The sequence below is a fragment of the Hyla sarda genome, chromosome 13, assembly GCF_029499605.1.
Source record: "Hyla sarda isolate aHylSar1 chromosome 13, aHylSar1.hap1, whole genome shotgun sequence".
NCBI classification, from domain to species: Eukaryota; Metazoa; Chordata; class Amphibia; order Anura; family Hylidae; genus Hyla; species Hyla sarda.
Window position 1 is genome coordinate 47058871 of NC_079201.1, and position 72089 is coordinate 47130959.

Genomic DNA, 72089 nt, shown 5'->3' on the forward strand with positions numbered 1-72089 from the left:
TATTGCGAATGCCTGCTCCTGACTCATTCTGTGTCTTTCAGGAACTACCTGCCTCCCTGATGCCTCAGGCCTTGGGCCTTCAATTTTTGGATGTTTAGCAGTAGCTAAATACATGCTTAATGTACATTTCAACATTGATCTTTAAATGTAAGGGGTTATGAAACCCTTTTGGGTACTGCGAATGCCTGCTTCTGACTCAACCTGTGTCTTTCAGAAACTACTTGCCTCACTGATGCTTCTGGCCTTGGGCCTTTAATTTTTGGAAGTTTAGCAGTAGCTAATACATGCTTAATGCTAATTTCAACAATGATCTTTAAATTCTCGGCGCTCTGCCAGGGCCTTCTCCTACCCCGCTGGGGCCGATCGGAGAACCTCACTAAACCATCCAATCGGTAGTAGAGACATGCGGTGTGTACAAAGGGCAAGGACTTAATGAATCCGAGCTTATGACCCGCACTTAGTTGTGATTCTTCTTTCCTGGCAAATAATTGCAATCCCTGATCCCTATCGCGAATGGGGTTCAGCGGGTTTAAGATAGACACACGCTGGTCCTTTTTTCGTGTGCAGCCCAGGACATCTGAGGGCATAACACATGTGTTATTGCTAGATCTCACAATTGATCGTGCAATGTAAGGGGTTATTGAAGCCTCTTGGGTACTGCTGATGCCTACTCCTGACTGCTCCTATGTCTTTCTGGAACTACTTGACTTCATGATCCTTCTGGGCTTGGGCCTTTAATTTTAGGATTTTTGAAATACATACATACATGCTTAATTAAAATTTCAACATTTATGGTGCAATGTATGGGGTTATTAAACACTCTTGGGTAGTGTTTTTTTCAAATTTTCTGATAATTATCACAGTAATAAACTTGAATTTTCCAGAGTAATAACCATTACACCATTGAACGCTTGTTGAGTGTAATTTTTTAAAGTAACATTTTCAAAAAAAATACGGAGAGGGATGAACTCTGCCTCTTTATTTCATAAAAAAATATTTTATAGAGGAATGTCTTTTGGTGGATCACCGTCCTGCATTATAGAGTCTTCTGGACTCTTGGATATGCGCTTGTTCTTAAACAAAGGTACAAAAACCAAAAATGGCCGGGCAGGGCTATGGAGACGTTGCGCCTACATCTTACGGCCACATGAGCCCTGTGGGTGCTTGCGAGATTAGGTCCTTTGTACCCACACGGCGGGGTGCGGGACACAAATTTTGATTTGCATTTCATATAAAAAAATCCCACATTTCAATAGTCTCCTCATGCTGCAGCCAACTCCAAGCTGCGTCATTCTGGTAATATATAGAGAGCACTCGCTGTCCTAAATTTTCGTAAAAAATGTTGCCTTTTTTTATTAGAGATTGTGAAGCTTTGGTGCGTACTCATGCATCAGCCAACTCCAGCCTCTGTCATTCAGGCAATATTTGGTTTACTGATGACGCTGCTGGGCCTGGGTCTGGAAATTTCAAATTTTCTCACAAGTAGCACATGCTATCCAAAAGTCTTCTTCATAAATTTCTACAATTGTTGTGTTTTTTTGGGGGGGATTGTGAAGCCCTAGTGTGTACTCATGCATCAGCCAACTCCAGGCTGTGTCATTCAGGCAATATATAGGTAGCACCCTGTTACGCCTAGCGCTCCGGGTCCCCGCTCCTCCCCGGAGCGCTCACGGCGTCTCTCTCTCCGCAGCGCCCCGGTCGGTCCCGCTGACCGGGAGCGCTGCACTCTCATGGCCGTCGGGGATGCGATTCGCACAGCGGGACGCGCCCGCTCGCGAATCGCATCCCAGGTCACTTACCCGTTCCCGTCCCCTGTTGTCATGTGCTGGCGCGCGCGGCTCCGCTCTCTAGGGCGCGCGCGCGCCAGCTCCCTGAGACTTAAAGGGCCAGTGCACCAATGATTAGTGCCTGGCCCAATTAGCTTAATTGGCTCCCACCTGCTCCCAGACTATATCTGATCTCTGCCCCTGCACTCCCCTGCCGGATCTTGTTGCCTTGTGCCAGTGAAAGCGTTACTGTGTTTGTCCATACTGTGTACTTGACCTCCTGCTATTACCTTATTGACTACGATCCTTGCTGCCTGCCCCGACCTTCTGCTACGTCCGACCTTGCTTCTGTCTACTCCCTTGTACCGCGCCTATCTTCAGCAGTCAGAGAGGTTGAGCCGTTGCTAGTGGATACGACCTGGTCACTACCGCCGCAGCAAGACCATCCCGCTTTGCGGCGGGCTCTGGTGAAAACCAGTAGTGACTTAGAACCGGTCCACTAGCACGGTCCACGCCAATCCCTCTCTGGCACAGAGGATCCACCTCCTGCCAGCCGGCATCGTGACAGTAGATCCGGCCATGGATCCCGCTGAGGTTCCCCTGCCTTATATCTCTGATCTCACCACGGTGGTCGCCCAGCAATCCCGACAGATCGCCCATCTAACCCACCAGCTGTCGGAAGTGTCCACCATTGTGCAGCAACTTCAGTCGCAACTTCAGCAGCAACCATCTCCTCCGCCAGCTCCTGCACCCCTTCCGCAGCGAGTGGCCACTACTAGCCTCCGCTTGTCCTTGCCGGACAAATTTAATGGGGACTCTAAGTTTTGCCGTGGCTTTCTTTCGCAATGTTCCCTGCACTTGGAGATGATGTCGGACCAGTTTCCTACTGAAAGGTCTAAGGTGGCTTTCGTAGTCAGCCTTCTGTCTGGAAAAGCCCTGTCATGGGCCACACCGCTCTGGGACCGCAATGACCCCGTCACTGCCTCTGTACACTCCTTCTTCTCGGAAATTCGAAGTGTCTTTGAGGAACCTGCCCGAGCCTCTTCTGCTGAGACTGCCCTGCTGAACCTGGTCCAGGGTAATTCTTCCGTTGGCGAGTACGCCATACAATTCCGTACTCTTGCTTCTGAACTTTCCTGGAATAATGAGGCCCTCTGCGCGACCTTTAAAAAAGGCCTATCCAGCAACATTAAAGATGTTCTGGCCGCACGAGAAACTCCTGCTAACCTGCATGAACTCATTCATCTAGCCACTCGCATTGACATGCGTTTTTCTGAGAGGCATCAAGAGCTCCGCCAGGAAAAAGACTTAGATCTCTGGACACCTCTCCCACAGTCTCCATTGCAACCTGCGCCTAGGCCTCCCGCCGAGGAGGCCATGCAAGTGGATCGGTCTCGCCTGACCCTGGAAGAGAGGAATCGCCGTAAGGAAGAGAATCTTTGTCTGTACTGTGCCAGTACCGAACATTTTTGGTGGATTGCCCTATCCGTCCTCCACGTCTGGGAAACGCACGCTCGCACCCAGCTCTCGTGGGTGTGGCGTCTCTTGATGCTAAGTCGGCTTCTCCACGTCTCACGGTGCCTGTACGGATTTCTCCTTCAGCCAACTCTTCCCTCTCAGCCGTGGCCTGCCTGGACTCTGGTGCTTCTGGGAATTTTATTCGGGAGTCCTTGGTGAATAAATTCCGCATCCCGGTGACCCGTCTCGTCAAGCCACTCCACATTTCCGCGGTCAACGGAGTCAGGTTGGATTGCACCGTGCGTTACCGCACGGAGCCCCTCCTAATGTGCATCGGACCTCATCACGAAAAAATTGAGTTTTTGGTCCTCTCCAATTGCACTTCCGAAATTCTCCTTGGACTACCCTGGCTTCAACACCATTCCCCAACCCTGGATTGGTCCACAGGGGAGATCAAGAGCTGGGGTACCTCTTGCTTCAAGGACTGCCTTAAACCGGTTCCCAGTACTCCCTGCCGTGACCCTGTGGTTCCCCCTGTATCCGGTCTCCCTAAAGTCTTTATGGACTCTGCCTGCCATAAGAAGTGCCTCTCCCCCCCTCCCAGTCCAGTCAGGCAAGCCTCGGTGCCTCCTCATGGCCCCCGTCCTGGTGTCACACTGCCCCGTGCCAGGCCTCGCCCTCTGCCCTCCCTCCCCATTCCCACTCCTGCTGTACTGCCTGCCGTTGAGGTATCCCTCCAGTCTTTCCCGGTATCCTCATCCCAGGGGAGGCAGTTACCGGACAAAGAGAAGGGGAGACCTAAGGGGGGGGGTACTGTTACGCCTAGCGCTCCGGGTCCCCGCTCCTCCCCGGAGCGCTCACGGCGTCTCTCTCTCCGCAGCGCCCCGGTCGGTCCCGCTGACCGGGAGCGCTGCACTCTCATGGCCGTCGGGGATGCGATTCGCACAGCGGGACGCGCCCGCTCGCGAATCGCATCCCAGGTCACTTACCCGTTCCCGTCCCCTGTTGTCATGTGCTGGCGCGCGCGGCTCCGCTCTCTAGGGCGCGCGCGCGCCAGCTCCCTGAGACTTAAAGGGCCAGTGCACCAATGATTGGTGCCTGGCCCAATTAGCTTAATTGGCTCCCACCTGCTCCCAGACTATATCTGATCTCTGCCCCTGCACTCCCCTGCCGGATCTTGTTGCCTTGTGCCAGTGAAAGCGTTACTGTGTTTGTCCATACTGTGTACTTGACCTCCTGCTATTACCTTATTGACTACGATCCTTGCTGCCTGCCCCGACCTTCTGCTACGTCCGACCTTGCTTCTGTCTACTCCCTTGTACCGCGCCTATCTTCAGCAGTCAGAGAGGTTGAGCCGTTGCTAGTGGATACGACCTGGTCACTACCGCCGCAGCAAGACCATCCCGCTTTGCGGCGGGCTCTGGTGAAAACCAGTAGTGACTTAGAACCGGTCCACTAGCACGGTCCACGCCAATCCCTCTCTGGCACAGAGGATCCACCTCCTGCCAGCCGGCATCGTGACACACCCGCTGTCCTAAATATTCTTAAATTAAAAAAAAAAATGGTTGTTTTTTCTTTGGGATTCTGAAGCGCTGGTGTGAACTGAATGATGCTTCCTGCTACACTCTGTCAGCCCGTTGGTCCTGTGACAGTGTGCTACTCCTACACCTCCACATCCTCCACTGTATCTTAAGCCTCCACTGCCCGGACAAGTCTCAGTGGCCCTTCAGCATACCATGTGTGCAGGTCACGGCGGTGTCACGCTGCTCTCCACATGGTTTGCCTTGGCGAGAAGTCTTTTAAACAATGGCCGGTCAGGGCAATGGAGATGTTGCGCCTACATCTCATGGCCACATGAACCCTGTGGGGGCTTATTGGATTTGGTCCTTCGCACCCACACGATGGGGTCCGGGACACGCAAAGGTTGTTTTAAATTTCAAATAAAAAAATGATGGCGCTGCTGGGCCTGGGTCTGGGAATTTCAAATTTTCTCATAGGTAGCACCCGCTATCCAAAATCTTTTTAAAAAAATTCTAAAATTGTGTTGTTTTTTGGGGGGGATTGTGACGCCCTGGTGTGTACTCGTGCATCAGCCAACTCCAGGCTGTGTCATTCAGGCAATATATGGGTTACTGATGCCGCTGTGGGGCCTGGGTCTGGGAATTTCAAATTTTCTCATAGGTAGCTCCCACTATCCAAAATCTTTCAAAAATTGTGTTGGTTTTGGGGGGGAATTGTGAAGCCCTGCTGTGTACTCGTGCATCAGCCAACTCCAGGCTGTGTCATTCAGGCAATATATGGTTTACTGATGCCGCTGTGGGGCCTGGGTCTGGCAATTTTAAATTTTCTCATAGGTAGCACCCGCTATCCAAAATCTTTTTTTTTTAAATTCTAAAATTGTTGTTTTTTTTTGCTGGGAATTATGAAGCCCTGCTGTGTACTCGTGAATCAGCCAACTCCAGGCTGTGTCATTCAGGCAATATATGCTTTACTGATGTTGCTGTGGGGGCTTGTTGGATTTGGTCCTTTCAAATAAAAAAATGATGGCGCTGCTGGGCCTGGGTCTGGTAATTTCAAATTTTCTCAGAGGTAGCACCCGCTATCCATAATCTTTTTCAAAAATTTCTAAAATGGTGTTCATTTGGGGGGGGGGGGGGGGGGGGTGTGAAGCCCTGGTGTGTACTCGTGCATCAGCCAACTCCAGGCTGTGTCATTCAGGCAATATATGGGTTACTGATGCCGCTGTGGGGCCTGGGTCTGGGAATTTCAAATTTTCTCATAGGTAGCACCCACTATCCAAAATCTTTTTCAAACATTTATAAAATTGTGTTCTTTTTTGGGGGGAATTGTGAAGCCCTGCTGTGTACTCGTGAATCAGCCAACTCCAGGCTGTGTCATTCAGGCAATATATGCTTTACTGATGTTGCTGTGGGGGCTTGTTGGATTTGGTCCTTTCAAATAAAAAAATGATGGCGCTGCTGGGCCTGGGTCTGGTAATTTCAAATTTTCTCAGAGGTAGCACCCGCTATCCATAATCTTTTTCAAAAATTTCTAAAATGGTGTTCATTTGGGGGGGGGGGGGGGGGGGGTGTGAGCCCTGGTGTGTACTCGTGCATCAGCCAACTCCAGGCTGTGTCATTCAGGCAATATATGGTTTACTGATGCTGCTGTGGGGCCTGGGTCTGGGAATTTCAAATTTTCTCATAGGTAGCACCCGCTATTCAAAATCTTCGGTTTAAATTTCTTAATTCATCTTTTAATCTTAGGGATTGTGAAGGCCTAGTGCCTACTCATGCTGCTGGCAACTCCGGGCTGTGCCATTCATCCACTATATGGTCTCCTCATGCTGCCAACACCTCCACGCTGTGCCATTCAGCCACTATATGGTCTCCTCATGCTGCCAACACCTCCATCCTGTGTCATTCAGCCACTATATGGTCGCCTCATGCTGCCAACATGTCCATGCTGTGTCATTCAGCCACTATATAGTGTCCTCATGCTGCCAACACCTTCACGCTGTGCCATTCAGCCACTATATGGTCTCCTCATGCTGCCAACACCTCCACGCTATGTCATTCAGTCACTATATGGTCTCCTGACACTGATGCCACCACCAGGCTCTGTCATTGTGCTGCTGTGTGGCAGTTATTCTAAAAGCGATGCCGGTAATCTGCATGCTATTCTGAATAACAGTATAATACCCCAGCACACTCCATATGCGTTTAAGAACACAGCAAAGTGTTCTACACCCCTATAGAGGCTGTATGTAGCTTAGAAATAGCCTTTTTTAATATAGATTTGACGCGAAAAAATTTGGAACGAAACAAACTTTTTCGGAAAATTCGGCAAATCGGCCGAATCGAGTTTTTGAAAAGTTCGCTCATCTCTAATCATCATCATCATAGCAGCCAATGGAACTTTAGGTCATAAATTGTGTAAAAGTCTTAGCAACTGTCTTACTGAGACTAAAAGACTGGGACCAGGCCAGTGTACATCTGTCACCAGACAAGCTGATGCACCGAGAGCAAGAGTCTGACTGGTTAATTGGCAGACAAGAGGTAATATAATGCAGGTTATGATGCCAGAGAAGAAAAAAAGCTGCAGGTAGTGCCAGAGGGATTGCTGACCATGCACTTTTTGCTCATATTATGAGCAGATATTGTCACGATGCCGGCTGGCAGGTAGTGGATCCTCTGTGCCAGAGAGGGATTGGCGTGGACCGTGCTAGTGGACCGGTTCTAAGTCACTACTGGTTTTCACCAGAGCCCGCCGCAAAGCGGGATGGTCTTGCTGCGGCGGTAGTGACCAGGTCGTATCCACTAGCAACGGCTCACCTCTCAGGCTGCTGAAGATAGGCGCGGTACAAGGGAGTAGACAGAAGCAAGGTCGGACGTAGCAGAAGGTCGGGGCAGGCAGCAAGGATCGTAGTCAGGGGCAACGGCAGGAGGTCTGGAACACAGGCTAGGAACACACAGGAAACGCTTTCACTGGCACAATGGCAACAAGATCCGGCAAGGAAGTGCAGGGGAAGTGAGGTGATATAGGGAAGTGCACAGGTGAAGACACTAATTGGAATCACTGCGCCAATCAGCGGCGCAGTGGCCCTTTAAATCGCAAAGACCCGGCGCGCGCGCGCCCTAGGGAGCGGGGCCGCGCGCGCCGGGACAGGACCGAGGGAGAGCGAGTCAGGTACGGGAGCCGGGGTGCGCATCGCGAGCGGGCGCTACCCGCATCGCGAATTGCATCCCGGCTGGAAGCGGAATCGCAGCGCCCCGGGTCAGTGGATCTGACCGGAGCGCTGCAGCGGGGAGAGTGTAGCGAGCGCTCCGGGGAGGAGCGGGGACCCGGAGCGCTCGGCGTAACAGTACCCCCCCCCTTGGGTCTCCCCCTCTTCTTAGAGCCTGAGAACCTGAGGAGCAGACTTTTGTCTAGGATGTTGTCCTCAGGTTCCCAGGATCTCTCTTCAGGACCACAACCCTCCCAGTCCACTAAAAAAAAAAGTTTTCCCTCTGACCTTTTTAGAGGCTAAGATCTCTTTGACAGAGAAGATGTCCGAGGAGCCGGAAACAGGAGTGGGAGGAACAGATTTGGGAGAAAAACGGTTGAGGATGAGTGGTTTAAGAAGAGAGACGTGAAAGGCATTAGGGATACGAAGAGAAGGAGGAAGAAGAAGTTTGTAAGAGACAGGATTAATTTGACACAAAACTTTGAAAGGACCAAGATAGCGTGGTCCCAACTTGTAGCTAGGGACACGGAAGCGGACATATTTAGCGGAGAGCCATACCTTGTCTCCAGGGGAAAAAACGGGAGGAGCTCTTCTTTTCTTATCTGCGAACTTCTTCATGCGTGATGAAGCCTGTAAGAGAGAATTTTGGGTCTCTCTCCATATGATGGAAAGGTCACGAGAAATTTCATCCACAGCGGGTAGACCAGAGGGCAAGGGGGTAGGGAGGGGGGGAAGAGGGTGACGGCCGTACACCACGAAAAATGGGGATTTGGAGGAAGATTCAGAGACTCTGAAGTTATACGAGAATTCGGCCCATGGAAGGAGATCTGCCCAGTCATCCTGGCGGGAGGAAACAAAATGTCGCAAATAATCACCCAAGACCTGGTTAATTCTTTCTACTTGTCCATTGGACTGGGGATGATATGCAGAAGAAAAATTTAATTTAATCTTGAGTTGTTTACAGAGAGCCCTCCAGAATTTAGACACGAATTGGACACCTCTATCCGAGACGATCTGCGTAGGCAACCCGTGAAGACGAAAAATGTGTACAAAAAATTGTTTAGCCAACTGAGGCGCTGAAGGAAGACCAGGAAGAGGGATGAAATGTGCCATTTTGGAGAATCGATCAACGACCACCCAAATAACAGTGTTGCCACGGGAAGGGGGTAAATCAGTAATAAAATCCATACCAATCAGAGACCAAGGCTGTTCGGGGACAGGCAGGGGATGAAGAAAACCAGCGGGCTTCTGGCGAGGAGTCTTATCCCGGGCACAGATAGTGCAGGCTCGCACAAAGTCCACAACATCCGTCTCCAGAGTCGGCCACCAATAGAAGCGGGAGATGAGTTGCAGAGATTTCTTGATGCCCACATGACCTGCGAGATGGGAGGAGTGACCCCATTTGAGGATTCCGAGGCGTTGGCGTGGAGAAACAAAGGTCTTTCCTGGAGGAGTTTGCCTGATGAAGGCAGGAGAAGTGGAGATCAGGCAGTCAGGTGGAATGATGTGTTGCGGAGAGAGTTCAACTTCTGAGGCATCCGAGGAACGAGAGAGAGCATCGGCCCTAATGTTCTTATCGGCAGGACGAAAGTGAATCTCAAAATTAAACCGGGCAAAGAACAGAGACCACCGGGCCTGACGAGGATTCAGCCGTTGGGCAGACTGGAGGTAGGAGAGGTTCTTGTGGTCGGTGTAAATAATAACTGGAAATCTTGATCCCTCCAGCAGATGCCTCCATTCCTCAAGTGCTAATTTAATGGCTAGAAGCTCTCGATCCCCGATGGAGTAGTTCCTCTCCGCCGGAGAGAAGGTCCTAGAAAAAAAACCACAAGTGACGGCATGCCCGGAAGAATTTTTCTGTAGAAGAACAGCTCCAGCTCCCACTGAGGAGGCATCAACCTCCAGTAGGAAGGGTTTGGAAGGGTCAGGTCTGGAGAGCACGGGAGCCGAAGAAAAGGCAGACTTGAGTCGTTTAAAGGCGTCTTCCGCTTGAGGAGGCCAGGACTTGGGATCGGCATTTTTTTTGGTTAAAGCCACGATAGGAGCCACAAGGGTAGAAAAATGTGGAATAAATTGCCTGTAATAATTGGCGAACCCCAAAAAGCGTTGGATAGCACGGAGTCCGGAGGGGCGTGGCCAATCTAAGACGGCAGAGAGTTTGTCTGGATCCATTTGTAGTCCCTGGCCAGAGACCAAATATCCTAGAAAAGGAAGAGATTGGCATTCAAACAGACATTTCTCAATTTTAGCATAGAGTTGATTGTCACGAAGTCTCTGAAGAACCATACGGACATGCTGGCGGTGTTCTTCTAGATTGGCCGAAAAAATTAGGATATCATCCAGATATACAACAACACAGGAGTATAACAGATCACGAAAAATTTCATTAACAAAGTCTTGGAAGACAGCAGGGGCGTTGCACAGGCCAAAGGGCATGACCAGATACTCAAAGTGTCCATCTCTGGTGTTAAATGCTGTTTTCCACTCATCCCCCTCTCTGATGCGGATGAGGTTATAGGCGCCTCTTAAGTCCAATTTAGTAAAGATGTGGGCACCTTGGAGGCGATCAAAGAGTTCAGAGATGAGGGGTAGGGGGTAGCGGTTCTTAACCGTGATTTTATTAAGACCGCGGTAGTCAATGCAAGGACGTAGGGAGCCATCTTTTTTGGACACAAAGAAAAATCCGGCTCCGGCAGGAGAGGAGGATTTACGGATAAAGCCCTTTTTTAAATTTTCCTGGACGTATTCAGACATGGCAAGAGTCTCTGGGGCAGAGAGAGGATAAATTCTGCCCCGGGGTGGAGTAGACATCAAGGATTGTCTCACCTTTGTGCGGAGTCAGCGTACGTCTTTCCAGGCGGGGAGGACGGATAGGACAATCCCTCAGGAAGTGTTCGGTACTAGCACAGTACAGGCAGAGGTTCTCCATGCGGCGTCGTGTCCTCTCTTGAGGTGTCAGGCGAGACCGGTCGACCTGCATAGCCTCCACGGCGGGAGGCACAGGAACAGATTGCAGGGGACCAGAGGAGAGAGGAGCCGAGGAGAAGAAACGCCTCGTGCGAACAGAGTCCATATCTTGGCGGAGCTCCTGACGCCTTTCGGAAAAACGCATGTCAATGCGAGTGGCTAGGTGAATAAGTTCATGAAGATTAGCAGGCATTTCTCGTGCGGCCAGAACATCTTTAATGTTGCTGGATAGGCCTTTTTTAAAGGTCGCGCAGAGGGCCTCATTGTTCCAGGATAATTCTGAAGCAAGAGTACGGAATTGTACGGCATACTCGCCAACGGAAGAATTACCCTGGACCAGGTTCAACAGGGCAGTCTCAGCAGAAGAGGCTCGGGCAGGTTCCTCAAAGACACTTCGGATTTCCGAGAAGAAGGAGTGTACGGAGGCAGTGACGGGGTCATTGCGGTCCCAGAGCGGTGTGGCCCAAGACAGGGCTTTTCCAGACAGAAGGCTGACTACGAAAGCCACCTTAGACCTTTCAGTGGGAAACAGGTCCGACATCATCTCCAGATGCAGGGAACATTGGGAAAGAAAGCCACGGCAAAACTTAGAGTCCCCATCAAATTTATCCGGCAAGGATAGGCGTAGACCAGGAGCGGCCACTCGCTGCGGAGGAGGTGCAGGAGCTGGCGGAGGAGATGACTGCTGAAGCTGTGGTAGTAACTGCTGTAGCATAACGGTCAGTTGAGACAGCTGTTGGCCTTGTTGCGCTATCTGTTGTGACTGCTGGGCGACCACCGTGGTGAGGTCAGCGACAACTGGCAGAGGAACTTCAGCGGGATCCATGGCCGGATCTACTGTCACGATGCCGGCTGGCAGGTAGTGGATCCTCTGTGCCAGAGAGGGATTGGCGTGGACCGTGCTAGTGGACCGGTTCTAAGTCACTACTGGTTTTCACCAGAGCCCGCCGCAAAGCGGGATGGTCTTGCTGCGGCGGTAGTGACCAGGTCGTATCCACTAGCAACGGCTCACCTCTCAGGCTGCTGAAGATAGGCGCGGTACAAGGGAGTAGACAGAAGCAAGGTCGGACGTAGCAGAAGGTCGGGGCAGGCAGCAAGGATCGTAGTCAGGGGCAACGGCAGGAGGTCTGGAACACAGGCTAGGAACACACAGGAAACGCTTTCACTGGCACAATGGCAACAAGATCCGGCAAGGAAGTGCAGGGGAAGTGAGGTGATATAGGGAAGTGCACAGGTGAAGACACTAATTGGAATCACTGCGCCAATCAGCGGCGCAGTGGCCCTTTAAATCGCAAAGACCCGGCGCGCGCGCGCCCTAGGGAGCGGGGCCGCGCGCACCGGGACAGGACCGAGGGAGAGCGAGTCAGGTACGGGAGCCGGGGTGCGCATCGCGAGCGGGCGCTACCCGCATCGCGAATCGCATCCCGGCTGGAAGCGGAATCGCAGCGCCCCGGGTCAGTGGATCTGACCGGAGCGCTGCAGCGGGGAGAGTGTAGCGAGCGCTCCGGGGAGGAGCGGGGACCCGGAGCGCTCGGCGTAACAGATATCCTGCAAAATGCACCCGCAAATTTTTTTGTGGCTGCAATTAAAATATTATGATTGCATTTTTCCTTAAAATCATCTTGTGAACTAAAATACTTGTGTGGATCCAGCCTTGGATCCAAGTGAAGACACTTTAGGTTACATCAGTGGGCAATAGACATCAGATATTCTTCCAAGCACATATCATATAGCAATATAAAGAAAGGATGGCTAGAGAGAAGCAAAACTATGAGAAGTAATTCTGACAGAAAGTAGATTCATTGTATATAAAAATATGCAGAAGAACACATTAGCACCAGACCACCCATACATTAAAGACAGGTTGTTTCTACTGTTACCAGCCACACAAACCACAGAGCACATTGCAAGTGAAATATTTATCAGTTATACTTTAGCAACTTTATATTAGTTTGCTCTGCTTCCCCTACTTGTTTAGGTGTTTCCATAAGACATGAGTGAACTTTAGCAAAGTTTTTTTTTTGGTAGGTTTGACAAAGTTGTCAAAAGATTCAAGGTGAACAAGGAATTTAGCAATAACCCTAAAACTGATATATAACACTGCCTAAGAGAAGTATAACACTGCTAGGTCACCTAGGAGTCTATCTAAGTAAACTGGTTTTAAGGCTATGTTAATGTCAAAGTTATGGCAGCATGTGGTAACCCATGGTAATCAACAGCTTGGCCTTAGCACACAACCTCTTCAAAAAGTCTCATCACACAACATGTGTTTTCTGATCAGCTGACCATGCCTGAGCTGGAAATCACACTGGCTCCAATAGTAGCCTATTTACTGCAAAAGGAAATCAGTCACTGCTTTCTGCTGCTGGTACAGGTGGTCCAACGTGTGTAAGGTTCAGTTGCAGAGTGTTGAAATGTTTCAGATTAAGCAGTGTTCAGGAAAACTATTTTGGTGCTGTAGGTTTAGGAGGGTGTGCTTAACTTCTTAACGACCACGGACCTAAATGTACATCCTGGTTTGGCAGTACTTCGTGCACCAGGATGTACATTTACGTCCTGTGTATGACCGTAAGCTTTGGAGCGGTGCTCGAGTTATACACGGCAGGTTCCGGCTGCTTTCAGCAGCCGGGGACCCATCGGTAATGGCAGACATCCGCGATCGCACGGATGTCCGCCAATAACCCCTCAGATGCCGTGATCAGTACAGATCACGGCATCTGCGGCAATGCGCATGTTAAAATAGTAACATAGTAACATAGTTCATAAGGTTGAAAAAAGACCAGAGTCCATCAAGTTCAAACTATATCCCTGATGAGTCCCTACTGAGTTGAGTTGATCCAGAGGAAGGCAAAAAACCCTCATACTAGAGGTAAAAATTCCGCTCCAAATAAATAAATCCCTGGATCAACGTTCTGTCCCTATAAATCTAGAATCCATAACCTGTAATTAGAGATGAGCGAACTTTTCAATAATTCAATTTGGCCGATTCGCCGAATTTTCCCGAAAAGTTTGTTTCGATCCGAATTTGTTTGCTGCGAATCGATATTAAAAAAGGCTATTTCTAGCCTACGTACAGCCTCTAGAGGTATAGAACACTTTGCTGTGTCCTAAAACACATATGGAGTGTGCTGGGGTAGTGAAATAATACTGTTATTGAGAATAGCATGCAGATTACCGGCATCGCTCTTAGAATCACTGCCGCACAGCCGCACAATTGTCACGATTCGGCTGGCTGGAGGTGGATCCTCTGTGCCAGAAAGGGATTGGCGTGGACCGTGTCGGTGGACCGGTTCTAAGTTGCTACTGGTATTCACCAGAGCCCGCCGCAAAGCGGGATGGTCTTGCAGCGGCGGTAGCAACCAGGTTGTATCCACCGGCAACGGCTCAACCTCTCTGACTGCTGAGATAAGCGCGGTACAAGGGAGTAGACAAGAGCAAGGTCGGACGTAGCAGAAGGTCAGGGCAGGTAGCAAGGATCGTAGTCAGGGGCAACGGCAGGAGGTCTGGAACACAGGCTAGGAACACACAAGGAAACGCTTTCACTGGCACAATGGCAACAAGATCCGGCAAGGGAGTACAGGGGAAGTGAGGTATAAGTAGGGAGTGCACAGGTGAAGATACTGATTAGGCCTGCTGCGCCAATCAGTGGCGCAGTGGCCCTTTAAATCGCAGAGACCCGGCGCGCGCGCTCCCTAAGGAGCGGGGCCGCGTGCGCCGGGACAGCACAGACGGAGAACGGGTCAGGTACGGGAGCCGGGATGCGCATCGCGAGCGGGTACGTCCCGCGTCGCGAATCGCATCCCGGCTGGGAGTAAGATCGCAGCGCACCCGGTCAGGAGGTCTGAACGGGGCGCTGCGAATGAGAGGACGCTGCGAGCGCTCCGGGGAGGAGCGGGGACCCGGAGCGCTCGGCGTAACAACAATGACAGAGCCTGGTGGTGGCATCAGTGTCAGGAGACCATATAGTGACTGAATGACATAGAGTGGAGGTGTTGGCAGCATAAAGACACCATATAGTGGCTGAATGGCACAGCGTGGAGGTGTTGGCAGCATGAGGACACCATATAGTGGCTGAATGGCACAACGTGGAGGTGTTGGCAACATGAGGACACCATATAGTGGCTGAATGGCACAGCGTGGAGGTGTTGGCAGCATGAGGACACCATATAGTGGCTGAATGGCACAGCGTGGAGGTGTTGGCAGCATGAGGACACCATATAGTGGCTGAATGGCACAGCGTGGAGGTGTTGGCAGCAGGAGGACACCATATAGTGGCTGAATGGCACAGCGTGGAGGTGTTGGCAGCATGAGGACACCATATAGTGGCTGAATGGCACAGCGTGGAGGTGTTGGCAGCATGAGGACACCATATAGTGGCTGAATGGCACAGCGTGGAGGTGTTGGCAGCATGAGGACACCATATAGTGGCTGAATGACACAGCATGGACCTGTTGGCAGCAAGAGGAGACCATTTAGTGGCTGAATGGCACAGCGTGGAGTTGACTGATGCACCAGTACTCTACACACCAGGGCTTCACAATCCCCCCCGAAAAACAAGACAATATATGAAATTTTTGACAAAGATTTCTCACAGGTAGCAAAAAATTAGAAATTTCCAGACCCAGGCCCCACCTCTGCGGCATCAGGAACCAATATATTGTCTGAAGGACACAGCCTGGAGTTGGCTGATGCACCAGTACACACCCGGGCTTCACAATCCACCCCAAAAAAATGCAAAATTTTATGGAAATTGTCTGACAAATTACCTGTTTTTTAAAAACAAGTGCATATACGGCAGTTCAGAAGACTCTATAATGCAGGATGGTGGACCACCAAAAGACATTCTCAAGAATAATAAACCACACAATGTTTGAAATTTGGTTAAAAAAATTATTACATGTGTGTAAGCGCATCTGTCTCCAAAAGATCAGATCACAAAAGGATTCTAATCGCCAAAAATGATTAAGCAGAGTTAATCCCTCTCCATATATATATATATATATATATATATATATATATATATTTTATTTTATTTTTTTCATTAAAAAATCACACGCAACAAGCGTTCCGTTGTGTAACGGTTAGCATTCTGCAAAATCCAATTTTATTACTGATAAAATTATCAGTAAATTTAACAATAACACTACACAAGAGTGTTTAATTACCCCATACATTGCACCAGGAGCTGTCAGGAGTAGGCCTCAGCAGTACATAAGAGGCTTTAATAACCCCTTACCTTGCCCGATCAATTGCGAGATCGAGCAATAACAGGTGTGTCATGGCCTCAGATGTTCTGGGCCGAACTAGCGCTCCACTGAACGGATTAGCGTGTCTCTCTCTTTCAAGGACAGGTGCGTGTTGCACGCTGAAACCAGTTTGTGATAGGGATCTGGGATTGCAATTATTTAACCTTAAAACGAGGAATTACCAGTAAGTGAGGGTCATAAGCTGGCATTGATTAAGTCCCTACCCTTTGTACACACCGCCCGTCGCTATAAGCGATTGGATTAGTTAGTGAGTTGGTTAGTGAGGTCCTCGGATCGGCCAGGCGGGGTAGGAGAAGGCCCTGGCAGAGTGCCGAGAATTTAACGATCATTGTTGAAATTTGCATTAAGCATGTATTTAGCTACTGCTAAACATCCAAAAATGTAAGGCCCAAGGCCAGAGGCACCAGGGAGGCAAGTAGTTCGTGAAAGACACAGAATGAGTCTGGATCATGCATTTGCAGTACCCAAGAGGTTTTCATAACCCCTTACATTTAAAGATCAATGTTTACATTTGCATTAAGCATGTATTTAGCTACTGCTAAACTTCAAAAAATTATAGGCCCAAGGCCTGAGGCACCAGGGAGGCAAGTAGTTTGTGAAAGACACAAAATGACTCTGCAGCAGTCATTCACAGTACCCAAGAGGGTTTCATAACCCCTTACATTTAAAGATCAATGTTGACATTTGCATTAAGCATGTATTTAGCTACTGCTAAACTTCAAAAAATTATAGGCCCAAGGCCTGAGGCACCAGGGAGGCAAGTAGTTTGTGAAAGAGACAGAATGAGTCTGGAGCAGTCATTCGCAGTACCCAAGAGGGTTTCATAACCCCTTACATTTAAAGATCAATGTTGACATTTGCATTAAACATGTATTTAGCTACTGCTAAACTTCAAAAAATTATAGGCCCCCATTTTAGGAGCATAGTTGTCCCCCAGATTAGGCATTATAGATGTCACCCAGATTAGGCAGCATAGATGTCCCCCACATTAGGAGCATACTTGTCCCTCAGAGTAGGCAGCATAGATGTCCCCCAGATTAGGAGCATACTTGTCCCCCAGATTAGGCAGCATAGATGTCCACCAGATTAGGAGTTTAGTTGTCCCCCAGATTAGGAGCATAGGTGTCCCTCAGATAAGGTGCATAGTTGTCCCCCAGATTAGGCAGCATTGATGTCACCCAGATTAGGCAGCATAGATGTCCCCCACATTAGGAGCATACTTGTCCCCCAGAGTAGGCAGCATAGATGTACCCCAGATTAGGAGCATACTTGTCCGCCAGATTAGGCAGCATAGATGTCCCCCACATTAGGAGCATACTTGTCCCCCAGAGTAGGCAACATAGATGTCCCCCAGATTAGGAGCATACTTGTCCCCCAGATTAGGCAGCATAGATGTCCCCCACATTAGGAGCAAACCTGTCCCCCAGAGTAGGCAGCATAGATGTCCCCCAGATTAGGAGCATACTTGTCCCCCAGATTAGGCAGCAAACATGTCCACCAGATTAGGCAGCATAGATGTCACCCAGATTAGGCAGCATAGATGTCCCCCAGATTAGGCAGCATAGATGTCCCCCAGATTAGGCAGCATAGATGTCCCCCAGATTAGGAGCATAGATGTCACCCAGATTAGGCAGCATAGATGTCCCCCACATTAGGAGCATACTTGTCCCCCAGAGTAGGCAGCAAAGATGTCCCCCAGATTAGGAGCATACTTGTCCCCCAGATTAGGCAGCATAGATGTCCACCAGATTAGGAGTTTAGTTGTCCCCCAGATTAGGCAGCATAGATGTCACCCAGATTAGGAGCATAGTTGACCCCCAGATTAGGCACTAGGCAGCATAGTTGTCCCCCAATCAGCGCGGGCTGGTCAGAGCCGATCAAAGGGCCGTATGTGGCAAGCGTGCCGTACAATGCCCAGGTCTGCCCCAGAGGGTTTCATAAACAACCACAATAGAGAAAATTTTGTTGTAGGAGCATGGTCAATCTACTCAGACCTATCTGTCATTGGTGGGTGGAAATCCTGGCTGATCCATCCCTGATTCATCTTGACAAATGTCAGTCTCTCCACATTTTTAGTGGACAGACGAGTTCGCCTTGGGGTGACTATGGCCCCGGCCGCACTAAACACCCGCTCTGATGGCACACTACTGGCCAGGCAGGACAGCTTTTCCAAGGCAAACTCCACTAGTTGCGGCCATGAATCTAGTTTGGCTGCCCAGAAGTCCAGCGGATCTTCAACGGTTGTTGGCATGGTCATGTCGAGGTAAGCCACCACCTGCTGGTTTAAGTCCTGCTCCATGTCCACCTGCTGCTGATGAGTAGCTTCACTATGCGGCTGAAGGAAGCTACTCATCAGCGACTGTAGACTCAGGCTGCTGCTGATTGAGCCGGTACTGCTCCTGCCACCCCTCCCCTCCCCAGCAGCCGTGGCAGTGGAAGGTGAGCGCAGAGGGCCCCCCGAGTCAGACCTGTGAGTGGATGGACCATGTGGCCGATAGGCATCGGCCAACCGACTACGTAGAAGCTCCTTGAAGTAGTACAGTTTGTCCTCCCTCTCAGTGGGTGTAAAAAAGGCCCCCATTCTGGGCCGGTAGCGAGGGTCTAATAAGGTGGAGATCCAGAAGTCATCGCGCTGACGAATTTTGACAATTCGGGGGTCACTACGCAAGCAACTCAGCATGCATCGTGCCATTTGTGACATTGACTCGCTGGGACTACCTGCCTCCATCTCCACTGCATACTGCCACGGTGTGTCTGGGTCCTCTGTCTCACCTCCCTCGTAATAACCCTCCAGCTCCTCTGGCTGCTCCTGCTCCTCCTCTCCTGTCCAATGACCAGAAACACCGGCCATCTCATCCACCGTAAACTGTTCTCCGCTCTGCCCCTCATCATCCTCCTCCAGTTCATCCCCCACAGGACTCATGTAGCCTTCTGATGTAGGCGCAACGTCTCCATTGCCGTGACCAGCCATGTTTTCAATCATTTTTTGGAGTAAATGTAGGAGTGGAACTTTTCTTTGTTCGTATAGTCTGTCCAACATATGGAGGGTGTAATTCCAACGTGTGGCAACGTCACAAATGAGACTATGTTGTGGGATACCGTTCTGACGCTGCAGCTCCAGCAAAGTGTGCTTGGTGGTGTACGAGTGGCTGAAGTGCATGCACAGTTTCCTTGCCATTGTCAGGACGTCTTGCAAATGGGGTGAAGACTTGATGAACTTCTTGACAACCAGATTCAACACGTATGCCATGCAGGGCGAATGGTTCACACTTCCTTGTCGCAGCGAGGCCACAATGTTCTTCCCATTGTCGGTCACCATGGTTCCCATTTCCAGATTTCGTGGAGTAAGCCATACTCGGATTTCTTCCCTAATGAACTTTAGCAGTTCCTTTCCTGTGTAACTCCGTTCGCCAAAGCAAACCATGTGAAGGATGGCTTGACACCGCTGTGCCCTACACACGTGGTACGATGAAGGGCCACGAGATTTGGACGTACAGTGGAGGCCGCGGACACGGGGGAGGAGGAGGCGCACACTGTAAAAGGACCAACTGCCTGGGAGCGAGAGCGTGGAGGAGGAAGCGGTGTGACCTGTCCAAGTTGCTGTTGTAGCTGTGCAGGAACAACATTTACCCAGTGGGCCGTAAAAGACATGTATTTTCCCTGCCCGTAGTTACAGCACCACACGTCAGCGCTGCCGTGCACTTTTGAACACACCGACAGGCTCAAGGACTGGCCCACCTTCTCTTGCACAAACTTATGCAGGGCTGGTACTGCCTTCTTCGCAAATAAATGACGGCTTGGGACTCTCCACCTCGGCTCGGCACAAGCCATCAATTCCCTGAAAGCTGCAGAGTCCACCAGTTGGAAAGGGAGGGACTGCAACACCAGCAACTTGGACAGGAGCACATTCAACTTCTGCGCCATTGGATGAGTGGGCGCATACTGTTGTCTCTTGGACATGGCTTTGCCGATTGATTGTTGGCGGAATGGCTGACAAAAAGCGGAAGAAGCAGGAGCGCCAGAAGGAGGGTTTGACACAATGCTCCCTTCGGCTGAGGTGGTGGAGCCTTGGCTGGATGACGGAGAGAGCGGATGGCCACTGGGTGATGCGGCAGGCTGGACCACTACATCGTAGCCATGGTTATCCCAGGCCGCTTTATGGTGGCGAATCATGTGTTGACGCAGGGCCATGGTGCCGAGATTGGGATCCTGGCCACGCTTCACTTTCTGCCGACTGATTTTGCATGTGACTACGCTATGGTCCTCCGGATTCTTTATGAAGAACAACCACACCGCAGAGTAGCTGATTTTCCCACCCGCAGTCTGCACTATTTCACTGCTATTGGCTCCAGGAACCCCTGTTCCACTACCTCCCTGAATGGTAGCTTGCCGCGAAGCAGGTGGTCTCCCCCTGGCACGTTTGGCTCCTGAGTTTCCACTACTGCCACTACCACGCTGATTGCCAACCGTGCTACTGCCTTGCTGCCTCATAGACAAAAAGCAAATCTCTTCTCCTGATGATGATGAAGCCCCAGCTTCTGCACCCGGCTCCCAATTGCAATCGGCTTCATCATCATCAAAAGATGTGTGCACGTCACTGATGTCCTACTCGTGTTCCACAACAGTGTCTGCCTCAGGACCCTGAACAATTGAAACACCGCCTCCCACGTCACTCTCCGCATCACTACTTGGCCGCCTTGCGGAGCAAGCGATGCATGTCTCCTCACATTCTTGGCTGCCCATTAGCTGCTGACTGTCCTCTATTGCATCGTCCTCACTAAATAGTGGAGCTGAACCCAAAGCATGAGATACTTCTTTGGGAGAGGGAACAGCATAGGACAAAGGCAATGGGATTACGGGGACTGCTCCCGGGCCATGCCAACTGGTTGTGTCTGAGGAACCCACCAACTCTTGACTGGGCTTGTCAGATGTCGCTTGTGATGATGGGGATGAGTGTGCAAACCAATTGACGAGGAGAGATGGGTCGATGACACGACTGCTGGGTGTTAACGGGAGCTCAGGCCTATTGCTGCGACTCCTGCTGCCACTCGCCCCAAGTCTGCTGCCAACTCTGCCTGATGTCTGCCCCTTCTCTGTGCACGTTCTGGCACTTCCCTGCCTGACATACTTAGTGCGTTTATGAGGTAATAGAACAGCAGCAGGCGATTACTTACGGCTGTCCTTTCAAAGTATATAGGCCCTAGACAGAATAACAGTTACTAAATAGTACACTCCTCTGTTGTATGTATGCCCTTTGCAATGATGAGCGCACTGGTATGCGTATTTCTACGCAGAAAAAACACTTTTTTTTTTAAATACACCAGCAGGTGTATACTAATGTGTGGAATAGCACTGAATTTATCACAGAGACAGAATAACAGGTAGTAAATAGTACACTACTTGGTTCTATGTATGCCCTTTGCAATGATGAGCGCACTGTCAAGCGTATTTATACGCAGAAAAAAACTCTTTTTTTTGTTGTATACACCAGCCAGTGTATACTATTGTGTGGAATAGCACTGAATTTAGCACAGAGACAGAAATACAGGTACTAAATAGTACACTACTTGTTTGTATGTAGACTTTTTCTTTAATACACAGGCAGGTGTATAACATGTGGTATAACACTTAATTTAGCACAGAGACAGAAAAAAAGGTGGTATATGGTACGCTATTTGCTTGTATGTAGGCCCTTTGCATAAGGCCACTGAAAAAGCGTATTTGTACGCAGGAAAAACTTTTTTTCTTCTTTCATACATCGGCAGGTGTATAACGTGTGGTATAACACTGAATTTAGCACAGAGACAGAAAAAAAGGTAGTATATGGTACGCTATTTGCTTGTATGTAGGCCCATTGCAATGATAAGGCCACTGAAAAAGCGTATTTGTACTCTGGAAAAACTTTTTTTTTCTTTAATACACCGGCAGGTGTATAACGTGTGGTATAACACTGAATTTAGCACAGAGACAGAAAAAAAGGTAGTATATGGTATGCTACTTGCTTGTATTTAGGCCCTTTGCAATGATAAGGCCACTGTTAAGTGTATTTGTACACAGGTAAAACTTTTTTTTTTCTTTCATACTCCGGCAGGTGTATAACGTGTGATATAACACTGAATTTCGCACAGAGACAGAAAAAAAGGTAGTATATGGTACGCTATTTGCTTGTATTTAGGCCCTTTGCAATGATAAGGCCACTGTTAAGCGTATTTTTACGCAGGAAAACCTTTTTTTTCTTTAATACACCGGCAGGTGTATAAAGTGTGGTATAACACTTAATTTAGCACAGAGACAGAAAAAAAGGTAGTATATGGTACGCTATTTGCTTGTATTTAGGCCCTTTGCAATGATAAGGCCACTGTTAAGTGTATTTGTACGCAGGAAAACCTTTTTTTTCTTTAATACACCAGCAGGTGTATAACGTGTGGTATAACACTGAATTTAGCACAGAGACAGAAAAAAAGGTGGTATATGGTACGCTATTTGCTTGTATGTGGGCCCTTTGCAATGATAAGGCCACTGTTAAGCGTATTTGTACGCAGGAAAAACTTTTTTTTCTTTAATACACCGGCAGGTGTATAACGTAGGATATATATATATATATATATATATATCTATCGCTGTTGTCCTGTTTTAGTAGTTTAAATGCTTTATTTTTGTCATTTATTGCCCCCTTAACATTTTTGTTCATCCATATTGGTTTCCTTTTATTCCTGACCCTTTTATTCCCATAAGGTATATACATCTTACAGTGAAAATTTAAGATATTTTTAAAAGTCTCCCATTTAGTGTCAGTATACTTGTTTTGAGGACATTATCCCATTTTATATTGTTAAGGGCTTTTCTGAGTTGATCACTTTGCCTTCCTAAAGCTCATTTTTTATGTGGCCCCTCGAGAGATTCCCTTATTGAAGTACAAGTTATAATGTATTATATTATGATCACTATTTCCTAGGTGTCCTTCTACTTGCACATTAGTTACTCTGTCAGGTCTGTTGGTTAATATTAAATTCAGTAGGATGCCCCCTCTGGTCGGGCCCTGCAGCATTTGGGACAGATAATTGTCTTTAGTTATAGCCAGAAACCTGTTTCCTTTATGAGATTCACAGGTCTAAGTCTCCCAGTTTATATCACAATAGTTAAAGTCCCCCATTATTATCACCTTGTTCAGATTTGCTGCCTTGTTTATTTGCCTCAATAATTGATCTTCTGCCTCTTCCATTATGTTTGGTGGCTTATTGCAAACCCCAATCAGGATTTTTTTTTAATCTCCATATATTTCTCATATATATTTCCCATATTTCTCATATATATTTCCCATAATGACTCCCTATTATAGTTTCCCTCCCATATATCTTCCCGTACTGCAGCCTTCAGACTCTATTTCACATACAGACAAACTCCTCCCCCTTTCCATTTTGTCTGATCCTTCTTGAATAGACTATAACCCTGTACTTTGACCGCCCAGTCACAGGTATCGTCCAACCAAGTCTCTGTTATACCCACTATGTCATAATCCTCCTCAGACATCAACCCCTCCAGTTCGTCAGTTTTATTGGTCAGACTTCTGGCATTAGTCATCAGTCATCATGTTGCCGCGGCGATCCAATCATCTGTAATGGCGGATGGAGGTCCCCTCACCTGCCTCCGTCTGTCTCCTGGCGTCTCCTGCTCTGGTCTGAGATCGAGCAGACGAGAGCAGAAGATAGCCGATAATGCTGATCAGTGCTATGTCCTATGCATAGAACTGAACAGTATTAGCAATCAAATGATTGCTATAGATAGTCCCCTATGGGGAAATAAAAAGTGTAAAACAAAATAAAGGAAATTTTTTTTGAAAAATGTAAATATAAAAAGTAAAAAAAAAAAAGTGAAAAATCCCATCCCCCAATAAAAATTAAAATTGTCAGTTTTTCCGTACGGTGACCCGCGTAAACGTAAAAAAAAAAAAATTATAAAAAATGATCTAAAAGTTATATATATGCAAATGTGGTATCAATAAAAAGTAAAGATGACGGCGCAAAAAATGAGCCCTCATACCCCCCTATATACGGAAAAATGAAAAAGTTATAGGTGGTCAAAATAGTGCGATTTTAGATTTTTTTAAGTGGTACAAAAATATTAAATTATCAAGCCATGGGTATCATTTTAATCATATTGACCCACAGAATAAAGAACACGTGTAATTTTTACTGTAAAGTGTACAGTGGGAAAACAAAACCCTCCAAAATGTACAAAATTGCGGTTTTCATTTAAATTTCCTCTCTAAAAAGAATATTTTTTTGGGTTCGCCATACATTTTATGGTAAATGATAGGTTTCATTACAAAGTAAAATTGGTCACGCAAAAAACAAGCCCTTATAGGGGCCTGTAGATGGAAATATAAAAGAGTTATGGATTTTAGAAGGCGAGAAGGAAAAAAATTTAAACGCAAAAATAAAATTTGCCTGGTCCTTAAGGTTAAAATGGGCTTGTTCCTTAAAGGGGTACTCCGGTGAAAACCTTTTTTATTTTAAATCAACTGGTGACAGAAAGTTAAACATATTTGTAAATTACTTCTATTAAATAATCTGAATCCTTCCAGTACTTATTAGCTGCTGATTGCTACAGAGGAAATTCCTTTCTTTTTGGAACACTGATGACATCACGAGCACAGTGCTCTCTGCTGACATCTCTGTCCATTTCAGCAACCATGCATAGCAGATGTATGTTAAGGGCAGCATGGTGGCTCAGTGGTTAGCACTGCTGCCTTGCAATGCTGGGGACTTGGGTTCAACTCCCACTAAGGACAACAATAAATAAAGCGTTATTATTATTATAATAACGTCAGCAGAGTAAACTGTGGTTGTGATGTCATCAGAGAGCATTCCAAAAAGAAAATAATTTCCTCTGTAGTATTCAGCAGCTAATAAGTACAAGAAGGATTAAGATTTTTTAATAGAAGTAATCTACAAATATGTTTAACTTTCTGCCACCAGTTGATTTAAAAGAAAAACGGTATTCACCGGAGTACCCCTTTAAGGGGTTAAAGGGGTATTCCAGGAAAAAAATTTTTTTTCATATAGCAACATGCTCCAGAAACTTAAACAGATTTGTAAATAACTTCTATTAAAAAAGCTTAATCCTTCCAATAATTATCAGCTGCTGAAGTTGAGTTGTTCTTTTCTGTCTGACAACAGTGCTCTCTGCTGACATCTCTGCTTGTCTCGGGAACTGCACAGAGTAGAAGAGGTTTGCCATGGGGAGTTGTTTTTACTCTGAACAGTTCCCGAGACAGGGAGAGCACTTAGACAAAAAAAAGAACAACTCAACTTCAGCAGCTCATAAGTACTGACAGGATTAAGATTTTTTAATAGAAGTAATTTACAAATCTGTTTAACTCCTTGGGGACGAAGCCCATTATATCCCTAAGGACGGGAGCATTTTTTGCAATTCTGACCACTGTCACTTTAAGCATTAATAACTCTGGGGTGCTTTTACTTTTCATTCTGATTCCGAGAATGTTTTTTCGTGACATATTCTACTTTATGTTAGTGGTAAATTTTTGGCGATACTTCCATCATTTTTTGGTGAAAAATTCCAAAATTTGATTAAAAAATTGAAAATTTTGCATTTTTCTAACTTTGAAGCTCTCTGCTTGTAAGGAAAATAAACATTGTAAATAAATAATATTTTGATTCACATATACAATATATCTACTTTATGTTTGCATCATAAAGTTGAGATGTTTTTACTTTTGGAAGACATCAGAGGGCTTCAAAGTTCAGAAGCAATTTTCAAATTTTTCACAAAATTTTCAAAATCGGAAATTTTTAGGGGCCAGTTCAGTTTTGAAGTGGATTTGAAGGGTCTTCATATTAGAAATACCCCATAAATTACCCCATTATAAAAACTGCACCCCCCAAAGTATTCAAAATGATATTCAGTAAGTTTGTTTCACAGGAATAGCAGCAAAGTGAAGGAGAAAATTCAAAATCTTCATTTTTTACACTCGCATGTTCTTGTAAACCCAGTTTTTGAAATTTTACAAGGGGTAAAAGGAGAAAAAGCCCCTCAAAATTTGTAACCCAATTTCTCTCGAGTAAGGAAATACCTCATATGTGTATGTCAAGTGTTCGGTGGGCGCAGTAGAGGGCTCAGAAGGGAAGGAGCGACAATGGGATTTTGGAGAGTGAGTTTTGCTGAAATGGTTTTTGGGGGCATGTCACATTTAGGAAGCCCCTATGGTGCCAGAACAGCAAAAAAAAAAACACATGGCATACTATTTTGGAAACTACACCCCTCAAGGCACGTAACAAGGGGTCCGATGAGCCTTAACACCCCACAGGTGTTTGACGACTTTTCGTTAAATTCGGATGTGTAAATGAAAAAAAAAAATTTCACTAAAGTGCAGGTTTTTTCCCCAAATTTACCATTTCTACAAAGGGTAATGGGAGAAAAATCCCCCCAAAATTTGTAACGCAATTTCTCCCGAGTACGGAGATACCCCATATGTGGCCCTAAACTGTTGCCTTGAAATAAGACAGGTCACTGAAGTGAGAGAGCGCCATGCGCATTTGAGGCCTGAATAAGGAATTTGCAGTAGGGGTAGACCCGGTTACAAGGATGGGGCTTGTCTCCACCAAAACCCTACAGCAGTGTTTCCCAAACAGGGTGCCTCCAGCTGTTTCAAGACTCCCAGCCTGCCAGGACAGCCTATGGCTGTCCGGCAACACTGGGAGTTGTGGTTTTGCCACAGCTGGAGGCGCCGTTTACGAAACACTGCCGTATGAGACGTTTTTCATTTTTATTGGGAGGGGGGGGGGGCGGTCGACGTGTGAGGGGGTATATGTGTAGTGTTTTACTTTTTATTATTTGTTAGTGTAGTGTAGTGTAGTGTTTTTAGGGTACATTCACACAGGCAGGGGTTCACAGTAAGTTTCCTTGAAGGAAACCCACTGTGAACCCACCCGTGTGAATGTACCCTGTACATGTGCTCCGGGATGCCACCTCCGCCGATGCCGGTCCGGGTAAGCCGGGCCATGTCCCTCCACTCGCCGCCCGTGTTCCCCCCACTCTGTACCGACTTCGATCGGTGCGCAGAGCGGGGGGAAATTAACTGTAACCCCCCGCCCCCCTCCTGCCATTGGTGGTCAGCCTGACCGACCAATGGCAGGGAATAGGAGGGGGTGGCTCTCTCCTATGCTTTAGGCTGGTCGGAGCTGTCTCTGACAGCTCCGATCACACTTATAGATATCAGCAGGCATCCCGGTCCGATCACCGCCCGGCGAGCGGCAGTGATCGGAAATGCCGAGGGCGCATGGATACGCCCTCCGTCCTTAAGTGACGGGACGCGAGGGCGTATGCATACGCCCTTCGTCCTCAAGAAGTTAACTTTCTGGAGCCAGTTGATATATAAAAAAAAATTTTCCTGGATAACCCCTTCAAAGGCAAAATAATGAGTTGAATAAATTCAAACTCTCCTGGACATGGCTAGCACATCCTTTAGACCAACATAAGTTTTAAAGGGGTATTCCAGGATCTTCTTTTATTTGACTATGCTACAGGGGCTGTAAAGTTAGTGTTCATAATATAGTGTCTGTACCTGTGTGTGATGGTGGACTCACAATTATTGCCCCAATATTTATTTTTAACAGCATACAAAATTACTCATGTCTCGGGATTTCCCATGGTGCAGTGTGTCGAGTCCTGACATCATTAGTCACATGATCAGAAGGAGTCTGTCCTGCTTCAATGGGTGAAGTGACCGCTGGGTGTGAGAGAGTTCATTTTGCAACAGCTGTAGGCACCCTGATTAAAAAGCACTGGTGTATTGCATTGAAGGAATCACAGGTGTGTTTCAATGGGTGGGGTGGCTGATGTGTGGGAGGGAGGAAAGTGACCTCATAGTTACAAACTATGAAACTATGGGATGTGTAGTTTAGAGAACGTAATTCAACAGGAAATACCCAGTTCTGGCAGGTATGTACTAAATCACCTTATGGAGGATACCCCTTTAACAAATGTGTTACGACCAGATTTAGCACATGTGCAATACACAGAGTCTGACACATTGCAGCCATAATGTTCTTGCCATTATCAGTGACCATGTTGCCCAATTTCCTCCTTCTTAAATGGCAGCAACTTCTGCGTGACTTTTCTCGTCCAGGCTTAGCTTTAATTTGTACCTATAAAAGGATTAAAGCGAAAGAGAGTAAGCTATGTTTTGTCCTGTGGGGGACTGCAAGATGTCCATTGAGGAGGACATGAATGAGAAGGAGCATAGGCAGCAGGTGTCCAAAGTTATACCGGATCAGCCGTACCGTTGAGGTGTTACTAATGTGGTGGAGTACCAGGATATAGATTTCGTCATGGATAAATGATAGGATGGAGGAGAAGAAACACTAGATGGCAGTGATGATGACAACATGGGGATTGTACTGCCTGTAGTTGAGGCCTGCCTACTAGACAAGTGACAGGGACTGGGAGCTTTAGCAGCAACTGCAGCAAGGTTTTGTTCACATTTTAGGGTGTTTTGATGGTGCCATGCGGCCTTGTGATGCCACTCCAAGTAGTAACGTAGAACTGTGGTTTCTAAATTTGTGCCCTGGCTACGCCTTACTTTCTGCTTGCAGATCTAGAACTGTGCCTGGTTTACTTCCTCTGGGAAGGTACATAAGAAATCTCAAACTGCAGAGTACTATAAAGTGCTATTATTTACACCATCACTACCACCAGACTGTGCCTCTCCTCTGGAAGGCTTTTTTCTGGAGCCTATCAATGCAGCAGCAGATTTGCCTTCATGTGCACCTGAGCTGATATTACCAGCAGGTCAATGCCAGGGACATTTTGCAGATGTTCCTGCCCAGCTCTTTAATGTTAACACTGCGACCCCTACCCACCTGCTCTGACAACTTTACTGCCTCATCACCTGGTTCCCACATCCTGTCCAAAACCACATCATCATAGTCCTCATAATTTCTGCCACTCCTGTCAATCTGTTCTGATGTGTCATGGACTTCTTGACTCCTCTCACCATATCTACCTCCATGATTGACACCAGGGCCAGCCTTTGGAGTGTGCGAGCTGTGCTGCCGCACAGGGTGCCATAGCAACAGGGGCGCTGGGCGGCTGACACATCTCTCTCCCCTGCTGTGGCTTATTTTGACGTGCAAACTTATGTTCACCCAAGACAGAGCAGGGGGAGGTGAAGGAGCTGTGCACATACGTCCTCTTCCCCCGCTCTGTGTTTTCCCTGTGCAAACTTGAAACCTCCCGTGGTAGATGATGTCCTCTGGAGACACAGGAGGGGGGAGGGAGCTGTGTCTGCTTGTGTAATGCAGAGCTGCGTCCTCCATGGTGTGATGTGAGATTTCCTCCCCCATGCAGTGACAGGAGTAGATGCAGCCTCACACCACTGCACCGATCCCCGGCAGGGTAAGTGAACTTGCAGGGGGGGTTGTGGAGGTGATAAGAGGTGCAGGGGGGGGGGTGTTATGGGGGTGATGAGAGGTTCAGGGGGGTTGTGGAGGTGATAAGAGGTGGAGGGGGTGTTATGGGGGTGATGAGAGATGCAGGTGGTGTTAATGGGGTGTTGAGAGGTGCAGGGAGGGTGTTATGGGGGTGTTGAAAGGTGCAGGGGGGTGTTATGGGGATGATGAGCGGTGCAGGGGGTGTTAATGGGGTGTTGAGAGGTGCAGGGAGGGTGTTATGGGGGTGTTGAGAGGTGCAGGGGGTGTTATGGGGATGATGAGCGGTGCAGGGGGTTATGGGGGTGATGAGAGGTGCAGGGGGTGTTATGGGGGTGATGAGAGGTGCAGGTTTTTTTTATGGGTGTGATGAGAGGTGCAGGGGGTGTTATGGGGGTGATGAGAGATGCAGGGGGGTTATGGGGATGATGAGAGGTGCAGGGGGGTTATGGGGGTGATGAGAGGTGCAGGGGTGTTATGGGGGATGAGAGGTGCAGGGGGTGTTATGGGGGTGAAGAGAGGTGCAGGGGGGTTATGGGGGTGATGAGAGGTGCAGGGGGGTTATGGGGGTGATGAGAGGTGCAGGGGGTTATGGGGTGATGAGGTGCAGGGGGGGTGATGAGGTGCAGGGGGGTAATGAAAGGTGCAGGGGGGTTATGGGGTGATGAGGTGCAGGGGGGGTGATGAGGTGCAGGGGGGTAATGAAATGTGCAGGGGGGTTAAGGGGGGTGATAAGAGGTGCAAGGGGGGTTATGGGGGTGATGAGAGGTGCAGGGGGGGTTATGGGGGTGATGAGGAGAGGGGGGGTTATAGTAGTGATGAGGAGGGGTTTGGCGGGGTTTTGGGGGTGATGAGGACACAGAGGATAAGAGGGGGTGTATATGTATATATGATGTGTACGCATGTATGTCAGAATTATATTCAGGGTACAGTGTATGGCAGTATTATATTCAGGGGGTACAATGTGTGGCAGGATTATATTCAGGGTACAGTGTGTGGCAGTATTATATTCAGGGTACAGTGTGTGGCAGTATTACATTCAGGGGTACAGTGTGTGGTAGTATTATATTCAGGGTACAGTGTGGGGCAGTATTATATTCAGGGTACAGTGTGTGGCAGTATTATATTCAGGGGTACAGTGTGTGGTAGTATTATATTCAGGGTACAGTGTGTGGCAGTATTATATTCAGGGTACAGTGTGGGGCAGTATTATATTCAGAGGGTACAGTGTGGGGCAGTATTATATTCAGAGGGTACAGTGTGGGGCAGTATTATATTAAGGGTACAGTGTGGGATAGTATTATATTTAGTGGGTACAGTGTATGGCAGTATTATATTCAGGGTACAGTGTGTGGCAGTATTATATTCAGGGTACAGTTTGTGGCAGTATTATATTTAGTGGGTACAGTGTATGGCAGTATTATATTCAGGGTACAGTGTGTGGCAGTATTATATTCAGGGTACAGTGTGTGGCAGTATTATATTTAGTGGGTACAGTGTATAAAAGTATTATATTCAGGGTACAGTGTGGGGTAGTATTTTATTTAGGGTCCAGTGTGGGGCAGTATTTTATGTAGGGTACACTTTCTGGCAAGGTTATAATGATTACTGTCTTCATGCAGAGGATGAGGATCTGCTGACAAAGTGAGGAGCCAATGATGTCTGGATGTCAGACTCTGCAGAGAAGATGGAGCTGGAGGAAGACCTGGTCTCTGGACCCGATGAAGAAGAAAAGATAACAGAAGATATCACTCAAGTCAGAAGACGTCACTCAGGTCACTGACATCATTGTGTATTCTCCTGACTGTCCCATCAGAGCTGTAGTCACTTGTAAGTTCTGCAGTGATGATGGGTAAAACTGTGCCCAATCTGTGTCTCTCCAGCTGTTACAAAACTACAACTCCCATTGCCAGAGGCTCTCCAGAATGATGGCAGTTTTAGCTATCCAACAGCTGGAGAACCACTTCAATCTTTCATCTACAATAAAATAATATTGGGGGCAGGCCACTGGGGGGGGGGGGGGGGGGGATGGGGCGCCACAAGGTTAACTTGCACAGGGCGCCTGAACACCTAAGGCCGGCCCTGATTGACACTATCACTACACCTACCACCAGTTCTACTATCACAGCTTTGCTCGGCCACTGACTCCACCTCTACCACCCCATTAAAAGAGGGCAGCAAAGACAGATGATGGAACAGAAAGGACAGAAATGATTATTTTACTCTGTTAAGTGATTATAAAGTAAAAGGAAGACACTTACACCTGTCTCAATCTGTTCCTTTTCCTGAGACGGGTAGCAAGAGACAAAGTGCCGGCACTGTGATGTATGTAAATGGTCTTCTGAATGGTGTAGGTTGCTTTATGGCAGATAGATGAATGGTGCAGCAGTGTCGGGGTGCACTTACATGGAACAACAAATGCAATACATGGGAAAAAAAAGTTCAAAAAAGTATTGCATTCACCCAGGATGTGCCGTCTGAAAAACTTTATTCCATGATGAACATCAGGAGCAAAGGTTCGGGTCGGGAAGAAGAGATGAGAGTTCCGCTGAACTCGTTTAACGACGGTCCCATTTCACGGGTTATCCGCTTGGTCACGCCCACAGATTGTGCTTACGGCCTCGGTCAAATAACCTACTGCCGTGGCATAAGGTCAGCTGATGTGCGGTTGCCGGGCAACATGATGCTCCAGTTCCACAGCCAGTCAACGCTGCCCTCCAGCACTGAAGAGGACAGTTCTGTACATCTTCCGGCTGTGCCTGGTATGTTGCATACATCTGTGACGAAAGGAAGGAGGACACAAAAGGTGGCTTTGCATATAATAGAACGGAATCAAAAGGGGGAGAGAGAGGGAAGAACAATGGAGAAGCAAGACAATAGTCTTCATATAAATGCACTGAATTCATTGCATTTATTAAATCCCAACAGTCCAGAGATCCAGCGTGCTTCTTCTTGCAGCAAGAAGGTTTGTCTGGTGATACCAGTAGGAGTACTTTCGGCAACTTCTATGCCGAAGAACGTTAATGTTGCGGGGTTACCATTATGTTTAGTGTATAAATGCTCTGCCAGTCTGGATAGCCCTTCTCCCAGCCTGGACAAGCGGACATGTTCTCTAAAGCGAACAAACATGGGGCGAATAGTACAGCCCAGATAAAAATAACCACAGGGGCACTGTATACAGTAGATCACAAACTTGGTGACATGTATATCTTCTCCACCTAGGTGGTAATTCTTTCCCTATTTAAGTTGGTGACAGAATGAACAACTCCCACACTTGTGGTTATCTGTAGGACGCAAATCCTTTAGCCAGGTAGATGGTGGGGCAGGTTTTGAAGTAAATATGCTGCGTACCAGTTCATTTTATAAAGTTCTGGTGTGTTTATGTGCGATCAAAGGTCTATTTATCACTATATCTCTGAGAAAAGGGTCAATCTCAATGATGTGCCAATGGCGGTAGATGGCCCTACGGATCACATTTCACTGTGCTTGAAGGAGAAATTGAAGCATCTTGGAGGAGGGGAAAACGTGGACTTGGGTTTGGTGATAAGTTAATCTCTCAGCTTCCCATCAGCTCTGCTGAGGGCTGCATTTAGGCATGCCGTAGGGTATCTCCTCTCAATCAGATGCGACTTAAGTTGTTCTGCTTGCTTCTTAAAGGTAAGAGAATCACTATTTATCTTTTTTAGCCGCAAAAACTGGCTATATGGGAGCGATTTTTTAGTGTGTATTGGATGGTATGAGTCATGATGGAGATATAGTAAGGGGGCAGAGGGTTTTCTGTAACACACTGTCTGTAATGATGAGCCTTTACTAGAAACGACCATGTCTAGAAAGGCAATTTACAAGTTGTTATAGACTGAGGTGAAAGCCAAATTCATCGTATTTTTGTTTTTTAAGTACAAAACAAATTGCTGAAAACCCCCCGACCAAACAAAGAATATGTCTTCCACGTAACGTTTGTACTCCTTAATATGCCTCAAAAATTGATTGGCAGTAGAACAAATAATGCAGGCTTCTAGTACAGCTAGGAAGATATTTGCATAGGTACAGGAGACCAGCGTACCCATTGCTGTGCCAGTCTCCTGTTTGTACCATGTCCCGTCAAACTGAAAAAAAATTGTATTTAGTACCAGCCATAAACCTTCTGTGATGAAGTTGGTATATTCCTACGATTTCATTGCTGAATTACAAAATTACACAATGGCTTTTATTCCAGCCTTGTGAGAAATCCTAGTATATAGTCAACATCGATGGATTCGAGACTGTCTCCTTCTTCTATCTGTATCCCCATTAAACAGGCTAGGAACTCATTGGTGTCGCTTAGGTCGGTCCCAGATAGGATTGGGCGCAACAACCAATCCAAATACTGGGACAGATATTCCATGGCCCCGCCAATGCCTGAAATTATTATGCATTAGAGACAAAATGCAGACAAAGGAGGGGCAGTGGTCTTACGGTTAAAATGTGATTATGATAACGAGGCCCAGAACCAATTAGGTAATATTAAGGTATACACCAAATTACAACAAGATCCCACAAACACCATCATGTCTAAATTACGCACTTTGTTAAGAAAACAAACGGAAAATCATATTCTATCTGAAAAACTAGCAGAACGTCTTATACCTGAATCTCCCACCAAACCTAAATTGTATATGGTCCCCAAAATACACAAACCAGTCAGTCCCCCTCCCGGTCGACCTATAGTCGCCGGCATAGGATCCCCCACTTATCTCCCCACTCCTACCAGAAATTCTTTCATATGTCAGAGATACAGGAGATCTCATTGACAAACTTAGTGGTTTCCATTGGCAACTGGGTTACACGTTGGCATCCATAGACGTGGAGAGCCTCTACACCCGGATCCCCCAGGACGCGGGGGTCCAGGCTCTCCACGAATTTCTACTCAGTTCCAATAAATCCCAGCAGTTCATACAATTCATTACAGAATCAGTCTCTTTTATTTTACAGCATAATTGCTTTCAGTATAACATCTCTTGTGCATTTGCCAATGTGTACCTTGCCATATTTGAGCGCAACTATGTCTATACCACCTCTAATCCATACATTTCCTACATCAAACTTTATCTTAGATTCGTAGATGATATTTTTGCGGTGTGGGATGGGACGGAAGCACAGTTCACTGCCTTTGTTTCCCATCTTAATAAAGTAAATACAATGAATATGACGTTCACATCTATATTTGGCAACCAAAATCTTGAATTCCTGGATGTCAAAATTGACATCATTAACAACAATATGGAAACCTCAGGATACTGCAATTCCACAGCCAGGAATTCCATTCTGCATTATGGCTCGTCTCATCCCACACACACGAAAGATAGCATACCCGTTAGTCAGCTGATCCGGTTAAAAAGAATAAATAATACAGAAGCAAAATTCAATGAATAAGCAAAGGAATTAGAAGTACGCTTACAACAGAGAGAATACCCCCCTAAAGTACTGAAAAAAGCCAGAGATAAAGTGGCAGCTATCCCTCGTGCAGAGTTACTAAAACATAAAAAACAGCGAACCAACATTCCCCATAGACTCACATTTGCATTCAAAAATACTCCCATGAATCAAGCCATAAAACAAGCCATTAACAATAATTGGTATATTTTACAGCAAGAGAGGGCTTTGGAAGGTATCACCAGTCAACGGCCAATTATAACATACCGAAAAAACATAACTATACAAAATTACAACAACAAACAGAAAAATAAAAATAAATTTTAAAACAACCGGCTTGAGGACACGCGCCCATTAGGTAACCACATTTGTGGATCTTGCAATTTTTGCAAATATAATAGCAAAAGTAAAATGCTTAACTTAGGGGGTCAAGCAATATACATGCGACAGTTTGCTACTTGTCGATCTTCACATGTAGTTTATTGTTTAATCTGCACTTGTGCCCGTTATTATATCGGCAAAACAATCAGACCACTCTTCCACAGAATAAGGGAACACATTCGTTCCCTCCGGACTGGAGTGGGAGCCAGCAGATGGATAGAACATATGCGCACTGTCCATAACAGCGATCTTGAACATTTCTCGTTTGCAGTGATCGAACGCGTCGAGCACTCTGAGCGAGGTCTGAACAAACACCAAGTGCTGTTACGGAATGAAGATAGATGGATTACCCGTACCAATGCTACAGGTCCAATAGGACTGAATGAAAAGTCAGAGTATAGTGCTATGACATAACATATATATCTTCTCCTTTGTATGATTTTGTTTTAAGGTTGTGGTTATTGTTTTTAACTATATGTTTAATTTCTTGGTAATTGTAAACAGTTTACCTGTGCAACCATGGTAACCTACCTGTGATATAACAATCCCTTTCCAGCACTTCACCTGAGCCTGACTAAGCCCTGCGGCGCGAACACGGCCCGTCGCTCCACACACCCCACCGCGCCTTTCTCCAGCCTCCCCGCTACCTGGTCTACTGCATAGGTTCTTATGAACGAATAAAGAAATCTTCAGCAGCATACCTGAGTGAGTGCTCCGCATTTCTTACATTGTTTTTTTTCTTTATCTGATAAGTTAGCTCTTGGAATGGGATATATCAAGGCTTTAACATCATTGAGGACCAGAGTTGTGAATTGGTCCAAACAGCTGCCACTTTGTACAGGGGGACAGAACCTGGACTTCTTGCCCCCATTGAACTCTTGGAGCTCTGTTGTAACATCTTGGGAAGCAATTTCAGGGTTCTGGTGGCTCAGGAGTAACTCGAGATCCTTAGTTTCTGTGGGGTCCGTGGCAAAATGTACACTAAAACCCAGTGTGCCCAATACTGCAGGAAATTCACATTCTCTCCTGTCTGTTGTTTGTTCTTTTTGGTAGAAAAACTTATGTAGGCTTCTTTTTCTTACTCCTTAATAAAAATCAATTTCAAACTCTGTCCAATTATATGATTCAGTCAAGCAGTAATTAAGTCCTTTTTCCAAAAGAGAGGTGCAATCTTCGTCCAAAGGCGCCCCGACAAATTGATAATAGTGTTGATGCCGTCCCCTATGACCTTTTCCAAGTCACTTTTTTTTCTCTTCTTCCCTAACCCTGTTGTGGTTCCTGCGTTTCCTCTACCTCTCCTAGTTCTGCGCCTAAGGGGTGCGAACAAGAGTTAAGAGTGATCTCCGTCTTCTGCAAGGGAATAGCTGTTTCAGATTTTTTTCTTTGTGTGGGGTGGATTGTATTGGAACCAGCTCTCTTCTCCGAGGAGCTGGAGTCAGAATCTGTTGTCCAGTAATCCTTACTTTTTTTCTTTCTTTTCTGCACTGTTTTATTTTTATTGTTGTTGGTGCCCCTGGTGGCAGTCTGCCAGTTAAAAATCCAATTGTTTTCAAAGTCAAGTCTATCTCTGACAAACTTGTCTTTCTTCCTTTCTTTTATCTCTTTCTGTTCTTGTTTCAACATTTTTTCTAATTTGTCAAAGAAAGTGTCTGCAGCCGAGGGTGATGAACGGCTTCTTAACTTAAGTTTACTCTTACACAATTCTGTGGTGGAGTTCTAGTACTCTTAGTATTCTGATCAAGCACCAGTTGAATGACATTTAGGGAATGTTGGAGATGTAATTCATCCTACTTCTCTTTGAATTCAGTGTTGCTAGTGAACTGTGATATCTCCTTGTAAACCCACAGTCTGCAGGGAACCCTTTTGTTGGAGATGTAAGACTTTCAGGACCTAATTGTCCAAAACAGTATTATCTCCGATTCTGCCAACCTTTGTGTTGTACTCCAAATTCCTTGTAATACTTAATTGTATAGTGTCTTTCTCATTACAGATGTTGAAAAACACATCAGCACTTCCCTTCCTGAGGCTAGGGTACATGCGTCTATTTTATCAGCAATGTCAGTTATATTTTCAGTCTGATCCATTGATATGGATGAAAACCTACCTATACGTGCTCAGGCAAAAAAAATAGACAAAATGCAGGTAGGATGAGACAAAGTGCCAGCACAGTGATGTATGTAAATGGTCTTCTGAATGGTGAAGGTTGCTGTATGGCAGATAGATGAATGGTGCAGCAGTGTCGGGGGTGCGCTTACATGGAACAACAAATGCAATACATGGGAAAAAGTTCAAAAAAGTATCGCACTCACCCAAGATGTGCCGAAACTTTATTCCATGATGAACATCAGAAGCAAGGGTTCGGGTCGGGAAGAAGAGAAGAGAGCTCCGCTGAGCTCGTGTAACGATGGTCCCATTTCACGGGTTATCCACTTGGTCACGCCCACAGATTGTGCTTGGTTAAATAACTTACTACCGTGGCATAAGATCAGCTGATGTGCGGTTGCCGGGCAACATGACACTCCATTTCAGCAGCCGTTGAACGCTGCCCTCCAGCACTGCCGAGGACAGTTCTGTACATCTTCCGGCTGTGCCCGGTATGTTGCATGTCAAAAGGAGAAAACTGCGTTTAAACACACTAGTCTTCATATAAATGCACTAAATTCATTGCGTTCATTAAATCCCAACAGTCTGGTGGCTCCCAACCGGAAGATCCAGTGTGCTTCTTTTTGCAGCAAAAAGGTCTGTCTGGCGATATCAATAGGAGTACTTTCGGCAACTTCTATGCCGAAGAAAGTTAATGTTGCGGGGTTACCATTATGTTTAGTGTGTAAATGCTCTGCCAGTCTGGATAGCCCTTCTCCCAGCCTAGACAAGCGGACATGTTCTCTAAAGTGAACAAACATGGGGCGAATAGTGCAGCCCACATAAAAATTACCACAGGGGCACTGTATACAGTAGATCACGAACCTGGTTCGCCTTGTAATGAGGTTAGTGACATGTATATCTTCTCCACCTAGGTGGTAATTCTTTCCCTGTTTCATTTGGTGACAGAATGAACAATTCCCACACTTGTGGTTACCTGTAGGACGCAAATCATTTAGCCAGGTAGATGGTGGGGCAGGTTTTGAAGTAAATATGCTGCGTACCAGTTCATTTTTTAAAAACCCAAAGGTTGGCAGAACAGGAGATAAGATTGTTGTGGAAAATTACTGTAGGTCCTTTAAGTCTTATATCTCTAACAAGAGGGGTTCCCGCGGACTGCGGGTTTACAAGGAGATTTCACATGATGAATTACTTCTCCAACATTCCCTAAATGTCATTCAATTGGTACTTGATCAGAATGAAAAAGAGTAAGAGCAAACTTGAGTTAAGAAGCCGTTTATCAACCTCGGCTGCAGAGGGTTTCTTTGACAAATTAGAAAAAAGTTGACACAAGAACAGAAAGAGATAAAAGAAAAGAAGGAAGACAAGTTTGTCAGAGATAGACTTGACTTTGAAAACAATCAGATTTCAATTGGCAGACCGCCACCAGGGGCACCAACAACAGTAAGAAAAAAACAGTGCAGAAAAGAAAGAACAAAAGTAAGGATTACTGGACAACAGATTCCAGCTCCTCAGAGGAGAGAGCTGGTTCCAGTAAAACCCACCCCACACAAAGAAGAAAAACTGAAACAACTATTCCCTTAGATAAGAAGGAGATCACTTTTAACTCTGGTTCACTTCCCTTAGGCGCAGAACCAGGAGAGGTAGAGGATAACGCAGGAGCCGCAACAGGGTAAGGGAAGAAGAGAGAAAAAGGGACTAGGAAAAGGTCATAGGGGACCGCATCAACACTATTATCATTATCAATTTGTTGGGGTGCCTTTGGATGAAGATAACACCTCTGTTATTTACTGCTTGACTGATCCATTTGATTGGACAGAGTTCTAAATAGATTTTTATAAGGGAGTAAGAAAAATAAGCCTACATAAGTTTTTCTATCAAAAAGAACAAATAACAGACAGGAGAGAATGTGAATTTCCTGCCACATTAGGCGGCACACTGGGTTTTAGTGCACATTTTGCCACGGACCCCACAGAAACTAAGGATATCAATTTACTCCTCAGCCACCAGAACCCTGAAATTGCTTCCTAAGCTGGTACAACAAAGCTCCAATATTTTAATGGAGGCACGAAGTCCAGGTTCTTTCCCCCTGTACAAAGTGGCAGCAGTTTGGACCAATTCCCAACTCTGGCCCTCAGTGATGATAAAGCTTTGATATATCCCATTCCAAGAGCTAACTTATCAGATAAAGAAAAAAGAGTGCATGACTGGCTAAAAAAATGAAAAGATTTGGTCATCAAAAAGGTTGATAAAGGGCAATAGCACAGTTATCATGTCAGAACAACAATACCCACAAGAAGCTCTCCACCAACTCTCTGATGATACCACTTACAGTAAAATACCTTCTGATCCTACTGCTAGAGTGCTCTCCCAGATACGCACCTTCCTCAAGCAAAAAGTTGAGTCGCATTTACTATCCCAAAAACAGCCCAAAAACTTCTCCCGGATAAGCCCTCGAGGCAACAATGGTACTTTCTTCCAAAGGTCCATAGAGAGACCTCCGGACAGGCCTGTAATATCAGGCTTCAGCTGTGTCACGGAATATCTGTCCCAGTATTTGGATTGGTTGTTGCGCCCAATCCAATCTGATATTCCGTCGTACCTGAGGGACACCAATGACTTCCTAGCCTGTTTAACAGGGATACAGATCGAAGAAGGAGACGCACTGGGATCCATCAACATTGAATCACTATGTACTAGGATTCCTCACGAGGTTGGCATACAAGCCATTGCGGAATTTTGCAATGCAGCAACGAAATTGGAGGAATATACCAACTTCGTCACAGAAGTTTTACAGCTGGTACTAAATAACAATTTTTTTTCAGTTTTATGGGACATGGTACAAACAGGAGACCGGCACAGCAAGGGGTACATTGGTCTCCTGTACCTAAGCCAATATCTTCCTAGATAGGTCTGTCTGGTGATACCAGTAGGAGTACTTTTGGCAACATCTATGCCGAAGAATATTAATGTTGCGGAGTCACCGTTATGTTTAGTGTGTAAATGCTCTTCCAGTCTGGGTACCCCTTCTTCCAGCCTGGACAAGCAGACATGTTCTCTAAAGCAAACAAACATGGGGCGAATAGTACAGCCCAGATTAAAATTATTACAGGGGCACTGTATACAGTGGATCACAAACTTGGTTCTGCATGTAATGAGGTTGGTGACATGTATATCTTCTCCACCTAGGTGGAAATTTTTTACCTGTTTCATTTGGTGACAGAAGGAACAGTTCCCACACTTGTGGTTACCTGTAGGACGCAAATCATATAGCCAGGTAGATGGTGGGGAAGGTTTTGAAGTTAATATGCTGCGTACCAGTTCAGTTCTGGTGCATTTATGTGCGATCAAAGGTTTATTATTTTATCACTACATCTCTGAGCAAAGGGTCATCCTCAATCATGTGCCAATGGCTGTAGATGGCCCTATGGATCATACTAGACATTTCACTGTGCTTGAAGGAGAAATTGAAGCATCTTGGAGGAGGGGGAAATGTGGACTTGGGTTTGGTGATAAGTTCATCTCTCAGCTTCTCATCAGCTCTGTTGAGAGCTGCATTAAGGCATGTCGTCGGGTATCCACTCTCAATCAAATGCGACTTAAGTTGTTCTGCTTGCTTCTTAAAAGGTAAGAGAATCACTATTTATCTTTTTTTGCAGCAAAAACTGCCTATATGGGAGTAATTTGTTGTTATAAACTGAGGGGAAAGCCATATTCATCATATTTTTGTTGTTTAAGTACAAAACAAATTGCTGAAAACTTGCTTCGCGCCCCTACCAAACCAAGAATATATAATCAATGTAACATTTGTGCGTCTTAATATGCCTTAAAAATTGATTGCCAGTAGAACAAATAATGCGGGCTTCTACATGGTGGGCCATTTACAGTATATGGATACACCTTAATAAAATGGGAATGGTTGGTGATATTAACTTCCTGTTTGTGGCACATTAGTATAAACTTTTCAAGATGGGTGGTGACCATGGCGGCCATTTTGAAGTTGGCCATTTTAAATCCAACTTTAGTTTTTTCAATAGGAAGAGGGTTATGTGACACATCAAACTTATTGGGAATTTCACAAGAACAACAATGATGTGTTTGGTTTTCATGTAACTTTATTCTTTCATGAGTTATTTACAAGTTTCTGACCACTTATAAAATGTGTTCAATGTGCTGCCTATTGTGTTGGATTCTCAAGGCAACCCTCTTCTCCCACTCTTCACACATTGATAGCAACACTGCAGGAGAAATGCTAGCACAGGTTTGAACGTAACTTTATTCTTTCATGAGTTATTTACAAGTTTCTCTTTGTTTACAGACATTGACATGTCGTCGAGGTTAACACGTGAGGAGCGGATATAAATTGTGTTGGTCTGGTGAACATAGTAACCAGGTCATTGCAGCAGATTTCAATGCAAGACACCCTACGAGACCACCCATCTCCCATGCTACAGTTAGCAAACTGCTTGCTAAGTTTCGCGAAACTGGTTCAGTGTTGGATTTGCCAAAATGTGGACGCATGAAATCTGTCACTAATGAAGAAACATCAGTGGCTGTCCTAGCTTAATTCAGCAAGAGCCCACAGCGTAGCACTCGCCGCACATCACTGGAGAGTGACATTAGTCGAACATCCCTTTGGCGGATATTAGCTACTCCCTGTCACGATGCCGGCTAGCAGGTAGTGGATCCTCTGTGCCAGAGAGGGATTGGCGAGGACCGCGCTAGTGGACCGGTTCTAAGTCACTACTGGTTTTCACCAGAGCCCGCCGCAAAGCGGGATGGTCTTGCTGCGGCGGTAGTGACCAGGTCGTATCCACTAGCAACGGGTCACCTCTCTGACTGCTGATGATAGGCGAGGTACAAGGGAGTAGACAGAAGCAAGGTCGGACGTAGCAGAAGGTCGGGGGCAGGCGGCAAGGTTCGTAGTCAGGGTGGATAGCAGAAGTTCTGGTACACAGGCTTTAGACACACAATACGCTTTCACTAGGCACAAGGGCAACAAGATCCGGCAAGGGAGTGCATGGGAGGAGGTTAGATATAGTCAGGGACCAGGTGGAAGCCAATTAAGCTAATTGGGCCAGGCACCAATCATTGGTGCACTGGCCCTTTAAGTCTCAGGGAGCTGGCGCGCGCGCGCCCTAGAGAGCGGAGCCGCGCGCGCCAGCACATGACAGCAGGGGACGGGAACGGGTAAGTGACCTGGGACGCGATTCGCGAGCGGGCGCGTCCCGCTGTGCGAATCGCGTCCCCAACGGCCATGACAGTGCAGCGCTCCCGGTCAGCGGGACTGACCGGGGAGCTGCAGGGAGAAAGACGCCGTGAGCGCTCCGGGGAGGAGCGGGGACCCGGAGCGCTAGGCGTAACAGTACCCCCCCCCTTAGGTCTCCCCTTTTTTTTGTCCGGTGACTGCCTCCCCTGGGATGAGGACACCGGGAAGGAATGGAGAGGGAGGGCAGAGGGTGAAGCTTGGCACGGGGCAGGGAGACACAAGGACGGGAGCCATGAGGGGACACAGAGGCTTGCCTGAAGGGACTGGGAGGGGGGGAAAGGCATTTTCTGCGGCAGGCAGAGTCCCTAACGACTTTAGGGGGACCGGATACAGGAGGAACCACAGGGTCACGGCAGGGAGTACTGGGAACTGGTTTAAGGCAGTCCTTGGAACAAGAGGGACCCCAACTCTTGATCCCCCCAGTGGACCAGTCCAGGGTTGGGGAATGGTGTAGAAGCCAGGGTAGTCCAAGGAGAACTTCGGAAGTGCAATTGGGAAGGACAAAAAATTAAATTTTCTCGTGATGAGGTCCGATGCACATTAGGAGGGGCTCCGTGCGGTAACGCACGGTGCAATCCAACCTGGCTCCGTTGACCGCGGAAATGTGGAGTGGCTTGACAAGACGGGTCACCGGAATGCGGAATTTATTCACCAAGGACTCCCGAATAAAATTCCCAGAAGCACCAGAGTCCAGGCAGGCCACGGCTGAGAGGGAAGAGCTGGCTGAAGTAGAAATCCGTACAGGCACCGTGAGACGTGGAGAAGCCGACTTAGCATCCAGAGACGCCACACCCACGAGAGCTGGGTGCGAGCGTGCGTTTCCCAGACGTGGAGGACGGATAGGGCAATCCACCAAAAAATGTTCGGTACTGGCACAGTACAGACAAAGATTCTCTTCCTTACGGCGATTCCTCTCTTCCAGGGTCAGGCGAGACCGATCCACTTGCATGGCTTCCTCGGCGGGAGGCCTAGGCGCAGATTGCAGTGGAGACTGTGGGAGAGGTGTCCAGAGATCTAAGTCTTTTTCCTGGTGGAGCTCTTGATGTCTCTCAGAAAAACGCATGTCAATGCGAGTGGCTAGATGAATGAGTTCATGTAGATTAGCAGGAGTTTCTCGTGCGGCCAGAACATCTTTAATGTTGCTGGATAGGCCTTTTTTAAAGGTCGCGCAGAGGGCCTCATTATTCCAGGAAAGTTCAGAAGCAAGAGTACGGAATTGTATGGCGTACTCGCCAACGGAAGAATTACCCTGGACCAGGTTCAGCAGGGCAGTCTCAGCAGAAGAGGCTCGGGCAGGTTCCTCAAAGACACTTCGAATTTCCGAGAAGAAGGAGTGTACAGAGGCAGTGACGGGGTCATTGCGGTCCCAGAGCGGTGTTGCCCATGACAGGGCTTTTCCAGACAGAAGGCTGACTACGAAAGCCACCTTAGACCTTTCAGTAGGAAACTGGTCCGACATCATCTCCAAGTGCAGAGAACATTGCGAAAGGAAGCCACGGCAAAACTTAGAGTCCCCATTAAATTTGTCCGGCAAGGACAGGCGGAGGCTAGGAGTGGCCACTCGCTGCGGAAGGGGTGCAGGAGCTGGCGGAGGAGATGATTGCTGCTGAAGTTGCGACTGAAGTTGCTGCACAATGGTGAATACTTCCGACAGCTGGTGGGTTAGATGGGCGATCTGTCGGGATTGCTGGGCGACCACCGTGGTGATATCAGAGATATAAGGCAGAGGGACGTCAGCGGGATCCATGGCCGGATCTACTGTCACGATGCCGGCTAGCAGGTAGTGGATCCTCTGTGCCAGAGAGGGATTGGCGAGGACCGCGCTAGTGGACCGGTTCTAAGTCACTACTGGTTTTCACCAGAGCCCGCCGCAAAGCGGGATGGTCTTGCTGCGGCGGTAGTGACCAGGTCGTATCCACTAGCAACGGGTCACCTCTCTGACTGCTGATGATAGGCGAGGTACAAGGGAGTAGACAGAAGCAAGGTCGGACGTAGCAGAAGGTCGGGGGCAGGCGGCAAGGTTCGTAGTCAGGGTGGATAGCAGAAGTTCTGGTACACAGGCTTTAGACACACAATACGCTTTCACTAGGCACAAGGGCAACAAGATCCGGCAAGGGAGTGCATGGGAGGAGGTTAGATATAGTCAGGGACCAGGTGGAAGCCAATTAAGCTAATTGGGCCAGGCACCAATCATTGGTGCACTGGCCCTTTAAGTCTCAGGGAGCTGGCGCGCGCGCGCCCTAGAGAGCGGAGCCGCGCGCGCCAGCACATGACAGCAGGGGACGGGAACGGGTAAGTGACCTGGGACGCGATTCGCGAGCGGGCGCGTCCCGCTGTGCGAATCGCGTCCCCAACGGCCATGACAGTGCAGCGCTCCCGGTCAGCGGGACTGACCGGGGAGCTGCAGGGAGAAAGACGCCGTGAGCGCTCCGGGGAGGAGCGGGGACCCGGAGCGCTAGGCGTAACAGTACCCCCCCCCTTAGGTCTCCCCTTTTTTTTGTCCGGTGACTGCCTCCCCTGGGATGAGGACACCGGGAAGGAATGGAGAGGGAGGGCAGAGGGTGAAGCTTGGCACGGGGCAGGGAGACACAAGGACGGGAGCCATGAGGGGACACAGAGGCTTGCCTGAAGGGACTGGGAGGGGGGGAAAGGCATTTTCTGCGGCAGGCAGAGTCCCTAACGACTTTAGGGGGACCGGATACAGGAGGAACCACAGGGTCACGGCAGGGAGTACTGGGAACTGGTTTAAGGCAGTCCTTGGAACAAGAGGGACCCCAACTCTTGATCCCCCCAGTGGACCAGTCCAGGGTTGGGGAATGGTGTAGAAGCCAGGGTAGTCCAAGGAGAACTTCGGAAGTGCAATTGGGAAGGACAAAAAATTAAATTTTCTCGTGATGAGGTCCGATGCACATTAGGAGGGGCTCCGTGCGGTAACGCACGGTGCAATCCAACCTGGCTCCGTTGACCGCGGAAATGTGGAGTGGCTTGACAAGACGGGTCACCGGAATGCGGAATTTATTCACCAAGGACTCCCGAATAAAATTCCCAGAAGCACCAGAGTCCAGGCAGGCCACGGCTGAGAGGGAAGAGCTGGCTGAAGTAGAAATCCGTACAGGCACCGTGAGACGTGGAGAAGCCGACTTAGCATCCAGAGACGCCACACCCACGAGAGCTGGGTGCGAGCGTGCGTTTCCCAGACGTGGAGGACGGATAGGGCAATCCACCAAAAAATGTTCGGTACTGGCACAGTACAGACAAAGATTCTCTTCCTTACGGCGATTCCTCTCTTCCAGGGTCAGGCGAGACCGATCCACTTGCATGGCTTCCTCGGCGGGAGGCCTAGGCGCAGATTGCAGTGGAGACTGTGGGAGAGGTGTCCAGAGATCTAAGTCTTTTTCCTGGTGGAGCTCTTGATGTCTCTCAGAAAAACGCATGTCAATGCGAGTGGCTAGATGAATGAGTTCATGTAGATTAGCAGGAGTTTCTCGTGCGGCCAGAACATCTTTAATGTTGCTGGATAGGCCTTTTTTAAAGGTCGCGCAGAGGGCCTCATTATTCCAGGAAAGTTCAGAAGCAAGAGTACGGAATTGTATGGCGTACTCGCCAACGGAAGAATTACCCTGGACCAGGTTCAGCAGGGCAGTCTCAGCAGAAGAGGCTCGGGCAGGTTCCTCAAAGACACTTCGAATTTCCGAGAAGAAGGAGTGTACAGAGGCAGTGACGGGGTCATTGCGGTCCCAGAGCGGTGTTGCCCATGACAGGGCTTTTCCAGACAGAAGGCTGACTACGAAAGCCACCTTAGACCTTTCAGTAGGAAACTGGTCCGACATCATCTCCAAGTGCAGAGAACATTGCGAAAGGAAGCCACGGCAAAACTTAGAGTCCCCATTAAATTTGTCCGGCAAGGACAGGCGGAGGCTAGGAGTGGCCACTCGCTGCGGAAGGGGTGCAGGAGCTGGCGGAGGAGATGATTGCTGCTGAAGTTGCGACTGAAGTTGCTGCACAATGGTGAATACTTCCGACAGCTGGTGGGTTAGATGGGCGATCTGTCGGGATTGCTGGGCGACCACCGTGGTGATATCAGAGATATAAGGCAGAGGGACGTCAGCGGGATCCATGGCCGGATCTACTGTCACGATGCCGGCTAGCAGGTAGTGGATCCTCTGTGCCAGAGAGGGATTGGCGAGGACCGCGCTAGTGGACCGGTTCTAAGTCACTACTGGTTTTCACCAGAGCCCGCCGCAAAGCGGGATGGTCTTGCTGCGGCGGTAGTGACCAGGTCGTATCCACTAGCAACGGGTCACCTCTCTGACTGCTGATGATAGGCGAGGTACAAGGGAGTAGACAGAAGCAAGGTCGGACGTAGCAGAAGGTCGGGGGCAGGCGGCAAGGTTCGTAGTCAGGGTGGATAGCAGAAGTTCTGGTACACAGGCTTTAGACACACAATACGCTTTCACTAGGCACAAGGGCAACAAGATCCGGCAAGGGAGTGCATGGGAGGAGGTTAGATATAGTCAGGGACCAGGTGGAAGCCAATTAAGCTAATTGGGCCAGGCACCAATCATTGGTGCACTGGCCCTTTAAGTCTCAGGGAGCTGGCGCGCGCGCGCCCTAGAGAGCGGAGCCGCGCGCGCCAGCACATGACAGCAGGGGACGGGAACGGGTAAGTGACCTGGGACGCGATTCGCGAGCGGGCGCGTCCCGCTGTGCGAATCGCGTCCCCAACGGCCATGACAGTGCAGCGCTCCCGGTCAGCGGGACTGACCGGGGAGCTGCAGGGAGAAAGACGCCGTGAGCGCTCCGGGGAGGAGCGGGGACCCGGAGCGCTAGGCGTAACACTCCCAAATGGCACCCTTACAAACTCCAGCTTCTGCAGCATCTCAACGAGGAACAAGGATGACCCAGATCGGCGCACTGAATTTGCAGAATGGGCAAAACAAAAATTGGTACAGGACCCTCAGTTTACGCAGAAGATTTTGTTCAGTTATGAGGCAAACTTTTATGTGAATGGTGAAGTTAACAAACAATATCACCGCTATTGGTCTGACACTAACCCACTGATATTGCAGAATGGGCAAAACAAAAATTGGAACAGGACCCTCAGTTTACGCAGAAGATTTTGTTCAGTGATGAGGCAAACTTTAATGTGAATATTGAAGTTAACAAACAAAACCACCGCTATTGGTCTGACACTAACCCACATTGGATAGATCCCTCCAAGACTGTTGGAGCACAAAAATTGATGGTATGGTGGGGTATATGGGGTACAAAGATAGTGGGGCCATTCTTCATCAATGGAAACCTCAAGGCCACTGGATATGCAAAATTGCTACATGATGATGTGTTTCCCTCTTTATGCACTGAAGCTGGCACGTTCCCCGAGTTTTTCCAGCAAGATGGTGCACCACCACATTATGGGTGTCAGGTCAGAGCATTCCTAGATGAACAGTTTTCTGGAAAGTGGATTGGTCATTGTGGGCCAGTTGAATGGCCCCCAAGGTCTCCCGATCTTACCCCCTTAGACTTTTATCTTTGGCAATTGTCTATGCTGTGAAGATACAAGATGTGCAGCACCTGAAACTATGGATACTGGAAGCCTGTGCTAGCATTGCTCCTGCGGTGTTGCTATCAGTGTGTGAAGAGTAGGAGAAGAGGGTTGCATTGACAATCCAACACAATGGGAAGCACATTGAACACATTTTATAAGTGGTCAGAAACTTGCAAATAACTCATGAAATAATAAAGTTATGTTAAAACCATGGACTCCATTGTTTTTCTTGTAAAATTCCCAATAAGTTTGATGTGTCACATGACCCTCTTCCTATTGAAAAAACAAAGGTTGAATTCAAAATGGCCAATTTCAAAATGGCCACCATGGTCACCACCCATCTTGAAAAGTTCCCCCCCTCACATATACTAATGTTCCACAAACAGGAAGTTAATATCACCAACCATTCCCATTTTATTAAGGTGTATCCATATACTGTCAATGTCCCACCCTGTAGAAGCATGCATGATTTGTTTTACTGCCAATCCATTTTTAAGGCATATTATGACGTACAAACATTACATAGATGATGTATTCTTGGTTTGGTAGGGGCACAAAGAAAGTTTTCAGCAATTTGTTTTGTACTTAAACAACAAAAATACGATGAATATGGCTTTCCCCTCAGTTTATAACAACAAATTACTCCCACATAGGCAGTTTTTGCTGCTAAAAAAGCAAGCAGGACAACTTAAAGGGGTATTCCAGGCCAAAACTTTTTTTTATATATCAACTGGCTCCGGAAAGTTAAACAGATTTGTAAATTACTTCTATTAAAAAATCTTAATCCTTCCAATAGTTATTAGTTTCTGAAGTTGAGTTGCTGTTTTCAGTGTAACTGCTTTCTGATGACTCACGTCCCGGGAGCTGTCCAGCTCCTATGGGGATGTTCTCCCATCATGCACAGCTCCCGGGATGTGACATAATCATTGAGCAGTTAGACAGAAAACTTCAGAAGGATTAAGATTTTTTAATAGAAGTAATTTACAAATCTGTTTAACTTTCCGGAGCCAGTTGATAAATAAAAAAAAGTTTTTGCCTGGAATACCCCTTAAGTCGCATCTGATTGAGAGTGGATACCCGACGAAATGCCTAAATGCAGCTCTCAACAGAGCTGATGAGAAGCTGAGAGATGAACTTATCACCAAACCCAAGTCCACATTCCCCCTCCTCCAAGACTCTTCAATTTCTCCTTCAAGCAGAGTGAAATGTCTAGTATGATCCATAGGGCCATCTACAGCCATTGGCACATGATTGAGGATGACCCTTTGCTCAGAGATGTAGTGATAAAATAATAAACCTTTGATCGCACATAAACGCACCAGAACTGAACTGGTACGCAGCATATTAACTTCAAAACCTTCCCCACCATCCACCTGGCTATATGATTTGCGTCCTACAGGTAACCACAAGTGTGGGAACTGTTCCTTCTGTCACCAAATGAAACAGGGAAAAAATTTCCACCTAGGTGGAGAAGATATACATGTCACCAACCTCATTACATGCAGAACCAAGTTTGTGACCCACTGTATACAGTGCCCCTTTGGTAATTTTTATCTGTGCTGTACTATTTGCCCCATGTTTGTTTGCTTTAGAGAACATGTCTGCTTGCCCAGGCTGGGAGAAGGGGTACCCAGACTGGCATAGCATTTACACACTAAACATAATGGTGACTCTGCAAAATGAATGTTCTTCGGCATAGATGTTGCCGAAAGTACTCCTACTGGTATCCCCAGACAGACCTTTTTGCTGCAAAAAGAAGCAAGCTGGATAACCCACAAAATGGGACCGTCATTTCACGAGCTTAGTGGAGCTCTCCTCTCTTCTTCTTGACCCGAACCCTTGCTTAATCATGGAATAAAGTTCATCATGGAATAACGTTTTTCAGTCAGCACATCTTGGGCTAGTGCGATACTTCTTTGAACTCTTTTCCAATGTATTGCTCTTCCTGAGACGACTAAGAATGAGCCCACAAGAATCAGTTCACAATAGCCATATGCTCCAAAACAACACACATGGAGGAGATGGACAACACTGGCTTGTTGGTGCTGCTACTTTTTTCAGGCACATTGCGGCTGCTGCTACTCATACCGGACCTGACCTCTATTTGTATGGTGTCTGAGCATGGGTGCTTGTACTGCCACCAAAATGCTTACTGGCAGGGGGGTTCTTTCCTCTGTTCTATCCTTGTTTAACCTTTTGATTACCAAGTTTTTTAATTTATAAAAATGACAAATCCATTCATCACTGCTTTTTACCACCAATTTAAATTTGAATTTGTAACAATGTGTTTTCAACCTCCCCCCCCTATATATTTTTTTTCACTAACAATGTGTGTCACTAGCAAAAACTAGGATTATTTAGCAAAAAGTTGTGGACATAAGCACTCCATTGTGTAATACTCACTGGCAATGATGAAAATTATATTCCTTTTCGACTTGGTATACAATAAGCCACTAATTGTAGTAGCAGACAAATAAGAAAAGTTACTTTTTGGTTAACCAAGAGCTTTCTTAAGCTATATCGGCAGTGAAAGAAGGCAGCATACAGGTAAAGACTTTGCATCATATGTTAGTCCTTCCTTCTCCTAGTCTCATAAGGCGCTGATGCCAGTTTCAGGTGAAGCAAAACGTCCAATTTACGCCTTTATGCCGAAACAAATTTCCTACAGTTCTGACCAAACCTGGGTGCTATGGGTTTTATTCACTGCACACTAATGAGTATGTCAGAGCAAGACCCTATAGAAAACTGCTTATGCGAGTAATCACATACATTGCAGCATGGATTCAAGGCTCCTGCACCCACCCAGTTTGACCCACTGTAACCTGCTTCTTACAAGCTAGTTTCATTACATCCAGGTAAATCTACAAGTCTATGGAAAGACTTGCCCTGCACCTGAGTGTTATACTGATTGCTCCTTCTAAAAATCTCTTTCTCTAGACCAGTGTTTCCAAAGCGTGGTCCTCAAGTACCCCCAACAGGTCATGTTTTCAGGATAGCATAGTGTTTTACAGGTGATATAATTGTTCTGATGCCTAATGCAATGACCATAATTATAAAGCTTGTGAAAGACAAAAAAAATCCTGAAAACATGACCTGTTGGGAATACTTGAGGGCCAAGGTTGGGAAACACTATTCTAGACTATCACTTTGCTCTGTTGGTAAATTCTTAATTCTGTCTGTACTGCTTTACTTCTAGTATTGTTGTAGTAAGTTGCTTTTAGTCTTTTATCTAATATAGGACTATATCCCACCTAAACTCCCTCACACCATGTTCTTGTAGTCATGAGTTTTATTTGCCTAGGGATAGCTACTAATACTAGCCAATATCAATTTTATATTTCCATATTTTTGCATTTATTAATATTACCTGGAGATTCAACCAGGATTTTGGCGCTTGCTTGGCTCGCCGAACTCTTGAACTTTTACCGGTTCACATGAACCAGTAAAAGCGCAGAAAATACATAGAAAGCATGGAGTTTTGGCATCCAGAGGAAGCAGGAGGACCAGGGGGCAGTGGCATCACATCAGGTGACCAGCATATCACATAATAACCCCATGTTATCCTATGATTTTCTGGTTTTATGTGTCAATCAGACCGAAGGCCAATAGGAGACAGCAAGGGGGAGGACAGTTTTACAAAGCCATAAGGAGAGAGAGAGATAAGGATAGAAATAGGTCAGAGATAGGGAGCAAAGAAGAACAGACAGTGTGTGCGTGTGTGTGTGTGTCAGAACAGGAGCCACAATTCTCATCCAGAAGCCAGAATCCATTCCTAATCTATAACATCTGCAGTGCACAAATCACATAGGAGCAATACAAGGATCCAAAGGAGTGATGAAAAACTGATCATTCCCAGCCTGTATGTATTGGGGGCCTCCTGTCCATTCATACACAAGCCTCATTGTGTACTACAAAGCAGAGAATGAACTGAGCAATGCTGTGCTGCGGCAGATTTGTATGATAGTGATACATATGCAAAGCGCCCTAAACATAGCATAGCGTTTTACTCCGCAAACACTGGTTACATCTTTCTGTCTAGGACATAGCAGTGCCTTAACAAGGGAATGCATTTGACAGGGATTAGCCCTGTGAAAACATCTGCCTAGTTGTATGATAGCAGCAAATTAAAAAAGGGTGTGCATTTGGCAGGAATTTGCCCTGTGAACAAATTTTTCATGAATATTATTGGTTTTTGCAAACAAATCTTTAACAATGCCCACAAAAAATATGTCTGGTCAAGAAATTGTTGGTCCTAGATGGAGTTTTTTTTTTTGTCTTTTTTTTTTTGTCAGACAGAGGGAGTGCCCCCTCGTCCTTTGAGGGGGTTTAACCTGGAAAGTTTTTCTCCATATTTTTTGTATGGGCCATTGATATACTTATATACATTTATCATATCCCCCCTTAAACGTCTCTTCTCAAGACTAAACAATTGTAACTCCTTTAATCGCTCCTCATAGCTAAGATGTTCCATGCCCCATATTAGTTTAGTCGCGCGTCTCTGCACCCTTTCCAGCTCCACAGTGTCCCTTTTATGGACTGGTGCCCAAAACTGAACAGCATATCCCAGGTGAGGCCGTACCAATGCTTTATAAAGGGGGAGTATTATGTCCCTGTCCCTTGAGTCCATGCCTCTTTTGATACATGACAATATCCTGATGGCTTTGGAAGCAGCAGCCTGACATTGCATGCTATTCTGTAGTCTGTTATCCACAAGTACACCCAGATCCTTCTCTACCAGTGACTCTGCCAGTTTAATCCCCCCTAAGACATATGACGCATGCATGTTATTAGTACCCAGATGCATAACTTTACAGTTATCCACATTGAACCTCATTTGCCAAGTGGATGCCCAGACACTTAGTCTTTCCAAGTCATCTTGTAACTTATGCACATCCTCTATAGACTGTACCGTGCTACAAAGCCTAGTGTCATCTGCAAAGATAGAAACAGAGCTGTTAATGCCATCCTCTATATCATTGATAAATAAATTAAACAACAGCGGGCCCAGTACTGAACCTTGGGGTACACCACTAATTACCGGGGGCCAATCAGAGTACGAATCATTGACCACCACTCTCTGGGTACGATCCATGAGCCAGTGTTCAATCCAGTTACAAACTAAAATTTCCAAACCCAAAGACCTTAATTTACCTGTCAGACGTCTATGAGGGACAGTATCAAACGCTTTAGCAAAATCCAGAAACACTATATCCACAGCCATTCCTCTGTCAAGGCTTCTACTCACATCTTCATAAAAGCAAATTAGATTGGTTTGACAACTTCTATCCTTAGTAAACCCATGCTGGATATCACTTATAATACTATTATCCCCTATGTATTCCTGTATGTAATCCCTTATAAGTCCTTCAAAAAATTTACCCACAATGCATGTTAAACTTACCGGTCTATAGTTTTCTGGGGAAGATCTAGAGCCCTTTTTGAAGATTGGCACAACATTCGCCTTGCGCCAGTCCCTTGGCACAATACCAGACACCAGTGAATCTCTAAATATCATGAACAGGGGTACAGATATTACTGAACTTATTTCTCTAAGAACTCTTGGGTGTAGTCCATCCGGCCCTGGAGATTTGCTTACATTTATATTACTTAACTTACCTTGTACCATTTCTACATTAAGCCAGTTCAGTACATTACATGATGTGTTACCAGCACTGACCTGTCCAATGTCAGCTCCTTCTTCCTTAGTATATACAGAACTAAAGAAAACCATTCAGTAGCTCTGCTTTCTCTTTATCACCTGTGACAACCTCGCCATTATCATTATTAAGGGGTCCTACATGCTCTGTCCTTGGTTTTTTTGCATTTATATATATCTATATCCCTATGCTAGGGATGTTAGGGACCCACTCTAAATAGGTGGCCTTGACGTGGCGAGTGGGCTTTATACTTTTTGATCAAAACGTATATACTAACAACCTGTTAGTTTTTGAAATTATGCTGAGAAGCAATTAGATCATTGTGCAAGATTGTAGATGGGCACCATGTCCGTTTTCTACCTGAATTCACATATCTAAAAAAAATATTTAGGATTAGTTTTGCTTTCTTTGGTCACCTGTTTCTCATTTTGAATTTTTGCTGTTTTATTTCATTTTTACAGATTTTATTAAGCTCCTTGTACTGTTTAAATGTTATAGCTGACCCATCAGATTTGTATTTTTTTGAAAGCTATTTTTTTGTTGTTTATTGCTCTTTTAACCTCATTTGTCAGCCATGTAGGATTTAGTTTTAATCGTTTATATTTGTTCCCCTTTGGTATATATTTAGCTGTATAGTTATTTAGAGTTGATTTAAAGATGTCCCATTTGCTCTCTGTATCAGTATTTGAGAACACCTCCCCCCAGTCTATGTCCTATAGTGCAGTTCTCAGCCCAGGGAAGTTTGCCTTTTTAAAGTTATATGTTTTTGCCTTCCCTGCCTGTCTTTGTTTTCTCCATTTTAAGTCAAAAGTAACTACATTGTTGTCACAAACCGGCAGGACTGGTGGTGGATCCTCTGGACCAGAGAGGCAATGGCCCGGGCTGTACTGGAGGACCAGTTCTAAGCAGTTACTGGTCTTCACCAGAGCCCGTCGCAAAGCGGGATGGATTTGCTGCGGCGGTAACTACCAGGTCGTGTCCCCCAGTAACAACTCGACATCTCTGGCTGCTGATATAGCGTGGTACACAGGGAGAAGGCAAGAGTGTAGTCTGACGAAGCAGAGGTCAGAGCAGGCGGCAAGGGTTCACAGGCGTGGAGACGGTAGCAACAGGTTCGGCAACTGGCAAGGCAAACAACACAATAGGGAACGCTTTCTCAGAGGCACAAGGCACAAAGATCCGGCAAGGCAGGAAGGGGGAGGCAGCTTATATATGGAGGACACAGTAGGAGGTTGAGGAACCAGCGCACCAATTACCGGTGCGCTGGCCCTTTAAATTTACTGAAGCCGATGCGCGCGCCCTAGAGAGCGGGGCCGCGCGCGCTGGGATGCAGGAGTGCAGGGGGCCGTGCGCAGAGGATCGGGTGAGTCGGGCAGGGACTCGGCGCGTGAGCGGGACCCAGCTGCCACGCCAGCCGTGTAACCCGCGATCCTGGTCAGTGCGTCTGACCGAGAGAAGCCGGGACCCCGGGACTGGGGGCTGAGGCAGCGGGCGCTCCGGTCCGGAGGTAATGACCGGAGCGCTCGCTGTGACAGTACCCCCCCCCCCTTAGGTCTCCCCCTCTTTTTGGCACCAAGAAAATTGAGGATGAGACTGCGGTCCAAGATGTTATTCTCAGGCTCCCAAGACCTCTCCTCAGGACCGCAGCCCTCCCAGTCGACCAAAAAAAATATTTTCTCCCGAACGACCTTGGTAGCTAGAATTTCTTTGACCGAAAAAATATCTGAGGTACCAGTGACAGGGTTGGGAGAAAGAGGTTTAGGAGAGAAGCGATTAAAGATGGCAGGTTTGAGAAGGGAGACATGGAAAGAGTTATGAATTCTGAGGGAGGTGATGGAGCCTGTAGGACACAGGATTAATGCGCTCTTGACTCTGAAGGGACCCAAGTAACGAGGGCCCAGCTTGTAACTTGGTACCTTAAATCTGATGTATTTCGAGGAGAGCCCCACCTTGTCACTGGGACTGAATTCCGGCGGAGCTCTACGACTTTTATCGGCCTGGAACTTCATACGGGCCTAGGCCTTGAGGAGGGCTGAGTGGGTTTCTCGCCAAATAGAAGAGAAGTCCTGAAGATGGTCCTCTACAGCTGGTACAGAAGAGGAGGCGGAGGTCCTACGTAGAGGTGGCAGAGGATGACGACCATAAACCACAAAAAAATGGAGACTTATTGGAGGCGGACGACTGTTTGAAATTATAAGAGAACTCTGCCCAAGGGAGTAAGTCCGACCAATCATCTTGGCGGGAGGACACAAAATGGCGTATAATAATCTCCTAGAATCTGGTTTACCCGTTCTACTTGGCCATTGGACTGAGGGTGATACGAGGAAGAAAAGTCCAGCTTGACCCCGAGCTGACCACAGAGAGCCCTCCAAAATCTGGAAACGAACTGCACCCCATGGTCAGGGACGATGTGTCTGGGAAGACCGTGGAGGTGGAAGATGTGTAGAAAAAATTGTTTGGCCAACTGAGGCGCGGACGTGAGACCAGGCAGGGGCACAAAGTGAGCCATCTTCGAAAATCGGTCCACCACGACCCAAATGACCGTCACACCATGGGAGGAGGGAAGATCAGTGATAAAGTCCATGGCGATGTGCGACCAAGGGGTCTCCGGAACAGGGAGGGGCAGAAGAAGACCCGCAGGTTTCTGACGAGGAGTCTTGTCACGTGCGCAGATCGCACAGGACTGGACGACTTCCATGACATCTCTCTCCAGCGAGGGCCACCAATATCTTTGGGAAATTAATTGAAGAGACTTCTTAATCCCAGGATGACCGGCAAAGAGGGTTAATGGGGTTATTGGGGTTAATGGGATTCAAGGATGTAAGTTTTATTTTCCTATGAAGCCTATTCCTATCAACTATTCTAACCGATCCCTCCGCTCCACCCCCAGGTACATTTATAATTCCCACCTCTCTATCTACACTATCTTCCCCCTCTATGTTGTAGGTTCCCTCCCCCCTGTCCCTAGTTTAAACACTCCTCCACCCTTCTAGCCATCTTCTCCCTAAGCACAGCTGCACCCTCCCTCTTGAGGTGCAGCCCGTCCCTACGGAGCCAGTAACCGACAGCGAAGTCAGCCCAGTTCTCCATGAACCCAAACCCCTCCTTCCTACACCAGCTTCTGAGCCACTTGTTTACCTCCCTGATCTCCCGCTGCCTCTCTGGTGTGGCTTGTAGTACAGGTAATATTTCAGAAAATATTACCTTGGAGGTCCTTGCCTTAAGCTTGTGGCCTAAGTCCCTGAAATCATTTTTAAGGACACTCCACCTACCTCTTACTTTGTCATTGGTGCCAATATGTACCATGACTGCTGGGTCCTCTCCAGCCCCACCAAGCAACCTGTCAACCCGATCCGCGATGTGCCGAACTCGAGCGCCAGGAAGACAACACACTGTTCGGCGATACCGGTCTTTGTGACAGATCGCCCTGTCTGTCCCCCTAATAATTGAGTCCCCCACTACCAGTACCTGTCTAGCCGGCCCCTCACTTCTCCCTCCCTCTTTACTGGAGCAGACCCCCCCCCCCCCCCCTGGCGGTCAGAGGCCAAGTCCTGCTGCAGTACTGCTAGCTCTGGAATGAAATCCCCCTCATCTGCCAACCGGGCAAACTTGTTGGGGTGTGCCAGTTCAGGACTAGCCTCCCTGACATTCTTCCCTCTACCCCGTTTTCTAACTGTAACCCAGCTAACTGCCTGACCGTCCTGAACCTCTGACCCACTATCCTCCCCCACCTCTACCCCAGAGAGTACTTGCTCAGTGAGTAGGAGACTCCTCTCCATGTTTTCACTGCATCTCAGTGTTGCCAGTTGCTCCTCTAGATCCATGATCTGGGCTTCCAAATGAACCACTTGCACACAACAATATGCACCCTCAAACTGCTGTTCAAGGATTGCATACATTGAATAGGATGTACACCTGACTGCACGTTCCAACATGGAGGCCATCTAATTATGGGGATTTCACAGATTTATTGCCAACAACAGACCAACAAATATTACAAATTAATTCTCTGTAGTCCTTGTGAGTTAAAGCCTCTACAGTGTAAGTAAAGTAACACTCACAGCGATCTCAAACTCCTGATTTCATACTCTCAGAATTATAACTCTCTTAGCAATACCACTCTTTGCAAGGCCCACTCACAGACAGAGCTCGCTCACACAGAGTCCCAAGCTAAGATTTATACACCTGTGTGTGACTCCCCCTCTCCCTAGAGGTAGACTGAAGAAAAAAAAAAAAGTTAAAGGTCAGAAGGCTGTTTAGATTCTAGCAGTGATCCCTTATCTGCAACTTTACTTACAATTCACTCCGCACAGCAGATATTCACTCCATACAGCAGAGATATTTCAGAATTATAACTCTCTTAGCAATACCACTCTTTGCAAGGCCCACTCACAGACAGAGCTCCTACATTTCATATTTAATGAGCAAAAAGAACAAGAGCTGCAGCTGAAATTTCCCTTAGGTCTTAATTCAGACAGCCAGTTGGAATTGTCTGCGTTTTTTCTTTTTCTTAAATAATCTCCAACTGTCTTATTTTTTCTATAGGTGACAATCGGTTTCACAGTAGTATCTTCTGCCATATCAACATCTTCCTGTAAGATCTACCAATTCTTCATAGTAGCATTTTTACAACATCATTAATTGGAGTATTAGAAAAAGAAAAAATGCATAGTTTATTATTTCTTTTATTCTTTGTAACATTGCTCATGGTACTTTTTCGATTTTCTTCCTTGCATCTAAAATTAATTTACATGGGTAACCTCTCTGTTCTAATCTACAGTGTAGTTCATCAGCTTGTTTTTGAAAAGTTTTTTGATTACTATTAATCCGTTTGAGTCTGACTAGTTGGCTGTACGGTATACTATTCTTGACCTGAGGGGGGTGAGAAGACTGGTAATGTAATATAGAATTTTTTGCAATAGGTTTTCTAAAACCTGGTGTTAAAATTTCCCCATTAACAATATCAAATTGTACATCCAAAAACTCTAGATGTTGATCACAGAATACATGCGTAAAAAACATATTCACCCCATTAACTTGATTAAGATACTCGACGGCGGGGAGGGATATTTAAATGTGCTTCCGGCTGTATGATGTTATGGGCCATTTGAAGCATATCCTGCGAAATTGCACCATAGCCCCGAACGAACATCCCCCTGTCTATCGTCCACCCGTGTCCTGCACTTTTTGCACCCTTCATGTTTGAATAAACAAGTGGTGAAGAAATCACACTTGGTGAGTTGCCCTGGTTATTTTCTACTTATTGAAGATTGTACCTGGACTTTGCAGTGTCCAGAGAGCACCACCTGGCGTGGTTCAGCTAACAGAGGTAGAGGTGTGTCTGTGCCAATTAACCCCTTAAGGACCGGGCGTTTTTCGGTTTTTGTTCTTTCGTTTTTTCCTCCTTACCTTTAAAAAATCATAGCTCTTAAAATTTTGCACCTAAAAATCTGTATTATGGCTTATTTTTTACCCAAAAATCTACGGCGAAACGGGAAAAAAATCATTGTGCGACAAAATTGAAAAAAAATACAGACATTTTGTAAATGTTGGGGGCTTCCGTTTCTACGTAGTAAATTTTTCGGTAAAAATGACACCTTATCTTTATTCTCTAGGTCCATAAGGTTAAAATGATACCCTACTTGTATAGGTTTGACTTTGTATTACTTCAGAAAAAAATCATATCTATATGCAGGAAAATGTATACGTTTAAAATTGTCATCTTCTGACCCCTATAACTTTTAAATTTTTCTGTGTTCATGGCGCTATGAGGGTTCATTTTTTGCGCCTTGATCTGAAATTTTTGTTGGTACCACTTTTGCATTGATCTGACTTTTTGATCGCTTTTTATTAAACTTTTTATGATATAAAAAGTGACCAAAAATACGCTATTTTGGACTTTGGAATTTTTTTGCGCGTACGCCATTGACCGTGCGGTTAAATTAGTGGTATATTTTTTAAATCGGACATTTCCACACGTGGCGATACCACATATGTTTATTTTTGTTTTTATTTACACTGTTTTTTTTTAATTATTGGAAATGCCGGTTGATTCAAACTTTTATTAGAGGAAGGGATAATTCAAAGGGTTAATTATTTTTTTACACTTTTCTTTTGCAATATTATAGCCCCCATAGGGGGCTATAACATTGCATTTACTGATCTTTAACAGTGTTCAATGCATCTCCATAGGGATGCATTGATGAGGGTTTTCGGCGATTGATTGCTCAAGCCTGGATCTCAGGCTTGAAGCATTCAATCGGCGATTGGACTGCAGGAAGAAAGGTAAGAGACCTTCCTCCTGAAGTACAGCTGTTCGGGATGCCGCGATTTCACCGCGGCGATCCCGAACAGCTCCCTGAGCTAACCGGCACTTTTTACTTTCACTTTTAGCCGCGTGGCTCAGCTTTGAGGCCTTGGCTAAAGGGTTAATAGCGTGCGGCACCGTGATCAGTGCCGCACTCTATTAGAGGCGGGTCCAGGCTTCACTATGACGCCAGGCCGGCTGCGATATGATGCGGGGTCACTGTGGGACCCCGCGTTATATCACGGGAGCAGGACCAAGGACGTACTCATCAGTCCTTAGTCCTTAAGGGTTATTATTAATAGGCAAGCTGTGCCAAGTGATTTTCTCTACAAAAGGACATTCTCTTGCTGTGTGTCTCATCCACATCACTCTTGGAGCCACTCACAGCTAAGGCTGTGTGCTCCTCACCAGGACCCCTGCCTCCCCCTACAGCCACCTTGCTGTCTTCTGGGGAGAGTACCAACTATTTTGTCTGACTTCCTTTTACACACACTTCCCCTTTCTGCTACCTCATTATTTAGGCCACAGGTGAAGGTTTCTCCAGGCTTAGCTAGGGAAATACACCCTTCCCTTGATACAGTGTCACACAATTTTATATATATATATATATATATATATATATATTTGACATGCCACAAAGATCATGCCCTCCCTATACGACTCATTAAAGGAGACTGATCTTATTGTATGCTTATGGAGCCTGTCTCCTGCATTGTGACTCCTAAACTGCAAATGGATATCAGCAGGGGATAACACAGCCATGCCTTCACTGCTTGCTCGGTTGATATGTATCGGATGATGTGCATCTGTGAATAGCTTTACCGGATGCCGTACACAATGCTTTCTGGCTTTGGGTATGGCATCTAGTATTACTAGTTACAGATAAGCAGGAATGGAAGGTTCAGCAGGAAAGTGCAGCAGAGTCCCATTAAAATCCTTAGGACTCTGCTGCAGCAGAATTTCCGAGCAGAATTTTTCCTGCGGATTCCACTCGGAAATTCCACCATGTAAACACAGCCTAATACTAAGTGTAATACCCAAAGCCATAGTCCCCTGTAATGCCAGCCACAATACAATACAGTTACTAGTGGGGTACCACAGGGGTCAGTACTGGGTCCACTTCTTTTCAATATGTTTATTATTGACCTTTGTAGAGGGATTACCAAGTAGAATTTCTATATTTGCAGATGACACTAAACTGGATAAGTTGATAGAAGATACGGCACTCTCTGTCAAGGCGTGGGTGCACTGTTAGGGTCCCAACCCGTGTAGATTCAAAGAGATAATAACATAGCACTCCACTTGCGGTGAAAATAGTAGTACATTTTATTCTTGCAATCCAAAACTATATATGTGACGTTTCGGTCAAAAATGACCTTCCTCAGACCTATGTGAAACAGCATAACATCAGTATATAATATCATATACATAAATAATAAATAGTCCATCTCAATAGTTGATAAACAAAAAACAAAAACAAAAATGTTTGTTATGTTACAAATTTTTTGATCATCATAATATCTGTAAATTCCTGTAGACCCGCAATTATAGACTGCGATGAATTCGCTGTGATGCAAAGAATGTGTGTGTATACATTTTGCCTTAATAATTTTCACCAATCCTTGAGTAGCATCAGTCCATTTTTTGTTCTGACCTCTGTGCATTTTTTGTTGTTTATCAATTATTGAGATGGACTATTTATTATTTATGTATATGATATTATAAACTGATGTTATGCTGTTTCACATAGGTCTGAGGAAGGTCATTTTTGACCGAAACGTCACATGTATAGTTTTGGATTGCAAGAATAAAATTTACTACTATTTTCACCGCAAGTGGAGTGCTATGTTATTATCTCTTTGAAACTAAACTGGGTAAGGTGATTGCCACAGAGGAGGATAACATAATACTACAGAGGGATCTGGGGAAGCGGGAGGCCTGGGCACAGACATGGCAAATTAAGCTTAATGTGGATAAATGTAAGGTTATGCACTTGGGCCATACCAAAAAAATTTACAAGTCTGTGCTAAATAATAAGACACTAGGTAAAATTTCTACCGAAAAGGATTTGGGGGTACTGGTGGACAGAAAGCTCAACTTTAGTGATCAGTTCCAGGCAACTGCTGCCAAGGCTAATAAAGTCATGGGATATATCAAGCGAGGCATAGAGGCTGGTGACAACGACATAGTTTTGCCTCTGTGCAAAGGATTAGTCAGACCACATATGGAGTATTGTGTCCAATTCTGGGCACCTGTATATCAAAAGGCTAAACTGGATGTTACGTGTAGCGCCGCTGGCCGTGGGCGCACTCACTGCCCTACTCCCCGCAAGTACCGCAATGTGATTCGCATGATGTGATGTGATAGCGCTCGGTCTGCCGGTTCTAACCTGCCCTGCTGTCTTCCTGCTTCCTCTGTTCTCCCTGGTGGCCGACGCGCATACCCGCCTCCTAAGGTGCGAGCGTGCTGGTTCTCAGAGATTTAAAGGGCCAGTGCACCACTATTTAACCACGCACTTCCTCCTGTTCCCTGCAGGATCTTTGTGCCCTGTTGCCTTAGAGAAAGTATTCCCTGTGTTATTTTCTATTCTGTGTACAAGTTCTCTTGCTACGTTTCCTGACCACAGTTTCCTCACACATCCACACTACCAGCCATTACAGTAAGATCTGGCCATGGATCCCGCCAAGGGGCCTTTGCCGAATGTCGCTGATCTATCTGCCATAGTGGCACAACAATCTCTTCAGATTATGGAGCTCCAGTGGCTCCTCCGGTGTCTGCAGCTTCTGTGGCTTTCGTTGGCTCCAAGTTACGTCCGCCAAAGTTCGAAGGGGACCCTAAATTGTGCAGGGGGTTTGTGACCCAATGTTCTATGCATTTGGAACTTATGGCTGACCAGTTCTTTACTCAACTCTGCAGGAGCTTCGTTCCACACCTCTGCCTTCCTGGATTCAGATACTACAGGAAATGTTATCAACGCTTCCCTGGTACACAAGCACCGTCTACCAGTGACACGGCTCGTCAAGCTTTTATACATTTCCTCCATCAATGGTGAATGCTTGAAATACGCGGTGTACTTGCGTACTGAACCAATTTTGTTTCAAGTGGGTGCTTTACACAAAGAGAAGATCAAGTTCTATGTGCTTCCTCATTGTACTTCGGAGCTTCTCCTCGGTCTTCCCTGGCTTCAACGTCACTCCCCGATTCTCCACTGGCAAACTGCTGAAGTAATTTGCTGGGGACCTGTCTGCCAAAACCACTGTCTGGCGTCACAACAGCCTAAGTATTCTCTCATCTATGCCGGGTTCGCCTGTTCCTTATTAGGACTTTGCAGACGTGTTCTGCAAAAAGCAGGCTGAAAGTCTTCCTTCGCACCGTCCATATTACTGTCCGATTGACCTTCTGCCAGGGACTTCGCCTCCTTAGGGAAGAATCTACCCCTTGTCTGTTCCTGAGATGCAAGCCATGTCTCAATACATCAAGGAGAATCTCCAGAAGGGCTTCATCCGGAAGTCCTCCTCCCCTGCCGATGCAGGATTCTTCTTTGTGGAAAAGAAGGATGAGTCTCTCCGCCCTTGTATTGATTACCGGGGACTTAACAAGATCATTATCAAGTGAGAACACCCTGCTCTGTACTGACGAGGGACAAGCACCCCGAAACAGCTGTCAAACATGCACTTTATTTACATGTAAAATGTACTGTTACTGCATGTATGCCCTTTACTTATTGCACTTATTGTATTGCATTTCGTGGGATTAACCCCTTAAGGACTCAGGGTTTTTCCGTTTTTGCACTTTCGTTTTTTCCTCCTTACCTTTTAAAAATCATAACCCTTTCAATTTTCCACCTAAAAGTCCATATTATGGCTTATTTTTTGCGTCGCCAATTCTACTTTGCAGTGACATTAGTCATTTTACCCAAAAATGCACGGCGAAACGGAAAAAAATCATTGTGCGACAAAATCGAAAAAAAACGCCATTTTGTAACTTTTGGGGGCTTCCGTTTCTACGCAGTGCATATTTCGGTAAAAATGACACCTTATCATTATTCTGTAGGTCCATACGGTTAAAATTATACCCTACTTATATAGGTTTGATTTTGTCGCACTTCTGGAAAAAATCATAACTACATGCAGGAAAATTTATACGTTTAAAAATGTCATCTTCTGACCCCTATAACTTTTTTATTTTTCCATGTACAGGGCGGTATGAGGACTAATTTTTTGCGCCGTGATCTGAAGTTTTTATCGGTATGATTTTTGTTTTGATCGGACTTTTTGATCACTTTTTATTCATTTTTTTAATGGTATAAAAAGTGACCAAAATACGCTTTTTTGGACTTTGGAATTTTTTGCGCGTACGCCATTGACTGTGCGGTTTAATTAATGATATATTTTTATAGTTCGGACATTTACGCACGCGGCGATACCACATATGTTTATACTTTTTTTTTTACACTGTTTTATTTTTTTTATGGGAAAAGGGGGGTGATTCAAACTTTTATTAGGGAAGGGGTTAAATGACCTTTATTAACACTTTAAAAAAAAAAAAATTCTGCACACACTGATCTCCTATGCTGATCACTGGCGTGTATTAACACGCCTGTGATCAGCATTATCGGCGCTTGACTGCTCCTGCCTGGATCTCAGGCACGGAGCAGTCATTCGTCGATCGGACACCGAGGAGGCAGGTAAGGGCCCTCCCGGTGTCCGATCAGCTGTTCGGGACGCCGCGGCATTCCTGAACAGCCCGACTGAGCAGCCGGGTCACTTTCAGTTTCACTTTAGAAGCGGCGGTCAGCTTTGACCGCCACTTCTAAAGGGTTAATACCGCACATCGCCGCGATCGGCGATGTGTGGTATTAGCCGCGGGTCCCGGCCGTTGATGAGCGCCGGGACCGCCGCGATATGATGCAGGATCGCGGCGCGATCCCGCTTCATATCGCGGGAGCCGGCGCAGGACGTAAATATACGTCCTGCGTCGTTAAGGGGTTAATCCCTATATCATGTACCAATTATACAGCATTCTGGGGACATCCATTTCAGTTGCTCTCATCTCTATTTTTACCTTTTTTTTTAATCATGTTTCATTATTGCCATGTCTAAATAAAGGCTTTGTATTTTTGCATACTTCACATCTGCTGCAGTATTTTTTGAAGGTTTTAAGAGATCAGTATCAAGAATTGGTACCCCTTAATTTTGATTTCTGAGCTCTTTGATCACCTGTGGGGTGCCAAGGTCTTCCCCAAACTTGATCTGTGAGGAGCGTACAATTTCATCAGTACCTTGTGATGCCATTGGTCTCTGTAACGTCCCGGCCATGTTTTAAGAATTTGTCAATGACCTCTTCTGTGATCTTCTCTACACTTGTGTCGGGATGTACTTGGATCATATCCTGATCTTCTCTCCCAACTTGGAGGCCAATTGCACACATGTGTGTCAGGTCCTACGACACCTACGACATAATCGCCTTTATGCCAAACTGTCTATTCGAGAAGACAAGTCTTCTGTTTCTTGGATATATTGTCTCCAACCAAGGCCTCCAGATAGACCCTGATAGGCTGTCTTTGGTTCTTAACTTACCTCAACCTTCTCGCCTGCAGGCTATACAACGCTTTCTGAGGTTCGCCAATTATTATCGACAGTTTATACTGTCTCCTTGTTGGTTGCATCGATTGTGGCTCTCACTAAGAAGAATGGTAACCCCTAATCCTGGCCTCCTGAGACCCGATGCAGAAAATAAAAAACCTTCTTCCTCAAAGTAGATGCCTCTTCTGTAGGAGCCGGACCAATGCTGACCCAAAAGACTTCCAGGGGTAAAACCGTGACTTGTGGGTTTTTCTCCAAGACCTTTTCGCCAACCAAGATGAATTATTCAATTGGAGACCGTGAACGTTTGGCCATTAAGCTAGCCTTGGAAGAATAGCATCATCTACTGGAAGGATCTTCTCATCCAGTCAGTATCTATACAGATCATAAGAATCTTTTTTATCTTCAGTCCGCTCAGCGCCTAAATCCCCGGCAGGCCAGGTTTCTTCTGCATACCACCCACAGACCAATTGCCAGGTAGAGAGGGTCAACCAAATTTCGGGAGACTATCTCCGACACTTTGTTTCTGCATGACAGGACAATTGGGCCAACCTACTTCCTTGGGCAGAGTTTTCTTATAATCACCGTGAGGCTACTGAGGCTACTAGAAAATCACCATTCTTTATAGTCTACGGCTGCCATCCTCGCCCTCCTCTTTCTCTACCAGCTTCTTCTGGGGTACCTGCTGTGGATGTTCAGGTCCAGGACTTTATGGCTATTTGGCAGGAAACACGGTGTTCCTTAGTACATGCCTCAACCCTCATAAAGTCACAGGCTGATAAAAGGAGAAGAACAACCCTGATCTTTTCTCCTGGAGAAAAAGTCTGGCTGTCTGCTAAATATGTTCATTTAAAGATTCCCAGTTACAAACTAAGTCCTCGGTTCCTTGGTCCCTATGCTGTATTAACCTGGTGTCTTACAAACTCTGCCTGCCTTCTTCCCTTCACATCCCGGACTCCATCCATGTCTCCCTCCTTAAGCCTCTTGTTCTTAACCGTTTTTCCCAGGGGGACGCTTCTCCTTGTCTGGTGTCCGGTGCTTCTGATTTGTTTGAGGGGAAGGAGATTCTGGCCACCAAGACTGTCAGAGGGAGACGGTTCTTTCTGGTTGATTGTACGGGGTTCGGGCTGGAAGAGAGATCTTGGGAACCCAATTAAAACATCCTGGACCGGGATCATGTGCGTAGGTTCTTGCAGCCTAAAAAAAGGGGGAGACCTAAGTGGGGGTACTGTTAAGTTTAGTGCCGCTGGCCATGAGCGCACTCTCTGCCCTACTCCCCGCATGGACCGCAATGCACTTTGCATGATGCGATAGCACTCGGTCCGCCGGTTCACACCTGCCCCACCGTCTTCCTGCTTCCTCTGTCCTCCCTGGTGGTCGGCACGCACATACCTGCCTCATAGGGTTCACACGCCGGTTCTCAGAGATTTAAAGGGCCAGTGCACCACTGATTGGTGTTTCCCTGGAACTGATCCTATTCAACCCTGCACTTGCTTCTGTTCCCTGCTGGATCTTTGTGCCCTGTTAAGTTAGAGAAAGCTTTCCCTGTATTATCTGCTATTCCATGTACCAGTTCTCTTGCTATGTTTCCTGACCACAATTCCTTGCCGCCAGCCCTGACCTACGTGCCTGTCCCCAGCTCTGAGCACGTCTCTTCCTTCTGTGCCGTGCATCGCCTAATCTGCGGATGCCGATGTACTAACGGAAAAGCACTGATAGCTGCTAGTTAAAATGTGAATAGCCCTCCGCTTCCCGACGTTTCGTTGGGTAAACCAACTTTATCCTTGATAAAGTTGGTTTACCCAACGAAACGTCGGGAAGCGGAGGGCTATTCACATTTTAACTAGCAGCTATCAGTGCTTTTCCGTTAGTACAGCGGCATCTGCAGATTAGTGCCACTAAAGCACAATATCACTACTGAAGAAGTTATAGGATGCAAGCATACTATTTAAGCAACTACTAGCTGTGTTTTTAATCACAACACCGGAGCTCATACATTTTAAATGACCTAATAAAATTTATTTTTAGGGGGGTTTCTAGTTTAGGGTTAACCCCTTGGGGGGGCGATCCCTAAAGGTTGTTGTTACACTTTTTATACCTAGGCCGGTTACCATGAAAAGAGGGCATCCTCTATGTCTAGAGGAAAGAAGGTTTTATCATCATCATCACAGACAGAGATTATTTACTGTAAGAGCAGACTATGGAACTTTCTGCCACATGATGTGATGTCTGACTCAATAAAGTTCAAGTGGATATTTATCTGGAAAACTATAATATTAAAAGTTATGGATACTAGACTTATGTGGGTATAACGTTGATCCAGGGATTTATTCTGATTACCATATTGAGGTCGGGAAGTACATTTTCCTCTGTTATGGGGCAATTGGCATTGGCCTCATGGGGATCTTTGGCATTCCTCTGGATCAACACAGTAGGGTTTTAGTTTAAACTTGATGGATTCTTGTCTTTCTTTCAACCTTACAAACTATGCTACTATGTATATGTTACTAATACTAGCTCTCTTCCAGGGACTAGAGATCATAAATAAGCAGTCAACCAGAAAAATATTTTCTAGGCTGAAGGAATGAGAGGGCATCTACATTGTTCTCTTACAATGAGGGAGCTGATAAGCAAATCCGGAAGGTGAAGTTATTACAATCTTCTACATCAGTTTCCCATGCAAGTCCCTGATGTACCCTTAACAGGTCATGTTTTAAGGATTTCCTTAGTCTTTCAAAGATGATACAAATATGGTCAGTGCATCAGGCATCACCATAATGTTATTACACGTGAAAGACTAAGGAGATCTTGAAAACATGACCTGTTGGGGGTACTTGAGGTCCATGCTTGGGAAACACTGCTTTACATGTATGCCATTAAGTTAAAAAAGTTCTTTATATTGTGGTATCTGTGTGATGATGCAGGTATGTGCATTGGGAAATTGACTTTGGGAAACATAAATAGTTCCCTATAGCACCTGCCACAGAAGTCAGGTTTCTTTAAAGAATCCATTTGTTGCTCCCAGCTGTGATCTGAAAATGTCTTCCTACTATTTGGCATTATGTATACAATAGACAAACATGTATGTGAAATGGGCAACGTGTCATTTTTGTTTCAAAACTCTCTAAAGGTGTACAATGATAAAAAAAAAAAAAAATAAAAAAAAAAAAAAAACAATGATAAAAAAGTTTCTGTGCAAGGTCCCAGTACAAACCCCTGCTACAAAAGAGTTAATTGTTGTAATCTGCAATATTTCTGTCTGCCGGTGCACATTGTGTTGTTTTTACTATTATGTAATGTAAATCTTTCATGTACTGTGTTAAATATTTGTCTTAAAAATTATTTAAAAAAATGTCATATACAGTAAAGCTTTCAAGTGATATACATTGTTGTGCATCTGCTATGGCATATAGCCACAATTTCCTCTGTTGACTGTGGTTTACGTTTCTTGCTAATATACTTGTTGGTTACCTAGTCAAAGCATAAGCCTACTGCAAAATGCTCTCGGTTGAGTGTGGTCAACTGTGCAACTAAAGCAGCTAACTTAGCGACCAGCAATACAACACCTGACCTTTGTCAGTGGTCAACCAAACGTTGTCAGATATCAACCATTTTTCTGTAAACATTTCAGTTTGTAATGGAAAACTACCAGAAAGTCCCTTTTAGTGTGTTTTAAAATGATAACTAACAATTCAAGTATTTATGTATATGTGGAAAATAAAAAAATGAACCATGTTATATGAACGCTTTTTCCTGTTCAGTGTCCCATTCTGCTCAATATAATATCCTCTGATTTGTATCTGTCAGTGAGTCCTGTATCTTAACAGACCTATTGGTTGTCAAACACTTTAAATAGCTTTCCACAGAACCTATCCATATACATACGCAGTTGTAAGGCCATCACATGCAAAGCAGAGATGTATCCGGCACCACTACTATAAACTGTCATCCAGCCTGGACTCACAGGAGCCGCTTGCCATTAATATAAGTGCACCTGTACCTGTATCAGCATAAGGGGTGCTCACATCCAGAATATATAGCTCCAACAACAATCACATGAGCAGAAGATGAATGATAAAACACTCACCCATAAAATGCTGTAAAATCTGCAGGCTTTATTCCATATAGATGAAAAGAACAAACAGGTACAGGAGCACAGGGAGCATGATTGTCACCTGTTCCATCACGCTTCCTGAGCTCCTGTACCTGTTTGTTCTTTTCATCTATATGGAATAAAGCCTGAAGATTTTACAGCATTTTATTGGTGAGTGCTTCATCATTCATCTTCTGCTTATGTGATTGTAGTTGTAAGGCCATGTTCACACGACAAAATTTCCATGCGGAATTCCGCTGAAAAAATTCTGCACAGACATTCTGCTCCATTTTAATGGGATTCTGTTGCACTGTTCGCATGGCACAATTTCCGCTCCAGATGTTTCTGGTGTGGAAATTCAGATTCCAGTGTCCACAGAAATAATAGTCATGTCTATTCTTTCTGCGGAGTCCACAAGGAAATGCATTGACGTCTATGAGACGGCGCATTATTGAGCGGCCCTAGCGCCGGCATGTTTTGCTGGTTCTCCGCTGTCGGTGGAATGTCCACACAGAGATTTTGCATAGTCACATAGTTAGTACGGTTGAAAAAAGACATACGTCCATCAAGTTCAACCAGGGATTTGAAGGGTAGGGGTGTGGCGCGATATTGGGGAAGGGATGGGATTTTATATTTCTTCATAAGCATTAATTTGTTCCAGGAATGTATCTAACCATGTTTTAAAGCTGTTAAATTTTCCTGTTGTGACCAGTTCCTGAGGTAGACTGTTCCATAAGTTCACACTTCTTATGGTAAAGAAGGCGACACATTTAACAGCTTTAAAACAGGGTTAGATACATTCCTGGAACAAATTAATGCTTATGAAGAAATATAAAATCCCATCCCTTCCCCAATATCGCGCCACACCCCTACCCTTCAATTCCCTGGTTGAACTTGATGGACGTATGTCTTTTTTCAACCGTACTAACTATGTAACTATGGAAAATCTCTGTGTGGACATTCCACCGACAGCGGAGAACCAGCAAAACATGCTGGCGCTAGGGCTGCTCAATAATGCGCCGTCTCATAGACGACAATGCATTTAATTGTGGACTCCGCAGAAAGAATAGACATGACTATTATTTCTGTGGACACTGGAATCTGAATTTCCACACCAGAAACATCTGAAGCGGAAATTGTGCCATGCGAACAGTGCAACAGAAACCCATTAAAATGGAGCAGAATGTCTGTGCAGAACTTTTTCTGCGGAATTCCGCATGGAAATTTTGTCGTGTGAACATGGCCTTACAACTACAATCACATAAGCAGAAGATGAATGATGAAGCACTCACCAATAAAATGCTGTAAAATCTTCAGGCTTTATTCCATATAGATGAAAAGAACAAAAAATATGGAGAAAAACTGTTCCAGGTTAAACCCCCCCAAAAGACGAGGGGGCACTCCCTCCGTCTGGAGAAGAAAAGGTTTAGTCTCAAGGGGCGACACGCCCCTTGAGACTAAACCTTTTCTTCTCCAGACAGAGGGAGTGCCCCCTCGTCTTTTGGGGGGGGGGGGGGGGGGGGTTAACCTGGAACAGTTTTTCACCATATTTTTTGTATGGGCCATTAATATACTTACATACATTTATCATATCCCGCCTTAAACGTCTCTTCTCAAGACTAAACAATTGTAACTCCTTTAATCGCTCCTCATAACTAAGATGTTCCATGCCCCACATTAGTTTAGTCGCTCGTCTCTGCACCCTTTCCAGCTCTACAGTGTCCCTTTTATGGACTGGTGCCCAAAACTGAATAGCATATTCCAGGTGAGGCCGTACCAATGCTTTATAAAGGGGGAGTATTATGTCCCTGTCCCTCGAGTCCATGCCTCTTTTTACACATGACAATATCCTTCCGGCCTTGGAAGCAGCAGCCTGACATTGCATGCTATTCTGTAGTCTGTGATCTACAAGTACACCCAGATCCTTCTCTACCAGTGACTCTGCCAGTTTAATCCCCCCTAAGACATACGATGCATGCATGTTATTAGTACCCAGATGCATAACTTTACATTTATCCACATTGAACCTCATTTGTCAAGTGGATGCCCAGACACTTAGTCTATCCAAGTCATCTTGTAACCTATACACATCCTCTATAGAC